The 60,907-nt window shown below is 43.6% G+C and overlaps 2 protein-coding genes and 1 long non-coding RNA gene across 3 annotated transcripts in view; 2 read left to right on the plus strand and 1 right to left on the minus strand.

Annotated features, from left to right (window-relative positions):
* Shc3 (SHC (Src homology 2 domain containing) transforming protein 3) overlaps window positions 1-546 on the plus strand; it is a 160,570-nt gene extending 160,024 nt beyond the window's left edge. Inside the window, exon 12 of the mRNA XM_013023461.1 lies at window positions 140-546. Within this exon, the coding sequence (XP_012878915.1) occupies window positions 140-268 (129 nt within the window). The 3' untranslated portion in view covers window positions 269-546. The remainder of the gene's footprint in view (window positions 1-139) is intronic.
* Window positions 547-11,243: 10,697 nt separating this feature from the next.
* On the minus strand, window positions 11,244-22,602 carry S1pr3 (sphingosine-1-phosphate receptor 3). Its single transcript, XM_013023362.1, has 2 exons — window positions 22,389-22,602; window positions 11,244-13,312 (listed from the first exon to the last, which is right to left on the minus strand). Exon 2 carries the CDS (start codon window positions 13,167-13,169, stop codon window positions 12,033-12,035), a length of 1,137 nt encoding a protein of 378 aa, XP_012878816.1. The 5' UTR covers window positions 13,170-13,312; window positions 22,389-22,602; the 3' UTR covers window positions 11,244-12,032.
* A 6,798-nt stretch (window positions 22,603-29,400) lies between these two features.
* On the plus strand, window positions 29,401-32,118 carry LOC105990937. The gene is made up of 3 exons (XR_001175341.1): window positions 29,401-29,534; window positions 29,959-30,308; window positions 31,924-32,118. It is a non-coding gene; the product is annotated as an uncharacterized LOC105990937 (long non-coding RNA).
* The last annotated feature ends 28,789 nt before the right edge of the window (window positions 32,119-60,907 follow it).

The raw sequence follows: 60,907 nt of genomic DNA on the forward strand, positions 1-60,907 counted from the left end.
TCTGTCTGTCTGTCTGTCTGTCTGTCTGTCTGTCTGTCTGTCTGTCTGTCTGTCTGTCTGTCTGTCTATCCAGCTATCATTACCTGTGTTCTCTTTATGCCCACAGATGAGCTCAACTTCCTCATTATTTTTTCCACAGATCCGGACAAAGGACAGGGTCTTTGACAGCATCAGCCACCTCATCCACCACCACCTGGAGAGCAGCCTGCCCATCGTCTCTGCTGGGAGTGAGCTCTGCCTCCAGCAGCCAGTGGAGAGGAAACAGTGAGCCTGTCTGCCCTCTCCCGATGCTGAACGCCAGGTCAGGAGGACCTGGGGTCTGTTGGTCTTGGGCTGTGGGAACTGAGGCAGTGGCCTGTGGTCTCAGCATTTTCTTCAAAATCCCCCAAAGGAAGGTTTCCTTCATAAACTTGTAACAGATTTCTCATATGCATATTAAAAGTGTACATATCTATACATCCTGTACAAATTATCCCTCTATATTTATATTTTTTAAGATTAAGAAAGATGTAAGACTCATGTTCTGTGGTGTATGTTTTTAATGAAGAAAAAAAAAAAGAAGTGTCACCGTAGTTGCACAGGCAAAAATTTAACTCACCTGATCTAGTCCACTGGGAAGTTTTACTAGGAAGTTTTAACCTGAAGCATTACCCAAATAAGCACAAATTCAGGGGAGGAAGGCAAGCGGGAAGCTATAAATGGTATCTAATCCTATGTTCAAAATATTGTGTGACCACTAGCTTGGGATGGCTGGTGGTTGTGGGGGAATGAGCCTCCTCTGTCAGCTTGCTGGGCCGATGTCTGTGCCCCAGCCCTGCACACCACCATGTGCATGGAGTTTCCTAGCAGGACCACTCACTGCAGCATCAGTAAGGAGGAGGTGGCACTCAAGGGCCTCTAGGTCACACCGAGAACATGGCTAGCCACCACTTGACCCAGGGAGTGTTCAGGGTTCTTGAGGATTTGTTTAAAACTAAATCTGCCACAAAATAAAGGTCCCCAGTCAAGACCTTGATTGACAAGTGCTTCCTTGTACTCACCCAGATAGATGAAATGACTATCTCTGGATGACCCTTGAAACAGATTCTTGCTCTGGATACCCTTCTAGTTTACAGGTTGCTTGGAGAAGCTGTCATTGAAATTGCCACAACTCACTCTTGCAGTCAATAGAGGGAGGAAAAAGCATGGGAAAGAACCATGCAAAGACAAGTGCAGACACATGAACACACACACACACACACACACACACACACACACACACACACACACGCACACACTGGCCATTCATAATTCTTGGGTATATGTGTACTTGGGACAATGCTCTAGAGCCTCTGGAATCAGTGAAAGGTCCCTGAGGGTGGTGAACCACCTTGCTGCCTCTATGAGCTTCCTGGTCACTCCAAGCGGTGGGTGTATGGCCCACAGCCCTCACGCTAGACATTGTACCTTCCAAATCAAAAGTCATCATTCTATGATGGCTGGCCTCATGTCCGTAAGTTGACAATTATTATGACCTTTAAAAAACTATTTGGACTGGGATTGCCCTCATAGATGTTACCTAGATACAACAGCTTTTGAAACAGAAATCTCTGACTCATCTGTGGGTTGGCACCTCTTCACGTGGCTGTGACACCCCTGGCTAGCTGAACCAAAAAAAAAAATTCTTCACATGCTTAAGGTTGGCTAGTGATACATTGGATTTTTTAAAAGGGGTTAAGAGGACACAACCATAATGGTGGGTTGTGATTCTGCAAAGTTCTGATAACTAAGTGTATCTACCCTGTTCTGCTTTGAGGTAGGTGGAGCTAACTTGTCAGGATGGGTTGGGGCAAATCCTAGGCTTTGTCCATGAAGGCTTCTTTAGAGCTTTTGGCTTTTGAGGGTCCATGGATTTAGTATATCTCCCTAAATGTTCTGTAGCAGGTTGGAACTCAGAAGAGTGTGGCACTGGTGTAGACTGCCTGCTGCTTCCTGAGTGATGCTTTTCAGGAACATGGATGTTGTCTGGAGTCAGGGGCTCAGTTAGGATGCAAGTGACAACCAGCTCAGGCTCTTGCTCACGACCATGGAAACTGTGGGGTAGATCCAAGCATCACCAAGCACTCTGATCTCTGGGAAGCGGTGACACACACCACACCCGCACACCCACACCTATGCCCACACACATCTGACCCGCTTGTATGTAAATGTAGATCTAAGAATGTATCAAATTACCTCTTTTCAACATTGTTTCATTCCTCACTTGTGTAAGACCAAAATGCTGCAAGTTTAGGGGTACTAGCAAAGTAGTAAGGGTACCAGCAGAGGTTGAGACCTGTAAACACTCTAAAATTTGCTCTACTTTATTTTCCTATGGAGAGTGAAAAATATGTAATCCACAGTAATTAGCTCTCTTCTTTGCAGTTGTGCTGATTTTGAGGGTGATAGGCTATATGCATAATATTTTTGCATGATAATTTAGAAAATTTAAAGTGCTGGATCAATTTTTATCTATAATATTAACTCAAAATACATAATTTTGATCTCTGATTATAAGGTTGGAACCACTGCCAAGTGGGAAAAAAACCCTAGCATTTCTTTTTAATCAGAGCAGATTTTAGAAGTAGCAGGTGACAGGTCTCTCATCTTCCCCCCCCCCACCCCTCTCCCTTCTGTTGGTAAAGTATGTTAGGGCCTGTGAGCTAATTATCTCACCTCTTTCTTCAAGGGCCACATGATGGGGTGTTCCTGGGAGCCTAACTCACACATGGGGAAACCAAGGCTTGCTCCAGGCCATGTGATTAGCTGGCAGCAGAGACAGCCTGCCTCACTCAACCCTCCCTGAGGGCTGCCTGGAGCATAGGATCTGCTTGCAGCAGAGCCTCCTTCCTACTCAGCCTGGGCCACTTTCCCCCATGATTCTTAGACTCCATTTCTGCTCAGGTCTGGCAGGGCTATTGGACAGCAAATGTAGGCAGAATCATGCTCTGCCATGCATTCAAGGGCTCTGACTCCTGGGGCCCAGTGGCTGCATGCCAGGCAGGGCTACCCTGGGCCTATGGAATGTGCCCAGGCCATACTGGCCCTCTTCTGGGAGTGCAAAGATAGAGTCCAACAGTCTTTAAATCACTCCCTCTCTGTCCTTGAGCAGTAGCCCTGCAGCACCCCTACTCTTCTGGGTAAATTAGCACATTTTAAATGGCATCTGTATCTGGGCGAGACAGACTGGGACACCCCGAGGGGTTGTTCATTTTGGTCCAGTCAATTATGATTCTTGACCACCCAAGCTGGCCCTCAATGTCTCCCGGTGTAGCATGGAAATCTGAGAAATGATATGGCCAAAGCACTCAGTTTTCCACCCTCTGTTTAAGCTACCATAGGTGAGACTTCTAATATTTGAGGAACTACAAGACTAAGTGCCTGCTCAGTCTTGATGAGCAAATTTCTGATTAGGCCATTGCCAGTGTTGAGGCAGATGGACCAATGCCCATACAAACCACATATGGTATCTTTGAAGGTGTCCCAGTGGCAGACTGATAAGCTATAAATGGAGACAAAGACCTAGGGAGGAATAGACCCTAAAGAGCCCAAGGATGCAAGGTCATGGATCGTGCATGTCTAGGCTCCATGCTTATCCTTGAGGTCTGCAGGTGCCCCAGCTCCTGAAGTGAAGCTTTCTCCTAGTAGCCCCAGACATCATGTGGCTCCCTTATCTAAGTGAAGCTTTAGAGTGGACATCCTTCCCTCTGCTTCAGTTGCCACTTGGTGCCAGTGTCATCTTCCCTTCCTGTTGGGTTGAGTTGAGCAGAAGCCTGGACTACAGACCTGTGTAGGGCAGTACAGCCACAGTGGACTCCTGTGTTCAGCCTTAGCTCCAACCAGCTTCAAGCTGGATTTCTCTAAGTTGTGGCTTGCTCCACTGGGCAGGACACACACTGTTCCTACCACGACAGTGTTAGGGGTTGATAAATATATGCTATTCCTGAACAGTGACTCCCTGAGATCCTTCATTCATAAAAGCACACATGGACTCCCTTGCCCAGGGAGCCCGAGGATGTGTGCTATCTGTAATCTCCTTCCTGTGCACAGTGGTAGCCAGATTGGAAGTGAGTAGAAGGATTATGGAAAGACTGAAAAATACAGCGTTGCATCCATATGAATCTTTGCAGTAGCTTTTGGTATAACTCTGCCTCTCCTGGAATCTTTGAATGTGTTAAGAAAGACAAAGTAGATACACCCCTGTGCCTGGAACCGATTGAAAAGCTCAGGCTTCACATGAGATCAACAGGATAGTTGGCTTTACTAGGTGAGCTGGAGGAAACTGGAGCTGTGTGACCTCTCAGAGATGGCGCCAGTCAGTGCTGACTTTAAGAAACAATGCAGCACTTACTAAGCTCCTTTGTGGAACTTAGTATGGAACACTCCATCCTCCAGCTTTACTTTGAGTCTCCCTCTCAATAAAGAAGCAGGGCTTCTACTTCCTCTGTCTTAGCTGGAGTCTTTCAGAAGCTGACCCCAAGGAGGATTTGAGTATATGTAGTTTGTTTGGGTGGTAATCTCAGCAATAGATACCTGATAAGCATTACACTTTCAAGTGAGTCTGCATGATGCGGCCAACAGGGGCTTTAACCCATGAGGAACTCCCAGACGACAGGGTTTAAATACACCTCAGCGGTAGCTCAGGGAGTCAGATTTTGTTCATCCAGCTTGTTATTGGTGAAGGTTGTTTGCAGGGACAATTTCTCCCATGCAAGCATTCACCCAACCCTGCTTTGCTTCTGAGATCAGAGCTTGGTATAGAACAGGGACAATTTCTGGCCAGTTGGCGCATGCCTGGGCACTCTTTACAACCTAGGGGATGTCCTTGGACATAGGCATGTGTCCAAGGTGTCTAATGAGCAGGCTTGGAGTGGAAGGTCTACATCAGAACCCTGTTTGTAGGTTCACAGGCAAATCATGGGGCTCTGCTTCCTGAGGGCCTGACTCAGAGGATCTGGGTCAGAAGGGGTCCTGACTCAGGGGATCTGAGAATTTGCAATCACAAATACATTTTGAAGGGATACAGATGAGACCAGTCAGGAGTCTTGACTTTAAGAACCATCAACTGATGACAGTTTTCAATTTCCTAGGCTCCTACTCAGAGCTGACCCTTCTTTTTTATGATTAAGTTTTCATAGATACCAGGATCCATGCTGTGGATAGAAAAATGGAGAATTAAGCTGGGTACTGGTGGCTCATGCTTGTAATCCTAGCTACTCAAGAGGCTGAGATCTGAAAAAGCCAGATGGGGCAAGCAAACTCGAGAGGTTCTTATCTCCAATTAGCCAGCAAAAAGCTAGAAGTGGAGGTATGGCTCAAGCAGTAGAGCACCAGCCTTGAGGAAAAAAAGCTAAGGAATGGTGCCCAAGCCTGAGTTCAAGCCCCAGTACCAACACACATAAATATACACACAAAATAAAATAAAATAAAATAAAAAAATGAATTAATAAGCACTTCCAACTCCATGCAACTGTTGCTGGCAGATAAAATGCCATCTGCCAGACGCGATATATTTATAATAAGGTTTATACATATTTATAAGTTTGCAAGCAACAAATGAAGTTTTAAAACTGGCATATTTTATAGCAGCCAAAATTTTGCAACCTTATTCCAGGACTTATGAATGTGAATTGCATATGTATATACACACATATATATATACTCACATTGATTAAAATCACATGCATCTCCTCTGTGAGTACGTCCACACACAGCTTGGCTGTGTTCTATATACCCTGGGATTCCTAGGGTTTTGTAACTAACAAAGACAACTAGAAGTCAAACAAGCCTTGAGAGTTGATTGACAGGTCCTGGCATCCACAGACACAGGGATGAGAGGCCTAGATGCTATAGGATGTGAGACCCAACACAAAGGGAGCCGGAACAAGGCACAAAGGAGAGGCACAGAGGACCATAACAGAGGACAAGAGGAAAGAGAAGCCAGCAGGTGAAGACAAGGAAAGGAAGACAGAGATAGGATAAAAGTAAAAATGGCCAGGCACAGGCAGCCAATCCATGTAATCCTAGATACTCAGGAGCTGAGATCTAAGGATTGTGGTTTGAAGCCAGCTCAAGCAGAAATGTCCAATTAACTATTAAAAGACTGGAAGTGGGGCTGTGGCTCAAATGATAGAGAACCAGAAAAAAAAAACCTTTAGGGACACTGCTATTTACTAGCATTCACACACAAATCAAAAGTAAAAAAGAAGAGAAAGGAGAAAACAAGAGTAAAACACCTCAAGTTTCACACCTTTATCTAGCAGCATACAACTCCTTGTACCATGAAGGAGGCTATGTTCTTGGTGGCATACTGGGTTCCTGGGTCAACACAGCCCCCTGCCTTATTCTAATCAGTATTCCTGGCCATTAATAAATCAATTCCTTTGTGGCAAGCTCTGAACTAGGCTCTTAGGATAGAGAAGTAAACCTAGGAAGCCCTGCTTGAGTGTATAATCTGGTAGAAAACCTGAGGGTGGTGGAGTATGATTGTGTGTCTTGTGCTTGTGTGTCAGCTGGAGCAGCTGATATAAGGCACCAGACAGCATAAAGCAGGGTCAGAAGAGGCAGGAGAGAGTGTGGGAGACTCAAGACTAGGTAGGCCAGGACAGCAAGAGCCTGGGATCAGCAGGATGCTGGAGGGAAGGGGGTGACTCCTAGCCTTCCTTTCCTCTCCCTGCTGCCTCAGATGCCCTGAATAAGTGATTTCCTAAGACTTCAAGCACACAGGCCTCTTCCCCTGGGATGGGAGAAACATTCACAAAGGAGAAACCACAGGAAATGGAACATCACATTTTTAAGTATCCGTTGTGTGGGCTCTTTTAAAATCACTGTAGTTGAAAATTAATGCCTGGATGTGTGGGTGGGGAGACCTTGTGAGTTTTTGAGGTTATGGACTCACTGACACACACGTAGACATGTTCAACATAGCCAAAGTTCTTAACCCACCATGGAAATCAAGCACAGAAATGAATGGTCAAATCCACCTCTGAACATGGAGTTCTTATTTTTGTAACAATTGTGTATGAGTTCCCAGTGAAATGTTCTCTGTTCATTTGACTTTTGAATATAACTTGTTCCAGAATGTTGTGACATTATGTGAATGTTGCTTTGTAGTCAAAATTAAATATTTCGTGTTTCAATCCCAGGATGAGGAGACTTTGACTTCATATCAACTAAATTGTGTAATACTAAAGGTATTTAGTGATTTTTTTTAAAAAAATGGATGGCCAATTATACATATTGATCATTATTATTTGAAAACTTTGTTTGGCTTCAATTACATTTTGTAAAACTAAGAATTACTGTAACAATTTGTCTGGGTATATTGCCAAGTCACCCCTTTCCTACTTTGGAATGGAATAGTATTGACTCTAGGACATCTTTAAGGAGGGGAAATATAAAACTGACTTCAGGGTTTTTGTTTTTGTAATTTTTGTTCTTTGGGAAATGATAAAATCCAACTTATTTGGCTAATGATTTGGACTTCCAACAACATAGGGGAAGGTAGTTGGATCCAATGCCCCCCTCATTGCTAGAGAATTCAGTCTTTTTCTGGGAATGGCATCGGTTCCACTCACAAGCTGTTTACTGTGGAACAGGTATAACCCTGTGCTTTGGGGATCACCAGGTGTCAAGTGGCAAGTAGCAACTCCAAATGTCATCACCATAGCCTCAGAGTGGAAGGTTGACACATTTAATTTAGGCAATGCTGAATTTCTCATACTAATTGGTTATATCAGAAAATGTGCCTTCATTGTCCACATAGTGAAACATGTATTTCTGATTACATAGCAATCCCTTGGGATATTTGATTTAGATACTAAAAAAGTTTGGGTGTTGAGGTTTTGCACTTGTACATACAACTTAAAAGCATGGGATGGCAATGTAACTGGCAATGTAACTAGATGTTGTCTATAAAATGCACCTTGTGACCATTTCTGTGAAAGGCCCTTTACCAACTTAGAGTAACTATGGTTCAACAGTTGAGAGAAACCATCATTTTTAATAGTTAATTGTTTTGATGACTAATGATGCAAGTCTGAAGGCAATAAAGATTATTGTGAAAAGTATCTCATTTGGATAATGGATCTCACACGTCTCACAAAAGAGAGGAAGGCAGCATGCAACTTTTCTCTAGAAAGGCCATATTCTCAAGCAGAAAAATTAACAGCTTGGCAGAAATGTCCTTAAGGTATTGGTGCCAAATTTGTGATCACTAAACACCTACTTGGCCATGGACAGGATCAAAGGTAGCAGATGAGCCAGAAAGTTGCAGTGCTTGATGGTATTGGAGGAACTTCATGAACTGCCCAATGTCACCACCAGAACATTTATGTCAGATACCAGCTGTTTTTTATAAGGGACCTGGGATAGAAAGATGAATACCCACCACTTGAGGAGGAGAAAGCAGTGCAGTGGGCTGATATGACCTGATTTCAACTCTAATATGTACCATAGCAAAGAAATCAGAGCCTAGGGCTCTAACAACTGTCTATTATTACCTTCTTAAAAACAGTAGAATCTACCAAACTGGTAGCAATAGTACTCAATACACCAAAGCTCCATTAAAACACCCATTTACAATATCATTCTTTCTAATAGGTGAATAGAACACTACCGTGTATAATACCACATTTTCTTGATCCAGTCATCCACTGAGGGGCATCTGGACTGATTCCATATCATGGCTATGGTAAATAATGCTTCAATGAACATGGTTGTGCTGGCAGCTTTAGCGTGGCCTTGTTTGTTCTCTATTGGATGAATGCTGTGTCACAGGGAGCTCTATGTTTAGTCTGTTGAGGAACTTCCCTACAGCTTTCCAGAGTGGCTGAGAAAGTTTACATTCCCACCAACAGTGTAACAGAGTTCCCTTTTGGCCACATCTAGAATTTTGGTGAAATACAATCTCAGTGCTGCTTTGATTTGCATTTCTTTTATAGCCATCTGTCAATTGGCCATTTTTACTTCTTCTGAAGTCTCTCTTTAAGTCATTAGCCTATTTATTAACTGGATTGTTATCTCTTTATGGTTTCAGAAAGAATGCTATTGTACCATTCATGAGAAAATTAAAAGACTTGGAAAAAAATATATTAAGTGAAGTAAAGGGGCAGTCCCAGAGAAAATAGGTTGCATGGTTTCCCTCTTTGTGGTGGCTGGAATGTGTCTATAAATCTATAAGTAAACACACTGAGTTTTAAGCAAGGGGTCACAAATAAATTAACTGAAATATAATAGACTCTATGTAGAGCCCAAATAATGTAACTCTTTAAAAAGACTTACTTCAAAGCCCATCAAAATAAGTACTAGGAAATAGGTACTTTCAGTTGGGTAAGGTAGAGCCAAGGGGAGAGAGATAGAAGAATAAAGTAGGGAAGTGGGCTCCCCGCCCATATATCACAGAATTGTGAAATATAAGGATCCAAGTAGGGTGAAGATGTTGATGACACAGATCAAGATGCACTGCTTTGTTAAAAGGCAAAAAAGTTAAATATATAACCTAAAACAAAGGTAAGTAAGGGAAGGGGTGGGTTGGGATCAAGATGCACTGTATTTGTAAACTGGTGAATGGCAACTCCTTTGTGCAACTACTTAAAGATAATAAAAAAAATATTTGAAAGAAAAACACCACCATCTACCATAGTGGGGAAAGGTAAAAGTAGATGCTGGTTTAGGCTTCTAAATATGGTCTATTCCCAAAATGCTAATCAGCACAGGTAAGAGGTGAAAAGTAAGCCCACCATACCATACACTTTGAGGGGTCATCCTGGTGAAAACCACAAAGCAAGCCACCATACACAGACTCCTAAGAATGGGTTTATAGAAAAACTTTTTGGTTTTATTTAACAAACACATACTAGAAAACAAACATTGCTACTTGCAATGAGATCTAATGGGTAGTTTCTCTGAGGCATTTAAGAGCTCCTGTTTCCAACCTTCAGGATAAGGGCTTTGGCATGGTTAACTTCTAAAGTATCTCTTAACTGCCTAGCTAGTTAGAAAAGTGCATATGGGTAGCAAATGTGATTGGTTTTTGCATATATCGTATAAGCAAATAAAAATTTTAGTGTATTCGAAATTTCAATTGCTTGAAAGTTTTGTGATATTGCCAAGGATCTTACGTCATGCCACAAACATGGCACTCCCTGGTGAGAATGATGAGTGTGGCTCCTTAAGGACTAATGAATGACATTGGTACATATGGAGAAGTCTGGATTATAGGCAAAGTGGTACTAATTAATATTAATAACAGAGATCCAAGGCCTCCAGTGCAACTCAGAAACATGCCAGATAAAGTTCTAATTTCATTTCTCATGGGAAAATGTGTCTTGACTTCTGAATGCTTTCTTTTCACGTTTTCTTTTTCTCATCTGAATGCTTCCATAGAACTGCCCTAGCCTTTTCTCAGGCTACAAGGCAACAAAATATACCCCCAGAGTATCTCTTGACTAGTAAATTCTCATCACAAACAAAAATTATATAAGTCTTTGGTAAATATGTGGAAGTTAGTCAAGACTCAATGGAAAGTTCCTAAATAAGAGTAACTTACATCAGGCAACATCTAGGCATGAATTTCTTCTAGAAGTCATTCATGTGTCATGACTATTCTGTCTTATTAAATCCTTTTAATAAGACAAAATTCTCACAGAGTTTCTAAAACTTCAAGGGGCTTTGCTATGAGGCTCACCCAAATGAGAATCCTAGTGAAGGTTGTTTTTGTCTGTGTTGTCACAAAGAGCTCAATACAGTAATGGAGGGTATGCACTAGATCTATGTTTGTGTTTACTTCTCATTCATGTATTGCATTCACACTGCTGGGCAAGGAGCTCATACAAGAGGTCTTTTTGCTTTCTCTTTATAAGGTCATCAGAGCAATACAGGATCAACTGAAAAATAAACTTACAGTATATCATGTAAGACTTACAACAGGTCAGCTCTATGAAGAAGGCAGAAATGGCCAGGTTACATTTCCTGACAATCTGCAATTCTTATGAGCAGTCACGGTCAAGGCTTGCTTTTGTAGAAAGCTGGGAAACTGCTGATGGCTTCAGTTCCTTGGCCAAGCTCCTCACAGCATGGAGACTGTGCTTTTGTGATACAGAATCAAACATGATCTAGAACCATAGTGGTATCTTGTAAACCTCTCCTTTGGAAGCTCTTCATTACAGTAAGCAGACTGGAATGATGAAACAGGGAAGGTATCTCTACCTCTCCCCTCCCTCATAGTACTTTTTTCTTTGGTGGTCTCCCAGAGTCCTGAAAGATCCTGGCTGGCTTTTCTGTGTTTTGCAGACAGCCCCAAAACAATCACAAGCAGGGAATACACAAAAGAAGGAATCCAGATTGAGTTTGGTTAGACTCATACATCTGGGCTGGACTCAGAAAAGCCTTTCTATGGACTCTGGGCCTTTAAAAACGTGCTTATTCCAAGACTTTATATCAGCCTGTGGAGACGTGCAGTGGTGTGTCCGCCTGATCACACCCTGTCCTTGACCCCGGGGCTGCAGTCAGAGCATGTCTGTAGAATCACTTGTACAGCTGTGTCCAGTACTGAGACTTTCTGTGGGCTCTATCTGCAAAGGCCCGGAACACAGCTCAGCTGCAACCAAAATGGACAAATATATGAGCACCTATTCTTTATGCATAATAAATGTAGTGTGAAGTTATCAGAACATCATCCAGAGGCCTACAGAGGAATGAACACCCTGTGCACTGTGCAGTATGATCTTCCCTCCCTGGGGACAAGAGCAGGTGGTGTCCAGGACTCCATGGAAGGCAATGGATGGTGTCAGCAGCTTAGTACATGCGGAAGATTCTGGGGCCTGAAGCAGCCAGGGCATATCATCTACATTGAAATGGGTTGGTAGTTCTTGGGGCCCCCTTCTTGGGAGATTTCCACACTGGGCAGGCTCTTGGGCAACAGCTTTCCCAAGTCAAGCTTTTTAAGGGCCCGCATGGAAGGGACACATGCAATAAATAAGAGCATGGCTGCATAGCTGGTCGTATGGAGACACTCATTTGCAGAGGATCCCATTCTGAAGTGTTCGGTTTCTGTCAGTGATGCAGAAAGAGGTGGCTGTGTGGGGTAGCTCTTCCTTGATCTTTGGTGAATGATTGCTGTTGTTGCTAGTGCTTGATTTGCTTCTGCTTGGGTCAAGAGCGGGTTGCATGGGTGAGGCCCGGGCCCCCTTGCTCCTGACCAGGCAGCTGCAGATGAGCCGGAAGAAGGCACGCCTCATCTCCTTGCTTGCCAATGTGTAGATGATAGGGTTCATGGCAGAGTTGAGGACAGCCAGCATGATGAACCACTGATCCTTGAATAGGATGGGGCACTCCTTTACCCTGCAGGCCACATCAATGAGGAAGAGGATGAAGAGGGGGGACCAGCAGGCGATGAACACACTCACCACGATCACCACAGTTCGCAGTAGGGCCATGGAGCGCTCTGAGTTGCTGTGATTGGTCACCTTGCGGCTGCTAGACTTGACCAGGAAATAGATGCGGGCATACAAGAAGACGATGGTCACCAGGATGGCTATGAAGATGCTGATGCAGAAGGCGATGTACTTCTTGGAATAGAGGGGCAAGATGGTTGAGCAGTCAGAAAAGTTCTGCAGACAGTTCCAGCCCAAAATTGGCAAGGCACCCAGGGAGAAGGCAATGAGCCAGCACATCCCAATCAGGAGGAAGACTCGGTGTTTCTTGTTGGCATCGTAGGGCCGCATCTTGATCATGGTTAAATGCCGCTCAATGGCGATGGCCAGTAAGCTGCAGGTGGAGGCCCCAAGGGCCACAAACATACTGCCCTCCCTGAGGAACCAGACCGTCAGAGACAGGCTAAATGTCTTCTTGCCCGACATCAGAATGTTGACCTTGTAAGCTATGCCAGCCAGCAGGTCACAGAGAGCCAGGTTACCAATGAAAAAGTACATGCGATTGTGAAATTTATTGTTTTTCCAGATGGCGATCAAAACCATCAGATTCTCCAAGACAATAAAGCTGCAGACAACCAAGAAGAGTATGGTGGTGAGTGTGCTGTCTTCAGGGGGGTCCCGCAGTCTACCCTCCAGCTTCCCCACATAGTTGTAATGTGCCAACAGAGTCTCATTTCCCAAGGCGGGCTGTGGGTGTGGCGGAAGCATGGTTGTCATGGCTTGGCAATGACAGATGGTTACCTCCACAACCCACAAGAGGGCGCCCAGGGAACATTCATTTCAGAGGACCACCAGGATTACAGTGCGGCTTCAGGAACGTGTGCAGGCCACACTCCAGCAGGGATGTTGAAAACAGCCTCCTAGAACAAGATGAAAGGAGCAAAAGCCATAGATGAAGTGACCCACCTTAAGTAACTCTGGATGACAAACTCTGAAACATTCAGAGAGCTGGTAGGGTCAGGGCTGCAGAGAGGGGTTTAAACGCAGGCCAACCTTCTCAGTGGTGATAAAGGCCAGGGAAAATAATGAGGGGTTTGGAGTTTCAGGACAGAACAATTCCATGCGTGAATCATTTAATCATGTATCCAACGTGCACAGTCCCAAATAAAGCCTCCCACTTAGAAACTTCAAGCACTAACCAGGAAATGCTAGTGTGTTAGTCCTCATCTACCACAAGGGAGCTGGTAAGCCATTATCCCCTGTTACCCAAAGGGAAACAGGATTTTTCTCAGGACAAATCAAAACAAACAAGAAAACCCAAGATGGAGCCAAAATGATGCCCACTGGACTTCTGAGACCTCCCTGATGAGTGTTGGAGTGACACCGTGGGAAGTACCCATTATTGCCTTGGGCGGCCTCCCTGGAAGTCTGGATGGGCCTTTGGTCCACCTGGCAGAGAGCCCTAAGGCCTGAACATGCAATCAGGACAGGAAGAGCAGCCTGGGGGATGGGGGTCCTGAAGCCACTTCGCTGAGCTGGTGGCTGCTGGGAAGGAATATAAATGGGCACAGTAGCAGCTGGCTTTACTGAGATAAAGAAAGAAAGGAAAAGTGATGACATGAGTTCTGGGAAGAATTTAAAATGCAGAGGCCTAGGCTGATGTAGCTCCAGTGATACAGTGTGTTCTTAGCATGCTGAAAGCCCTGGGTTCAATCCTCGGCACTAGAAAGAAAATGGAATCAGAGGCTTGCAAATTTGAGCAGGAAAATACGGCACCATAGGAGCCCTGAGATAGCAAAGGCCGCACAGCCAAACACTGACTCCCAGTGGGTTTTGAATTTGAGCACTCTCCCTCTCTTCATGCTCTGGATACATCCAGTCTGTCCCCAGTGGTCATCTTAATTGTCCTCCTGTGATATTAATGGTGCTGCCTACCAGCTCTCAAGTCAAACATTCCTTCCCATGGATTAGCATCCATTTAATAGGTATATATATATGTATGTATGTATGTATGTATATGGGATAGAGTGAATAATTCAGTGCATGTACACAGTGTGTATTGATCAAATAAAAATTGGTATTTCTATCTCCTAAACATGGATCATTTGTTTGTGTTGAGATGTTCTGAGTTCCTCTTTATAAAATAAATAATAGTGTATTGTAAAGTAAAGCCATCTTACTGTACATCTAAAGCTTATTCATCTGTACCTTGGACCCATTACCCAGTCTCCTTCTATCCTGACTCTCAGCTTTTAGTGACCATTATCCTCACAGAAACACCTTTTTAGGTTGATCACATGTGTCTGAGAACATGTGATATCTTTCTAGATTCACTTATTTTACATTAAAATCATTTGACTTTTTAAATATACAATGGAAGGCCAAGTAACAGTGTTTATGCCTATAATCATAGCTATTCAGGAAACTTTCCTGTTTGGGCTGGCTTTGAACTTTGGTCCTCAGATCTCAGCCTCCTGAGTAGCTAGGATTACAGGTGTGAGCCAGGGGTAGCCGGCAACCCATAGCTTCCTGGTAGAGATTTCTTCCCCGGAGCTTGACAGAATTCACTGTTCTGTAGGCCCGGGGAGCTGTCTGAGCTGCTGTCTGTTCACTGGCAGGAACTGCTTCTAACCAGCCCCTCCACGAAGGCTGTGTGAGATCACAGAGGAATGAAGTCAAGGACAGCTTGAATGCTGCATGCTGGGAGAAACCTTGGATGCAGCTGAAGTTTTCAGAGCATAGACTGGAAAGCCATTACGTGTGATATGCTTTGCCTAGAGTATGTCAAGGTATACTCCTGCCAACATGGTGCAGTTGGAGTTATCAGGCCCAGCACCTTATATATTAATACATAGGTAGTCAAGCAATTCATGTGCCCCTTTCTATTCCTTGTCCACTTACGTCTTCATCTGTGAAGGCTGACCACAGAATTACCGTGTCCAAGCCCTCCCTGCTCCATTTCTATCCCAAAGGAGGGGCATCTCATGAGGTCACTGAGACAAAAGCAGGAAAGGGCTGTCCCCAGAGAATAGGCTTGGCATAATGTGGGTGAAGTACCCAGCCCCCACCGTAGCTGGGCTAGAGACTGCTGTGCCATACTGCTTAGTGGACCTACTAGGTTTGCACAGCTGCCAGAGGAACTATCCTGTATCCTGCACCCTCCCTGCCAGGCTGTCATGGTGCCATCCATGCTACCACTGTGCCCAAGTTTGCCTCAGTATATCCTTGGGCTATCTGTTCTGCTATCAGGGGCTTCTGTCCCAGAGACGGACAAGCTTGTCCAGAAGGTAACCAATGCCAATGCCAGAAGTCTTGTCTCTCAGCTGGAGTGGGATCTCAACAGCAGCGCCACAGGCCCCAGCCTTTTAGGTAACAAGGCCATGTTTACAATTTAAGATGTTCCTGTGCTGAGTCAGCTTGTCTCCGGTGTCTCACATTATCTCAAGATAATCCCATACCCACTTTGAAAGTCAGCAACACCTAGGATTTGGGTCAAAAGTGAGGTAGAAGGGAAGGAAATCTCTTTAAAATGGCTCAAGAGGTGCTCAAGAGAAAGAGCAAAGAGTTCATAGACACAGGCTCTGCAAGCTGACATCTTTCCTTTTCCTCCTGAATATAAGGCTGAGTAGAAAGTCAGGTGGCTCACACCTGTAATCCTAGCAACTCAGGAGGCTGAGATCTGAGGATCATGGTTTGAAGCCAGACCAAACAGACAAATCTGAGAGAATCTTATCTCCAATTAACCAGCAAAAGGACAGAAGTGCAGTTGTGGCTCAAGTGGTAGAAAAGTAATCTTGAAGAAAAAAGCTAAGGGGGAGTACAAGCCTGTGAATTGAAGCCTTTGTATAAGCAAGACGAACAAGCATTGAGCTGAACAGAACAGAAGAAAAACAAGCAAACAAGTAACTAATACAAAATGACCACAACAAAAAGAATAGAATCCGTGCCAGACACTCAAGACTATGAATTCTGAGGACAAGCATGCTTTACCTCTCCATGAATGCTTGCATCCTTTCTTTAATTAAATATTTATGATTCAAGGCACATGTTTTTGTAGCACATTCTTTGCTAAGCATAATTCTCTGCCTTCGCAATTGGGAGATATCTGATTCTCCTCAGAATCCTAAAGTACATTTTTTTCCTCTGGATTATCAATAATTACAAAGCTGAGAGTTAAGTGCTGAGCTAGGAATCAAAAGGTGCAATCGATTGTGGCTATGTCTACACATCTTTATGCATGGTCAAAAGCATGTTATAGAAAAGTTCTCTCCTCTGGAGAGTTTGTTGGAAGAAAGTTCCACCTCATCCCCTGGCACCAGTGAACCCTGGCAGGAGTGAGGTGGAAGGAAGGCTCTGTAAGAATGCTGCATGCTTGGAGACCAGCCTGCCACGGCTCAGAAACAACTTCAAGTCAGCACCTAGACCAGGAAGAGGATAGGCCCCACCCCTCAGGGTACCTCTACCTCTCCTGGTCATCACTCCCAACCCTGAGTATGACAACAGTATGCATGTCTCACCCCCACCCCAAGGCAAGTCTAGCTTGTTTCTGTTTTTAGAAGAAAATGGGGCTACTAGATACAGCTGTGTCTGGCACATTTGCTCAAGTGAATCATGGCTAGGGGATCACCTATCCTGTGGGGGCACATACCACCTTCTGTTCACTGCGGATCATGGGCACAGGTAATGTCTTCCATCACCTAAGTGATGCTGTGAAGACTGATTGAGATACTCTCTTGATGAGTACATGCCCACATTTGTACCAGCCGCCCTTGCTTTCTGAGTGGCAGGCGAGCGTCTAAAGTGAGCTTTAACCATGACACAGAGGTGTTGGGCTTTCTAGAGATTACTGACCAGTGATCATTTAGGCTGCCCTGAAAAACAGGTGTATGTGGAGAAACTCAGGATGTGTATGCATGGGCGGGGTTGGGGGGGAATGCATACAGGGCATGACTGGTATAGTAGCATTTTGCTTTATCAGAAAGGACTAAAGCTAGAGGTGGCAGTGACATTGTAAGCCTTATGCAGCTTAATTTCCACACGAACATTTAAAAAGAAAGTCCAATGTCATGAACTGTATCTATATGTAGACTAGTTATATATATATATATTTGCATATGACACTGAGGCATATTCCAGAAGGTATGGGAATATGGAAACCCACACGGAGATACAGATACTTTCTTCTCATTAGCATCCTCCTCCTCCTCCTCCTCCTCCTCCACTTCCTCCTCCTCCTCTTCTGCTTCCTCCTTCTTTTGTGCCTGTACTGGGGCTTCATCTCAAGGGTTTACTCTCTCCTTTAGCTTTTACGCTCAAAGACAGCAGTCTACCACTTGAGCCACAGCCATTTCCAACTTTGGGTGGTTAATTGGAGATAAGAGTCTCAGGGAGCTTCCTGCCCAGGCTGGCTTTGAACCATGATCCTCATATCTCAGCCTCCTGAGTAGCTAGGATTACAGGGCTAAGCCACTGGTGCTAAGCAGCAGTACTTCTCTAACCAACAGGAATTCCTTAGCAGATCTGTGCCTGAAAGTTCATTAGTACCCAGCACTCACTTCTAAGTCCTGCACCAAGAGATCACCCTGAGGACCCGGGCGGACCCCTTAGTACTGTGCACCCCCAGCTCTAACGAAGACGTCAGTATTGAACATCTGTATCACCATGTAGTCATTCTGTGTTTCCCCAAGCCACTGTCCGCATCTCAGCTTCCCTTCCCTTAGAATCCCTGTAACTTCAGTGTTTCCCTTGGCCTCATGAAGCTCAAATCATGCAGACGACCTCAAGACATTGTAACACCAACAGCTTTTGGCTGAGAAGGAGAAGGATGCCTTCTAGGAGGTGATTCTGTGCTGGATAACCCCCAGTTAGAGCGTGTTAATGTCAGGGAAGCCTCCGTTCCCCCACGGCTCCAAAAGGAGCGTCCCTGGGGAAGGTGAGCCTGGGAGAGGGGCAGATGGACTCCAGATGTGCTCCCCACACTGGTCACTCACTTTCTCCACACAGGGCACTTTGAAAAGTAAACAAACTATAAAAGGAAGGAAAGGAGGAGGGCAGAAAATATTTCTACGATGTCTAGCCCCTTTCCCCTCCTCCTGCCCTTTCCCTTCCTCAAGAATGCACAAATTTCCCTTGGTCAGATTTGGGACACTATATATATTTTTTAGATGCATGTCTTCCCTGGGAAGTCATCCTTCATCCTTCCAACCGAATTAAAACACAACTCAGAAAGCAAGTATTTTTCCTTCGTGTGTGTGTGTGTGTGTGTGTGTGTGTGTGTGTGTGTGTGTGTGTGTGTGTGTGTGTGTGTGTGTAGAGAGAGAGAGAGAGAGAGATTATACTGGGACTTGAACTCAGGACCTGGGTGTTGTCCCTTAGCTTTTTTTGGTCAAGGACAGTGCTTTACCACTTGAGCCATAGTGTTACTTCCAGCTTCTTGGTTATTAAGTAGAGATAAGAGTCTCATGGACCTTCTTGCCCTGGCACCTTTGAACTGTTGATCCTCAGATCTTCCTTCCTTCCTGCTTCCCTCCTCCCTTCCTTCCTTCTCTCCTTCTTTTCTTCCTTGCCCCCCCTCTTTCAAAAGAACTTAGGAAATAATGAGCTGGCCTTTTCAAGACTCCAGAAAAATTCCTTTGCTAATGAGTCTTTTCCCCTGCTCTGGGTTTCTTGGGTGACCTCACTCTGCCTCCAGAGATAGTCTATTGGCAAAATGCAGCCTTTGCACACACAGCCCCATGCACTTGACACTTGATCTGAGCCTAACAGTGAAGGACCCCCGAGGGGAGAGGGATAATAATCACCACTGACAAACCAGGTAAAGGTAACTGCCTGCTTGAGGGCTTCCTGCATCCCTGTGGCTTTTCACATGGTCCTTGTCTTTGGCAAACAAAGCTAGGGTGCCATTACAGAGCTGGGCATCATTCTGGAAACCCTCAGTATGGAGGGCCCCAAGTGTCTTCCCCATTAACAGTCTCTTGGGTTTCCAGACTTATCCATGGAAGGCAACAGACTTTGACACAGTCTTTTTCTAGCTGCCTCCGTTGCTCTCTCCTCCATCATATGCAAGCTTTCTCTTTCTGCTTATCCCAAGGGAAAGGAACTAAATTACTACAGAGACTGCCACTAAATAAAATAGAGGGGAAGAGAAAATAGGTTTCATGAGAGAGCTAAAGACAGGTGAATGAGAAGTATCCTTTCCAAGATGTTCATCTGTGGTCCCTCCATGTCATGTCTGGTCCCTACAGTGGTGTGAACCATGGGAATGAGGCTGCTATGGAACATATATCCTTATGGGTCACTATTGGTAGAGCCTAGCTGGACTGGATGTCCATCTGGTTCTGGACTATCCCATCAGAGACCAGCTCTGGATAAGGCTGTCACCTTCCCATTTGTCCTTTAAGAGGTCTCAAGAGCTTCAGCAGTGTGTATTACAGTTGCTTCTAGCTACTGTACTAGTAAAATGTCAGGATGCTGTTTCAGGGGCTTTATTGAAATATGTAAAAAAGAAATTCTGGAGCCAAGGAAATGGAGTGGAAATGTCCAAGACAAGAGCATGGTGAATCATGTGAGGGCCTCCCTGAAGCTCACTGTGCCTGGACACCTGCACGGCTTGCTGACGGGGAAAAGTCACCACTGGGGCAGCACTCCATGGAATGTTGAACCTCACTGAATTGGTCCTTGTCCGGTCCCTCAAAAATGGAGTACTAAGAAAAATGAAGAAAGGGAGAGGAAAAGGGACAGGGTGAAAGAAAGGGAAAGGGGAAAGGAGAGGGAAAGAGAAAGGGAAAGGGAGAGAAAGCATTCTGTCCCATAGTGCTAACAAAAGCAATGATTGAAATGTCTTATTAAAGGAAGCTTACACATCATATTATTACCTCCAAAAGCTTATGGAAATTCCCTTGAAAGAAGTTAGTTGACCAGAAAACAAGAAGCAACGGAATCTAAAATCTGTCAAGAAAGGATTTATGAAGGGATTTATGAAAAGAGAGAAAAGGCTAGGTAATCGATGGCACCATGGTCCCAGCCAACACACATAGACGGCTCAAAGGAGTGGGTTTCAGGCTTTGGCAAGGAAAAAGGGCTCTACCACGGAGCCAACATATGTTTTTCAAGATGATGACATGCTTCATTTTTTTTTGTCACAAAAAGTACATACACCAAGTGTAGGAGTGAGGAAGATGAACTGATACCGTGCAAGTGTCATAATTTCTAGAAAGAGGAAAATTAGTCTGTGAATTGTAAGCAATCAGATCATTAGGCCAATAGGTAAAGCTTCTTTCACCGGAAATGAGAATTTCTCCCATCCATATATGGTAGAAAATAGGAAGAATCCTTTTTTTTTCCCCCAGCGTACAGATATAAAGAGAAAAACGGCATTTTCAAGATGAAAACTGGCTATGTCATCATTCTTTCTGTACCTTAAGAGGAAGGTCTGAGAGGCTGGTCTTTAGGCTAGATCTCTGGAGTCAGGGAATGGTAGTGGCACTTAGGACCGATGGAATGGCTGCTGGTTTGTGGTTGAAAAAAACCCAATGTATGGTTCTTCCATGACCACAAAAGGATTTTTCCTATTATTCCTATTATTATTTCTCTGTCTCAATTAAGAAATTATACAGATCTAGACCTACCCATAGCTCCTCAAACACAATGTACTACTGCCACTACCACCATCACAAGAAAATCATGGTCAATCATATACCTACAGAGCACAATCTTTTCCTGCGCTTTCCAGGAAATACAGTTTTCTTAACCCTACCTTCAAGATTTTCATCTATGAAAAAAAAGTCGGCAAAGCTAAATTATATACATGCCACAATCTAACACCACCCATGATTTGCTATGTCCAGTTTTTAGAAAGATATAGAATTCTGGAGGCCTCAGATCCGAAACAGAGATGAATAACTTCTGTTCAATGACTACCCCTTCCTAATTATAATGTTCAAAACAAAGTATATTCCCTTTAAAAAGTTCTGCAAGATAAGCTGGGTACTGGTGGCTCACGCCTGTAAATCCTAGCTAGTCAGGAGGCTGAGATCTAAGGATCACGGTTCAAAGCTATCCTGGGCAGGAAAGTCTGTGAGATTCTTCTCTCCAATGAACCCCCAAAAAGCTTAAAGTGGTAAAGTGCTATTAGTCTTGAGCCCAAAAGCTCAAGGACAGAGCCCAGGCCCTAAGTTTGAGCCCTAGTACCAACACACACACACACACACACACACACACACACACAAACACACACACACACTACTGCACTGCAAGAAATCCATCTGTTACATCTAAATATAAAAATGCCACAAGGACATATGCGTTGGGAGTATCCAAAGCCAGACAGAGAGACAGACAGAGACAGGGCATTGAGAAACTGTGGAGTTAAAAGCCCTGAGTCCCCTTCCTACACTTTACCTCAGTAAGGAATGTGGCAGGCCAGTTTTCCTCTGCGAACCTCATTAATACATTGTGGGAACTTGGTCTTCCAGCTCCCATCCTGACAGCTCTAATTGTCTTGGTGAAGAAACGTTAGGAAAACTGGAATGTGGCAGCTAATGGGACTTCAAAGAATGCTTTGTCCAGGAGAAAAAGGTCCCACTCTTCCAGTCCCCAGGGAGGGCGCCTCGCTACCCAAAGAAAACGACCGACCGCAGCGACCTCTCTATGGATCAGCTACCTAACGTTGTCCGGGTTCTTCCAGATACAAGTGTCTTTTTCAAAAAGCTCCAGTTGTCGTTGACAAGGAAGTTACAGCCCTCTGCCTCGGGGGGGGTGGGGTGGCTGGGTCACACGGAGGGTTGGGGATGCGGGTAGGGGGTGCGGATGCGGGGCGCTCCAGTGTGGCCGTGGCCGCAGCGCTCACGTGCGCCCAGGTCACGGTCGGGCCCAGAATCGGGGGGAATTTTGTCCTCAGAGTGGACCCAGTAGTGCCCCCCCACAGCGCGCCCAAGCGGGGACCCCCCCTACCCAATAACACCCCCCCCCCGGGCCAGGACCCGTCCCGCCACTCACGTCTGTCTGGAGAGGGTGTCTGGGACGCCAGCATCCTGGCGCGCGCGCACGGCGGGGTCGGGGCGCTGCTTCCACGGCTCTGATTGCAGTCTTGGCTCAGTTCAGGAGGTCGCTCTGGGTCTGGGGTCCCCTGGTCTGGGGTCCCCTCCTCTCTGGGGTTCGTCCTGCCACCTCGCCCCAGCTCGGTCGCGCGTCCCTGGATGCGGCCGACTCAGCCTCTGCCCTGGCGAGTCCCAGCCGCAAACTTTTTCCAGCTGCCCGCCGGGGCGGGGCCCCGCGTTCGCCCGCCCCGCCCCGTCTCCGCCCTTCTCCCCGCCCAGCCTCGGGGCCTCGCCCAGCCCCTGTCACCTGCGCAGGCTTGAACCAACCCCTCCCTCTCCCACTCCGCAGTCCCCGCCGGACCCCACTTGTACCCCCCCACACACACACCCCGAGAATCGACCCCTGGATGTATGTCAGGGACGAACTCTATGTGTCACCCTGGACACATCAGGATGATACCAAAACCAAACCCAGTCCCCAGGCTTGGGAGGACGCCTACCCAGCTGATAACGAAGGTCTGAGCTGAATATTATAATTAATGCTGATATCACCACCGTTACTATTACTACTGTTAATAGAGTTATCATTAGCCGGGCCTGGGTGACTCATGACTATAATACTTGCTACTCAGGAGGCTGAGGTCTGAGGATCACTGTTTGAAGCCAGTCAGGGCAGGAAAGTCTGTGAGACTGTTAGCTCCAATAAAGCAGCCAAAAGCCAAAAGTGGAGCTGCCGCTAAAGTATTAGAACACCCATTTTGAGTGAAAAAGCCAAGTGTGAGCAAGAGGCCATCATTGCCCTGAACATGACCATTTCCCACCAGCCAGAGCGTGTAGGTCAGCATTTTTGCTTGTGCTTGTCCCTTCTTGGCCATCCTTGTCCACCTTCTGTCCTGCCTCCTCCTCCCGGCTCCAACCATCACTGTGCAGGGATCCCCGATCCTGAAGCTGTTCCCACTCTTAAATTTACGAATTGCGTAGAAGCTTTCATCCCATTCACCTCCACTTCTACCAGGCCACCTCCACCCCCCTGTGTGTGCCAGGCTTTGCCTCCTGTGCCAGGATAACAGATATATATATAGCCAGTCAGACCTGGGGCTTGAACTCAGTCCCTGGGTACTGCCTCTTTGTGCTCAAGGCTAGTGCTCTACCACTTGAACCACTGCACCACTTCTGGCTTTTTCTGAGTAGTTTATTGGAGATAAGAGTCTCACGAACTTTTCTGCCCAGGGTTGGCTTTGAACCAAAGCTAACCAAGTAATCCTCAGATCTCAGCCTCCTGAGTAGCTAGGATTACAGACATGGGCCAGTAGTGCCTGGCTCAGGGAAATCTTTATAGAGACAAGAATCCCCTGGAGAGCACTATCTACTTGTCAGAAAAGCAAAGGTCTACATGCCTTGATCACAGAAACAATCCTAGAAGCTTTGGGAAGAATGGAGATCAAGAGAGAAAAAGGGAGGGAAGATGGAGGAGGAAAAGGAGAAAAAGGGAAAGGAAGGGAAAAGATGTAAAAAAAAATATAGAGGAACCAGAAGCCTGCTGTCCAGAGCAAGATAAAATTCCTTGAGCAGGCAGGATGGAGGCCCCTGGAGCATATGAAGTTCTTGGTGACCAAGTCAGCTTTACCTTGTCTCCAGAAGTAAAGCCCCATTCAAGCTTGCCATGCACCGGGGATCAGCCTGTGCTTATTTGGTATGCATCTGGACTATGAAAGTTGGCAGTAGAGTGAAAGCTAGCAGCACTTCTGGCTGTGGTGAGAAACTCAGGCCCTTAGGGACATGAGTTTTACCCAGGGGAGGCCACAGGGAGGGATCTTGCCTACCTCAGGCACTTAATGGCAAAATGGGTCTCCTGACCTGGGGGGGACTTCCCCAGTCTTTTCACTTGTCCTATTTGCATGGCTTTGCACATAGCTCTAAGTAGCCAAATTGCAAAAGTAAGACCCTCTGGGCCTCCATTTGTGTGACCCCTATCTCATCAACTACAAGGGAAGGAGAGGTAAGAACATGCTCTTATGGCCATTCATCTCATGGCCAATGTGACAACACAGCCTATCTCACCCTACCATGATGCACAGTTGGCTCAACAACAAGTCTGCTAATCAACTGCTTCCTAGTGTTTAACAGTCAGTGCTGGGGCACTAGCTGAAGGTTTTGTGTGTATGTGCCAGTACTGGGGCTTGAACTCAGAGCCTGAGTACTGTTTCTTTGTGTTTTCACTCAAAGCTGGCACTCTACAACTTGAACCATAGCTCTACTTTTTGATGGGTAATTGTGGATAAGAGTCTCATGGATTTTCCTGCCCAGGCTAGAGCCCTGATTGAACTGCAATCCTCACATCTCAACCTCCTAAGTAGCTAAGATTACAGGTTTGAGCCACCAACACCCAGCTTCTGAAGTTGGTTTTGATTGGTCCCCGTCTCCATTTCCTGAGAATATCTTTAACCCTAATATAACAGGACAGCTAAGAGTCTCAGCAATGCCTTCACAACTTATCTCGGAAACTGGATGCCAGTAGCTCTGAGAAATAATGGGGTTCTTAACTGTCAATTGTAGGTGTCCCTAAAGCAGACCAGGGATTTGATTCGTGCTATTACTGAGGTGTCCCTGAAACACTACTCCAATGAGGTTTCTTTTCCGCTAAGATTTACCATCTGGTCCAGCTGTCCCTCCAGCTCAGATTTCCTTGCATACAGCTCTGAGTAGCCAAATTGCAAAAGTCCGACAGTGGACCATGGGCTTTGTGCCTCCACAAGTCCCCTAGAGACAGACCTCTCTCGTTGTTTCTCTATGGATAATGAGTTCTGTGGACTCCTAGTACTCAAGGTTCTCAAGAGAAAAAAACTTCAGGGCTGGGATGTAGCTCAGTGGTAAAGTGCTTGCCTAGCAAATACAATGTCCTGGGTTCTATTCCCAGTACCAAAAAAAAAGAAAGAAAGAAAGAAAGAAAACATATATTTTTAAATATAAGAAAGAAAAAAAGACAGAAACTTCATAGACAAATACCAGATTCTAATTATAAAGGAGAAGGGAATTAGGAAGTCAAACATCCTGGTAGATGGATGTGAAGCCTTTAGACAAGAGTGTGCAGGTGAATTACACAGTACTAATTGGAAAAGGGTAATGACTTTCTAATTTTCTTGGAGACACCTGATAGGTATGATGGTTGATATATGTGTCAACCTGATTGAGTGATGGGGTACCCAGATATTTTGTCAATCATTATTCTGCATGTATCTGAAAGTGAATTTGGGGATGAGCTGAACATTTGAGTCATCACATTGAGTAAAACAGCTGGCCATCCCCAGTGTGGTGGTAGGCTTCATCAAATCAGTTGAATGCCTGAGTAGACATTTTTGAAGATCAAAGACTGAATATTCGCCTGGTTAGAGAAGATGTTATTTGCTGACTGTCTTTAGACTAAGGACTCTTCCTGGGTCAGCTTGAGCAGGGATATCAGGTCTACAGATTTGGGACTTCTCAGTTTCCATGATGGTGTGAACCAATCCCCCATAGAAGGTGTGTGTGTGTGTGTGTGTGTGTGTGTGTCCTATTCAGTTTCTCTGCAGAGCCCTGACTGCTGACCCAGTAGCTTCAGGGCAAGGGCAGACCTTTTCACAGATAGAGACCCTGTGGTAGAAAGAAGCTCTGGGCAATGTTGGGGACTGGGGACTTGTGGTCACTCTGCAACTAGACCAACAACCTCAAACCACTTCCTCACTGCTGGCTCATTATACACAGACCATGGGAGACCTGGCTTCAAAATATTGACATAGATGTGGGCTTACAGAATGACACTTAGTGTCCTGTTTAGATCCAAAGGAAGCCTTTGACTTCTAGAATCCTTCAAGGCAGAGGATTTACTCAGTGACAGAGACACCAAAGCTCGATGACTACACCACCAGCCGCCGTCACCATCCCACCCCTGCTCTATCCCCAGTCTTCATCACCCTTGAGAACCAGGAAAAGTTGCCAGACCTATGTTCACACACTAGTGTGTGTATATGGTATGTATATATGTGTGTACATGGTGTGTGAGATATGTGCATATATGTGTAGTATATGGATGTGTGTGTAGTGTGTGTGATATGTTGCACATGATTGTGTGTGTGTGTGTGTGTGTGTGTGTGTGTGTGTGTGTGTGTGTTCTGGTGAAGGAGGGAATATGTTTGACTCTTCAGGAGGATATGTGGAAGTACCCTGAGATAAAATGAGAAATCAGGACTTGCCCTTTAGTGTTCATTGGATATACTCCTCAATCTTCAGGATTTACTCTTTTTATTTTGATGAGTGGATGGGTAGCTGAGGGTCCTAATTAGTTTTAGAAAGTAACCACTGGGGAACTTTCAGTCCCAAACCCCAAAATTTAGAAAAAGGCTGGAGAAGAGCTGTGACAGAGGCCAATGATTCTTCAGTGGTGCCTATGGAAACTGCTGTCTCAGAGCTAGGTGCTTCTGGGAGCAGCCTGTGAAGGGACCTGGAAAGCTGTGAGACCTTCACACCCCTCCACCACACCTTACCCTGTACATCTCTTTTTAAAATGTTCTATGAATTGTTAGGGGAAATTATCACACCTAAAGGGTTCCTGGAAATCCCTTGATTGGTGGTTGAGAGGCAGAAGTATGGGACATTGTCTGTGGTGGGAGCAGTTTTGAACCATTGACTCCTTTAACTTGCAATCTCTGGGTAGTCAGTATGAAAAAGAAGTGACTGGTGGGCACTGGAAAATTGGATATTTGGTTGGAAGCAATCACCCCAATCAGAAAGATCCTGTTAGTCCCAGGTTCTGCTGCTCCCCAAAACATCTTTCACAGTCAGCAGGAGGAGGCCATGTCCCAAGCAGGCAGTGGGCATACAGCCCTATCTCATTGGGGTGTCCTTGACGATCTCTCTCACCCCAGTCCTCACCTCTTCTATTTCCCTCTTCACTTCCTGTAGCTCCTCTGTGCTTCAGCTAGCCTGAGCTCAAGAGAATACTGACGGAGACATTAAATCTGCAATGCTTTGGCACCTTTTTGTTTTTTCCTGGGCTGATCATGTACCTGCTTTTGTGGGTTCTGATGTGATTCCAACATGTGGGGGGATTCCAGGGTTACCATCCAGGCTTTAACAGGGCAAAGCTTCATCTGCTATTTGATAGTAGGAATTTGTCCTGTGGGTTACTTGAGAAAATTCAGAAAGATATATGAGCATGGAATTGCTCATGAGGCCAGAGAAACAATGACCATCCTTTAACCAGAGCTGAGTACATCTGTATGAGCATCTGTGTTTGCTCACAGGATAAGATGGCTAAGATAATCTATCAAGTGAAATCAGTAAGGCATAACTTCCTTTGGGTTAACCCATATGCAATTCAATCATAGAATATGATATCACACATAGTCATCTCTTGATGCCCACAGGATTGGGCCTAGAATCCCCCCTGGGATTCTAGGCACCAAAATATGCAGATTAGCCAGGTGCTGGTGGTTCAGGCCTGTAATCCTAGCTACCCAGGAGGCTGAGATCAGAGGATCTTGGTTTGAAGCCAGCCCAAGGAGAAAGGTCAGTGACATTATCTCCAATTAACCAGCAAAAAAGCCAGAAGTGGAGGTGTGGCTCAAATGGTAGAGTGCCAACCCTGAGTAAAAATGTTTAAGGGACAGTGTCCAGACCCTGACTGTAAATCCCAGTACCAACACACACACACACACACACACACACACACACACACACACACGAGTCCAGATTAAAAGGTACCATATTTACACATAATCTATGTATAACTTTTCATATACTTTAACTCACCTCTAGATTACTTATAATACCTAAGATAATGCGAATACTTTGTAAATGGTTAGAATCCTGTGTTGTTTAGGAAATGATGACAAGGAAACAGCTAAAGGTGCTCGAATCTGTGGATGTGAGACTCTGATGTAGAGCCTGGCTATATGTGAAATGCTTATAAAGCTGATAGAAGAGACAAAAACAACTAGCCATGGCTGAGGTTTGGAAAAGGAATGGGTTAAGAGGAGTTGGGCAGTGCCAAGAAGATACAGGGTTTCATTGGAGGCCGATAAACATGATCTACTCAGGCACTGGTGGCTCACACTGTACTCCTAACTATTCAGGAGATTGAGATTGCTGTTCAAAGAAAGCCCAGACAGGAACGTCCTTATTTCCAATTAACCACCACCAAAAAGCCAGAAGTGGAAGTGTGGCTCAAGGGATACAGTGCAAGCTTTGAGGGGAAAAAAAAGCTAAGAGACAGCACCCAGGCCTTGAGTTCAAGCCACAGTTCAAGCCACACTTATGCGTGTGTGCAAACACACATGAATTTTGATTTGCATTTCCCTGATGACTAATGACATTGGTAATTTTTTCCATGTATTTGTTGGCATTGGGGAAGCACTTGAAAATAGTGGTACAGGCCTTAGCTTGCTGGATAAGATCTCAAAGGCACAGGAAACAATAGCTCTTAAAGGCCCAGATCTGTTGAAGGCAGAGAAGGAACACCCACAGTGCATCTGCTATGGGTTAGAAACGGCATTGGCTTGCGCCATCCGCCTTTGGTGATGCAGACAAGCTTCGTTGTGGTTTACACAGGAGAGAAAAGGCTACGAAAGGGGAACTCAAAGCATACACAGCCTAAAGGGGAGCTAGTGATTGTCACACAGCCCAAATCCTGTTTCCTCTCTGTCCTGCTGGCAACCACCCCACGTTAAAAGAAGAGGAGCAAAATGTGATCCAAATGATTGTAACAAGCATCCTTCAGGTAGGCCCCGAGTATGTTAAACTGCAGTATCACTTTAAGACCTAGAAAAAAATAAGTAACAACTTTGGACACTGGGCAGGACATAGGATGGAGATGTTTTCAGAGGTGATAACATCAGATAAAAGGGGAACTGAGATCTCACCCAGGGCAGAGGGGCTCGTTTGCACATGCATGTACGTTTCCTGTAAGAGCCTTTTCTGACTCGAGCTCATGGCAAAGCACAGGTTGGAAGACATCCGACTGGCTGGGTGGTGGCCAGGTTGATTTACTCCTCTTTGGATGAGGAATAAAAGAGCTTGTGGTGAAGCTGGCATCTGAATTTCACAATCAGGCCATACAATCAATCTTCAGGTGACTGAATGCTTTAGGTCCAATTACCTCTCAAAATTGTGTGTGTGTGTGTGTGTGTGGTGTGGTGTGGTGTGTAGGCCACAGCAAGGAAATTGTAGCAAGGGCTGGCTTTCTGGCTCAGCTCTGTCCATTTACAAAGTGTTCATAGATAAGGTAAGCTGCATGATTTAATACAAATGCTTAGTGATATTCATTTACTACCCAGTACACAGAGGGATGGATGGGGTGGCTGATTGTGTTGGAACCCATTTGCTTGGACTGGTTTGGTGCATTTCCCAGTGCCCCTGGGGTATGCACAATTGTCGGCAACACTTCTGAAAAACTGCTTTTTCTTGGCGACCAAATGGTTCACTTGGTGGCTGGGTTGGGAAAAGGGTGGAGAGAAACAAAAATAGTAATTGCCAGTATCCTCGCTTGATCAAAGGCTGTGGATTGCAGGAAGAAAAGACTAATGATTTGATGAGTCTCTAAGAGCAAGTACCAGCAGATGTTGGCCCAATGCTTCCCATGGATGGACCAGGTGCTACTTAAGGAGGTTCGCTTTCCTTTCTGCAGATTCCCTTCATACCAGCTCCACCACTTTCTTCAGATGAGGAAAAGAGTAGTGTTCCTCACTGATGTTCCCAGACTGGCACAGCTGGTGAAAGTCAGAGCTGTGACTTCACACTTGAGCATCTGTTCAGATGCTTTGACCAGGTGGATTTCGTTAATCTCTTGGAGTGCTTTTGCGATTGCTGACTCTTTCTCTAAAGCTGACCAAACCTTGGATTATATGTAAATAGAGAAGAAGTTCAGGGACAGGAGGAGGAAGATGGACCTATTTGAGTCCCTCCATCTTGTCTGTCTTTACTTCTATCAGTTCTGTATTGTTATGGGGTGGTTTAGGTGAGACTGAATGGAACCCATGTTACATGGCAAGAAAATGGAGAAGCCACATTTTGGGAGGTTGAATTGGGAGTCTTTATTAAAAGGCCAGTGATCACAAGTGGACTCTAGTTGAAAAGACCTGCAGCCCCATGAATATACTTAATACTGTCAGAAAACTGAGCCAAGGGAGAAGGAGAGGAAAGAAAGTGCCGAAACCAGATCAACTCTGATGGAGAGCCAGGGTGACTGGAGAAGAGCCCAGAGGCAGTAGGCAGGACACAGGACATGAAGCATAGCGTGGAGACATGAGACATAGTGTAATGATATCTGAGCTGGTCTAGACCTAAATAGGCACAGGGGACCTGAGAGTTCACAACCCAAGACTGGCAGGTCCAATAACCTATTGGCCAGGTCCCCACTCCTGCCTCTAGGGAGGAGCATACACATCACCTGGGAGGTGGGACTTCCCTGCCTCCACCATGAAGACAAGATAGTGCCAGTCAAACCCCATACCCTATCATCTACCACGTGGGCAAGATGGCATCAGTTAGATTCCGAATCCCTACTCCACCCTTAGTATCCCTTTGGGGAGCCCCTGCCACTGAAGATGGTAGACCTAGGCTGGGCTACCTCAGGGAGAACAGAAGTTTCTCCACATCATTCTTGATTAATCCCTGTGGATCAGCCCCTTTAACTACAGCTTTTTGTAGCCTATGTGTATTTACTTCCATAGTAGTGAAGGAAACAAAAGGGAACTGTTAGGTAGATAGGGATTTAAAAATACGGCAGCTTATTATAATTAAGTATTTTGCAAGGTGATACTTTATTGATTGGGTCCCACAACTTTCTTATTGTTCGTTAATTTCTAAGCAGATCCTTTCTCTAAATCCTCTCCTTAGGGTCATGTTAAGGTTAGGAAAACTAGACGGGACTACAGAGGGATAGAGACATGATCTGGTTTCAATTTTCTAGTACAAGATACTGCCCTGGATCCTAACTAACCTATCCTTTCAAAACCAGGATTCTAATGGAAAGCCTTGCAATGCTTTTGTTGTGACATGTTTTTAATGCATAGCAGATCTCTTTCATATAAAACTTAGGCTCTAATACACTCAGAGATCATATCTCAACCCTGTAGCCTATGCACAATAACTAGCCAGTAAATGTCCATCTAGCTAAGTTTCCCATACTGTAAGTCAGTAAGAGATCAGGAAAATGATGATTGATATTTATAAAGCCAAATGCTATGATATGATTGTTCAAAAGAAGCATTCAATTTTATCTAGGTACTTTATTTCATTGATTATACCTACACCATAAGTTTTGATTTATGCATATGTATTCACATAATTAAATTACAAGAAAAAATTATGGCAGCGATATGTGCGGCAGGTAGCATGTGTCTCATCATGAGATGTCTTCTTCTCATGATGCCCTGGGTTCCTGCTCAGATCCTTCATGGTCTCACAGTGCCTTGAGCTTACCCAAATTCGTTTTCTTCCCATAATGCCCTGGGTTGCAGTTAACCAGTAAAAAGAGCCAGGGAAGCATCTGCTCAAGCTATCAAGCAATCAGCCCAAAGTCCAGGAGAGGAGCTATAGAAGGAGACCCTGTACTCTGAAAGACTCCATTGGACTCATCATGACTGAGGCCTCTCTCTACAGAGAATCTATTTCATTGCTTTCCTTTTGCTTTCAAATAAACTTGCTCTGTCTGCTTTAAACATGTTCCTACTGTTTAATGCTTTCATTGGGGAAAAGTTGAACATAAATCCTAGATGGTATCGTGAGTGAGTAAATCTTACTTTATAATTAATTTTTTAAGCTTAGGTAAAAGCAAGGAAAGTCTCAAGTCAATAGTTGAAGCTCACTTCAAGAAACTAGAATATACAAAACAAAATAAACTAAAAGCAAGCAGAGAGGCTGATATAATAAAGGGAAAAGCAGAAATGAGTAGAACCAGGGAAAAAATTACTGAGACAGAAGTTTCTTTGGAAAGATTCCATTTGCTAATACTTTGTTAGGAATATCTGTGTCTACAGTAGGAGAGATGTTGGTTTGCAGTCTGGTTTTGCATTGTAAAAGTATTTCAGTGAGGCAGTGCACACCTCACCAGCAGAAGCTGCCAGAACAATCGGATAAGCAAAGTGTCTTGACCTAAGCCTTAGACTTAAACAAAGGCTAACTCAAAAGATCAGATTTCAGTAAAAAGTATAAGAACAGAAAAGGTTCACAAGATAATACAGGAGCCTAGGGCTTGATGAAGCATAATTCAGTATAATAGAGGGCATGGTCTATAAAAGAGAACTTACCCATAAACAGGACCTTGTCAAAATGGAAATGTTTGCTTTGTAGAGAAAAAAAAATAGACGAGCTAGGAATTGGTAGAAAATATTTGCAAACCACAGGTCTGACACAGGGCTCTTATCTAGAATATATAAATAACTCTCAAAACTCAGCAGTTATAAAAAACAATCCAAGCAATTCATAGAACATGAGCCGAAGATGTAGAGATCACATGGATGGATAATAGATATGAGGAGCCATGAGGACTGTGCAAGTAAAGCCACAATGAAGTTTCACTATGGATCTATGAGAAAGACTCAAAAAAAAGTACTGCTTAAATAGCAGCTGGAAAGGAAAGGAAGAAATCCAATCACTATAGTGGGAATGTGGACTGGTACTGTTCTGGAAAATAAGCTGTTTTCTGAAAAGTTATACTTTACAATACCTAACAATCTAGTAAATGCCCTCCTAAGGGTGCATCTCAATGCAATAAAAATAGAAGTCATCAGCCAGGCCCCAGTGGCTCACACCTGTAATCCTAGCTGCTCAGGAGGCTGAGATTCAGAGGATCTTAATTCAAAGCCAGGAAAAGTCCATGAGACTCTTATCTTCAATTAACCATCAGAAAGTCTAGCTTTCTAGATGGAGGGAGGCATGGTTCAAGCATTAGAGTACCAGCTAAACAAGTAAGTTGAGTAAACACAGGCCCTGAGTTCAAACTCCAGTATTTCTTTAAAAATAAAGTCATCTCAATGAAATCTATGGAGTGTGCTCAGAGAACTCAGATCAGAGCAGCTGAATGTCCCTGAATGTCCCAAGCTGGAAACCAGGAAAGCATTTCCACTGAGTAAACTATTAAAGCAATAGAGGCCCATGTATTGTGGAGTTTTCTCAGCAATAAATAAGAATCCATGTTGAATATGAGTCAGCCTGGATAGAGCTCAAGGACACTAGGTTGAGTGGGAAGAGTCAAGCTCTAATGGCCACATGCTGTATATTTTTTTCTCCTTTTTACTCTGCTATTCTATCAGAAGTTAAGGTGGTGGAAGGGGTGTGTCATTCCACATAGATCACTTAACAAATTATCATAGTGTGCTCTCAGTATATCTTCCTTGACCAATGAACCAATAAAGACCTGGATCTAATTTATAATAAGAAACAAAACACTCAACCCAGACAATAGAGAGAAGCTCAAAGTTTAAGATTTCAGTGATAAAACAGACAAGTCATAGAAACAGCCCAGATGCCCTACATTGGATGAGTGGATCAATAAAATGTGGCACATATATACAATGGAATCTTACTCATCCATTAGAAAGAATGATATTATGTCATTTGCAGGGAAATAGGTAGATCTAGAACAAATCATGCTAAGTGAAGTAAACCTGGCTCAGAGAGACAAAAGGCACACGTTTTCTCTCATATGTGGTTCCTCTCCCTCGTGGGACACACGTGGTAGCAGAAAAGTGTGTCTAGAAATCCCATAGACTTGGTTTTGAATTACGTTGTTCCTGGTCACGTGGTTTCAATGAGGCACGTTTTCTCCCTTAAATTCGGGATAGAGCTCACAGGATGAAAATCTTGAGCCAGCAAATCCTAGGATCCTGAGGTCAGTGGGAAAGCTGGAAGGAAGCCCTGGGACTGAAGGCTGGAGGTTGTCTATGCTAGAAGAGACGTGCTGGGGGGCTGCATGGCCATATCCTGTTTTAAGGAGCTAAGGCTTCTGGGATTTAGAGCTTACTTGTTCTCATGTTGCCTTTGACTCTGCCTTTCAGATAACAACATGGCTCCCAACTAGTTCACTTGTCCTAGGTTTATCCACTCATCTTCTCTTGGTCAAGCTGAGCATCTAAAAATTAATTCAAGGGATTCCCAGTCAATGTGGGTACAACATATCTCCATCAATGTCAGCCCTTCCTTCATTCTCCCTCATCTCTCCAACCCCACCCATCCCCTCAAGTTCCATTTTTCCCATGTGTGAATTGAATATTATGGCTGTATTCTATCTACCACCCTTCCCCTCTAAGTTAGTCCACTATCCCCTCTCCATAACCCCACCCACATGTCCCAGCTTCCTGACATTCATTTTGTTAAACTGTAAGTTAGTTCTTGTTCAAAGGAGTTACACCACTGGAATTCTTCCCAGCATATACAATATTTTGGTTAGCATGCCTATGTATATATATATATATATATATATATATATGCATAATTTAGAACTAACTTCCACATACATCCTTTGTCTCTCTGAGCCTGATTTATTTCGCTTAACATAATTTTTCCAGGCCCATCTATTTCCCTGAAAATGGCATTATACCATTCTTCCTGATGGATGATTACAATTCCATTGATCTATTTGCCCATTGCAGGGCATCTGGGCTGTCTCCATAGCCTGGCTATGGTGAATAGTGCAGGAATGTCTATGGACGTGCAAGTGTCCTTACTATATCTTGACTGAGCCTCTAAAATTTAAAATCACAATATTGAGAAGGTTCTCCCCCCACTCCCTGCCCCGACTCACACACTTTCTCCTCCTTTATTATCTCTAAATGCTTGTGTGTACCATGTGTTTTTCAAACCCTGTCATATTCTCCCCTTCTCTCCCTCTATTGAATACAATCTACTCTCAGAAGCAAGGCTGATTGCTTCCGGTACAATGAACTCTCTTTCCAAGTGACAGAATTCCCACTATCTGCATGGCTTCAAACAGCAGGTTGAACTTTGTACCCAGCAGTTATTTTCTCGTTCAGGGTTTGCCTCTGGTTTTATTTATCGCAAGCTTCCCTGCCCCTTACCATTTTCTTCCTTTGAACTTTTTAAGCTTGAAGTTTTTGTCAAACGCCAAGTCATCCATCTTTGCCTCTCTATGCATAAATACAAGTTGGAGTAGACAGCACATGCTATCGTTTGTTCCATTTGCTACAGGGTTGGTCCTCAGTGCAGTGCTGTCAGGAAATGGTGGAATGTTTAGGAGAAGGGGCTTAGTAGGAAGTCTTCAGGTCACTGGTTGGGGAAAAGATCCTGAAAGGAGATTTCCACTTTTCTTCTGTGCCACTTCCTGGCAATGATGAGGTGGTGTGTGTGTGTGTGTGTGTAAGAGAAAGAGACAGAGACAGAGAGACAGAGAGAGACAGAGAGAGAGAGGGTGCTTGCCTTAAGGCTTGGCACAGTCCCTGAACATTTTTTTTTCTTCAAGACTAGTGCTCTATCACTGGAGCCACAGTCTCACTTCTGGCTTTTTCTTTTCATAGTTAATTGGAGGCACCAAAGCAATGGGGACAGCCAATGATAAACAGCAGCCTCCAAAACTGTGAGCCAAAGTAAACCTTTCCTCCTTCTAGTTCATTATCCAGGTATTGTGTTACAGTCATGGAAAGCTGGCTAACACAGTTGGTATCTTTGCCATACAAGCCCAGGGGTCCTGGGCTTGGCCCCCAGTCATGCTCTGGCAATGGAGCTCTTAAGTCTCTTCACTCTGATGACAGCAACACAACCACGCTCCTGCCTCTTCCTCTCCTTTTTGGAAAATGATCATTTCCTTCCACTCTTTCTCTCTTTCCCCTCAGTTCATTCTCACTTAGCTTGAATTTATCACTCCGCTCTAGAGATCTCCCAAGCTTAGCCTGCGGCTGACTCCATAACCTGGGCTTTTTGTTGTGCCATCTACCAGATGCTCTTCAGCTATTCAGGTGACTCCGCTCTCCACCATGCTTTGTCCTCCGCTTTCTAAAAGACTGGTTTTCCCTAAGGCATAGTTAACCATGACTATCTGAAGGCTGGATCAAGGATCTTCTCATTTTTAACTTTCCTCATGGTGACAAACATACACCTCCAAGCTTCTCCCAAATGGTGCTTCAGACTAGAGCCAAAGGGTCTTTTCAAAATGTTCCTCAGTGATAGCCCAACCCCTGACGTAATATCTACCCCCTTTAAAGGCCTATATACCCTGTGTACCATGGCCCTAGCCTGCCTCTTGCCTATCATACTTTGTATTCTCTTGACATTGATCTTCATGTGACCCCTTTGGAAATCTTACACTTCACATGCTGTCTCCTGCCACAGGGCCGTGGCACATGCTGTTCAGCCACGTCTTAAGTGTTTTATGCCTTCTTTACTTCATTGCTTCCAGTCAAGCCATCTGTTCCTTCAGGAAGTCTTCCCTGACGTATTTGGTTTGCTCCATAGTCCATCCTGACCATTCAAGAGAGAAATGTTTTTGAATGTTCTTCTTTCATTCCCAGTGCTTTCCTACATCTTCCCAGAGAGGCTGAGCTGTGTCACCAAGAGGGTCTGGATCTCTGTTGTACTTTAGCAACAGGTCTCCTGAGGTATTTTTGCGTCATTGAAGCCCATCCCACTGAGGTGGGAGACCTTCGGGTGCCCTGTGGATGGAGTGGAGACAGAGTTGTCATTCACTTTCCAGGCCTGCACTGAAATGATGCACTTCCTGATCTGTTTGAGGCGGGAGTGGGAGGGTTGTATGTTTCCAGTAATTTACACGAAAGATACCTTTGTTTTATTTTTTAAAAATTACATGAGCAAACACTCAGGATGTGGAGACTATTTGAGGTCTCATAGTCCTGTACACCTTGCTAGGCACCTTGGGGAACCACCTGGGATACCCCCCCCCACACACACACATACACATACCACAGCTTGGACAGCCTGGGGAGGGGTGGGGCTCACCCGGCCCTGGCCCCATGTGCAGCCAGTGACATCGCAAAGGAAGGATGCCAGGCTTCATCGAATGTCAAGTGGCTTTCACTCACCAAGTTACAGCATGTCACAGTTGATTGCTTGGTATAAGCAGACAGGAGTGAGAGCTACACTTGGAACCAGTGCTGGGAAAACAAAACAGACAGCTGCTTTGAGAAGGAGCCATCACCTGGAGTTGGGAGAAATGCAGTTCCACAGTTTTGTGGTCCTGAATCAACGGGACCCTGAGAAGAGTGCAGTGTGTGTGTTTATATCATGTGTGTGCACAAATATGTGTCCTGGTATATGTGCATGTGTGCATATATACACATACACACAAACATACACAAGCATGCACAAACATGAATACATAAGGATGTGTACATACATGAACATACACATAGGCATGCCCGCATAGGCATACACATAGCATGCATATATGCATACATAAGCAAGCATATGTGCATAGGTATGAATATGTAAACATGCATACATAAGCATGCTGCATACACATATAATCATGCATACATGCATGCATCATCACATGTTTTCTTTTTGTCTTGTTTGTTCCTTTATCTGTCTTTGAGCAGATAAAAGGGGGACACAGAAATGAAGGGACAAAGAGTAAACAAATGTAGCAGTAGTACTCACTAGGCACTATGTTGAAAATGAACTACACAACTTTTTAGCCAGGTACTGGCCACACTCCTAGCTTCAAGGAGGCTGAGATCTGAGGTTTTTAGTTTGAAGACAGCACTGAGAGGAAAATGAGACTTTGATTTCCAATTAGTCACCAAAAAAGCTGGCATTAGAGGTATGTGGTTCAAGTGGTAGAGCACCAGCCTTGAGTGAAAAAGCTCAGAGACAGTGCCCAGGCACTGTTTTAACCCCGTTTTTGTTAATTATGTTGGGAGAACATCTCAAGTGTAGATGGTTGTGTTTTCTTTCCCATGTCCATCTTGTTGAATGTGGAGTCCAATGCTGCGAGGTGGATGAGCAGGACTTGTGAACGCTGCTGCTGATGTGGTGCTGAACCTCCTGTGCAGGACCTGTCTACTCGTCATCCACACCCAGTGGGTTTACATCCTTCTAACTAAGGCTAAAGTGGGAATCTGCCTTATGCAGCAGCCTCCCTTTTACCATGCATTCTGTCATGTAGAGAGAAAGCATGTCACAGTGCCCTTTAAAAAAATAGGAAGCAAAGTTTGGGCAACTAGATGCTTTGTCCCCCCCAGACCACCTGTTTGTGTTTTTGCAGGTACAAGGAGCCCCGAGTCCCAACCAGGCCGGCAGAGGGATTGAAAGATGGAGCCTCTGCTCCTCTCCCAGCCAGATGGGCTGCCAGAAGCTGAGATCAAAGAATCTGCTTGGCTGCAGTGATTTTGCGACTAGGTTCCATTCCCTCCCAGAAGGGGTTTCCTGCAAAGAATGTTCAGGAATGCAAGGGGAGGGGGAGAAAGGCTGAGTTGACCTGTGGGTCAGACAGAAAGCGGGATCCCTGCAGGGAGGGCGGAGCTCTGTCTGTCTGCTGCCTGGGACAATACCATAGTAATGTTAAACTTCAGAACATAGGAAAACTCCCAGATTGCTCGTGTGTGTGTGTGTGTGTGTGTGTGTGTGTGTGTGTGTGTGTGTGTGTGTGTGTGTGTAAGTTTCTAGGTACTCTGACAACATAATTAAAGACTAAGTGGGCTGGAGAAGGGGACAAGGAATGAATTACTAGAAGCCTATGGCCTTTCTGAGGATGATCTCAAAGCTAGGACATTTGAGATGCCCAGCTGGAGTAGTCATTAAACCAAAGGTTGACAGGCAAGCTCATAGTAGACTTGCTCATTCTGGGGTTCTCTTTTCTTGATTTATTGGCTTGCCCCTACGATCTCTCTAAAAATCACTGATGTATATTGTGTTAGAAGAATTTCTGAGTAACATTCCATCCCAAATCCTTTCTGAGGGAAGCAGAGCAAAAAGAGCATTCATCCAGACAGGAAACTCAACAATGAAGTCCCTCAACATAGGAATGAGTGTCTGTTTAGATCCAAGCTCGGGAGACAGAGAGTACAGATATAGGAAAGGACTGAGAGGAAGGACTGGTATTTCAGATGACCTAGGAAACATCTCACCTCTAAAAACATAAAGACACTCCCAATCGGAAGCTGGGACCAGATGCCAGGGGAGACTGAAGGTCTGCTCTCCCAGGTGATTCATCTGACAGATTCAAACAGAAAGAGTAACGTCATAGTCACTTGAAGAACTCGGTGCATGTTAACCAAGAGGCATAGAGTCGGATAGGATGTCCGCTGCTGTGAGGACAGGGGTACTTTGTATAGGGGCTTCTTGAACTTCATCTGATGATGAGATACTGTTGAGAAGTCATGAGCATTTCCCTCTTACTATTTCCGCTCTCATCTAAAGGCAAAAGCATTTTGTTCCAATTTGATCCCACCTGCCCAGCTGACATAGCTCAGTGAAGCTACCATTCCTCACGCTTTCCTTATGGAAATTCTTGCCAGTGTCTCCCTTTGTGCTTTAGAAACTCCGCTTATATTTATAGTCACACTTCATTGTGCCAAACACTGGCTCACTGTCACAGCCTTGCCAGGAGGCTTGCCCTTCTTCCCCTCAACAGTTGCTTTAGTTCTTTCCTCAGATTGACCCTACTTGTACCTGAGATTTGACTAATGACTTCAACACCAAGTTATTCAAGGGTCTGGTGGGGAAGACACATTTCAAGTACCTGGATGGAAGCTTGGGCCTACCTTTCCAGGCCTGGGTGGGAAAGATGGCAGGCTGGTGTGATGTGGCAGCCAGCTGTGACTTAGCCCACGGGCAGGCCATCAAATTCAGGGTAGCAACTTCAAAGCTAATACTTCTCCTGGCTTATTAAAGTTTAATAGACAAATGAAAATTGTGTATGTTTACTGTGTACAGTCTGATGTGTTGGTACATGTACACATTGTAAAGTGGTTAAATAAGGCTAATTAACATTATCTATTACCTAATATACTTCTCATTATTTTTTTGTGGGGAGAACATGTATAATCTAATCTTAGCAATTCTCAAGTATATCATACATTATGAAAATACTCACCATGAGCTGGGTGCTGGTGGCTTATGCTTGTTATCCTAGCTACTCTGGAAGCTGAGACCTGAGGATCAAGGTTCAAAGCCAGCCCAGGCTGAAAGGTCCAAGAGACTCTTATCTCCAATTTATCACCAAAAAGCTAGGAGTAGAGCTGTGGCTCAAAGTACAGGACTAGCCTTGAACAAGAAAGCTCAGGGATAGCACCTATGCCTAGTTCAAGCTCCAGAAACAGTACTTTCTCTCTCTCTCTTTCTCTCTCACATCATGCTGAAGGTAGATCTTCAGTTGTATTTCATCCCTCTAACTGGATCTGAGCCACAGATCCCATTTATTCTATTCCCTCAAATCTCATCCTCCTGAGTAGCTAGGATTACAAGTGTGAGCCAGGGGTGCCTAGCCCTCTCTCGGATATTACTATGTAGGAGTATGGATTTGTTCCTCTACCAGATAAAGAATGAAGAAGCAAAGGAGTAGTGAAGAGAATTAAAGCAAGAAGTGTATCAAAAGCAAAAGTAGAATATAGACTCTTCTGTAAAAGAGTAAGGAGCTGGAAGTGCAGTGGAGTCCCCCAGAGAAGTGGTCTTTATGCTTTTGTAATTCTCCTACCATGGGACATAGTTGGTCAGTGAGGGCCCATGCATCTACTTCTGCTCCTCATTCGGTTCTTCTGCCACTGGGCATGGGTACAGAATTAAGTTTAACTGCTCATGCCTCACTGTGCATGAGGTATTACCTCACTATTGACCTAGGATTCTAAGTGGAAACCTAGGGCATGATGGGAAAAAGAAGCACCATTTTGATCAGGAACTCAAAGTACTATGAGAACAAGAAGCACTGTACTGGGCTACCTGTTGTCTTCCCTGTCATTTTCTATCACTATCTACATCAGAGCTTCTCTGTCTTTCCCTCAGTGAGTTCAATGTTTTCAGATTCTACACTGAAGTGAGATCCTATATCATTTGTCTTCTGCACACGACTTATTTCAGGTCTTCAAGCTCATACTTTTTATTATCAGAATTTCATTTTTTTAAAGGCTGAACAGTATCTTCCATTCCACATATTCCGGATGCATGCCAACTATCTGTTGTTAGTGGATCTTGTATCTTGCCTGCAGGGAATCATGCTCAAGGCGCATGGATATGAAGATGACTGAGGTGCTGATTTTGTTCCTTTGGCTGTAGCTTCAGTGATGAGGTGGCTGAATCACATGATGGTTCTAGTTTTTTCAGACTCCCACTCTAATGTTGCCCACACTGGATGTCCCAAGTGACATCCCCACCAACAGGGTGGAAGGGTTCTGTTCCCTTCTCATCCTCACCAGCACTTTTGTGCTTTTGATCACAGTCATTCTAAGAAATGAGAGGTGATTTCTCATTGTGGTATTGATTTGCATTTCCCTCTTGAATTGTTTTTTTTATATCCTTGTTAGCCTTTTGTGTCTTTTCTGAGAAAAATATATTCGGGTCCATTGCCTATTTTTAAATTGTATTCTCTCCTATTGAGTTATTTGAGTCTCTTACATATTTAGATATTACCCCTTTGCAGACATATGGTTTGCAAATACTTTCTCCCATTACGTGGGTCTTTGTCTCATTGTCTCTCATTCTGTTGGTTGTTTCCTTTGTCATGTAGAAGCTTTTTTGATTTGATGCAATCCTATTTGTCTATTTCTGTTTCTGCAGCCTTGTTGTTTTTTCTTGGGTGGTGGTGGTGGTGAGGATCACACTAAAAAAATCACTGTTAAGACCCATATTTGGTTTCTTGATATAAGTCATTAGTCTATGTTTTCTTCTAATGGTTCTACAGTCTTCAATCTACTTGGGGCTAACTTTACAGTGTGAGATAGAAGTTCTAATTGCATTCTTCTACTTCTGAAACTTCTTCAGAGGCTCCATATCAGAGAGTCTCAGCTAGAGGTGATGCTTTTGCCTTCCTGGGCATATATGGTGATATCTGAAATTTTTTATTTGTGGCACCTAAGAAGAGGGAATTGTACTGGCATCTATTAGGGACAGGACAAAGACATTGCTCACACAAGACAGCCCTTCCAAGAAACGATCATCTAGCCCCAGTGCCGATACTCCCAAATCATTTTGAAAGTTGGTTGTGCTTAAAACAACAACAACAACAATATTCCCAAAGCGTGCTATGCTTTCTTTTTATTTTCTTTCTTCTTTTTCCCCTTTTTGTTGGTCATGGTGCTTGAATTCAGGGTTTGGGCACTGTCCTTGAACTTTTTTGCTCAAGGCTAGCACTGTACCACCTTGAGTTCCACTTGAGGTTTTCTGGTGGAGCTAAGAGTCTCACAGGAACATTTCTGCCCAAGGTGGCTTCCAACCATGATCCTCAGATCTCAGCCTCCTGAGTAGCTAGGATTACAAACATGAGCCACCGGTGCCCCGCCATGCTGCTTTTCCATGTGTCTGAAGTCCTTGCCATATTCTCTCCCACAACACGTCCAAGCCATGGAACCCTAGACCTACACCTACCAGCTCACCGGGCTGTGGGCTGGAAAGGCTTCATCCTTGTACAGGCCCCTCCCAGAGCAGCTGCCAGCACACAGGTTAGCAGAAGTCCATTGGGGGAGGGGCAACTCCAGGAAGCAGTACTGAGGACACAGGAAGTGAGGCAGAAAAAAAGATCTCATGAGCATGGGAGCTGTGGGTACTTGTAGCTCCCTGTCCTGTGGCCCCTCCATGGACTACAGAGGCTACACTCAACGTGATTTCCCCACAGTTTGCAGTTCTGGACCTCTCGTTTATGTTGTCATGAGATGAATAACGTGGAATGACTCTGTAACTGGACTCCAATAATCCAGCACCATGACCACTTTCTTTCTTAGCCTGACTTTCTGAGCAGTAGTCAGCAGTCCAAGATGGATCTAGAAGACGCTAGAAATACAAAAGCCCAGTGTGTGTGGCTTCCTGCTCTTGTCTATGAAAAGCTGGCACTAATGACCTGTGGTCTTTCAGGGATCCCTGAGTTCTGAGTAAGGATGAGAATGAGTGACTCTCAGCATACTGTTTGGTCCTCCAGCCCTGTGACAGTTCCTTTTAAAAGCCCTTCTAATAGGACAGTGGGCCTCAAATGTAGCCCTTTCCCCACCTCCCCCACAACCACAGGTAAGAAATACAACAAAATAGATAAAAAGAAAATAAGAGAACATAAAATAAAAACAATAACTGAAGAAAAATAAAAAATAATAACATAACAACATTGAAAAAAGCAATAAAAATGAAAATTCCATCCTAGCCTGCTGAATCAAGAACTTAGCGGGGTAGACCCCAGTGATCTGCATTTTTCAAAAGTCCTCCAGTGGATTCTGATATGCAAAAATGTTTGCAAGAATGATCAACTTCCGGGGCTGGGAAGGTGGCTCAGTGGTAGAGCGCTTGCCTTGCATGCCTGAGGCCCTGGGTTCAATTCCTCAGCACCACATAAGCAAAAAGAAAAAAGCCAGAAGTGGTGCTGTGGCTCAAGTGGTAGAGCGCTAGCCTTGAGCTGAAGAGCTAAGGGACAGTGCCCAGGCCCAGAGTTCAGGCCCCATGACTGGACAAAAAAAAAAAAAGAATGATCAACTTCCTACTCATACAGGTAGCTGGAGCAAAGTTCAGCCCACAGTTACCAACACCAAGATAACCCCTTCTTGTTGTCATTTTGAAATGAAGGGCAAAATGAATACATTCTAGCTTCAACATTCTAGCTTACTTAGCTTACTTACTCACAGCTGGCACTCTACCACTTGAGTCACATCTCCAGCCTTGCTTTTTGCTGGTTATTTTGGAAATGGAGTCTCTTAGACTTTTATTCCTGAGCTGGCTTTGAATTGTAATCCTGTAAATCTCAACCTCCTGAGTAGATAGGATTATACACAGAAGCCAAAGTGCCCAGCTTCTTAGTGGACTTTGAAACGAAAATCATAACTTTGCAAATGGCATGTATGAGCAATGTATTATTAGTGTCCCTTAGCTCTGCTGTAGATGGCACTCTGACATGTATGTCATAATTATAACCATTGTCCAGGTTGTTCTTCAAGGACCTGAAGGATGCTTTTGTCAAAGCTGCTGATCCTTCACTTGAGTGACCTTTGACTTCAAGAGGATAAGACTTCACCTTCAAATCCTGCCATTTCTGCCATGTGTCCTATGAAGAATTATGAAGACTGATTATGAAGACATGTGCACGTCACTGATTTTTTCACCTTTCCTTACCTTGCTGTCCTATAACTATCTCCAAAGCCTAGCCTCACATAGACAGATTTGATACTTGGGTTTCCTATCTGCATGTATAGTTGTTTTATGAATAAATGTACTCTCTGTTGCAAACCTTACTGCTCCAATGATTGGTCTACTGAGTCTTCACTCAAGGTCAGATTACAACCATATTCTCACAGCAAGCTTGGCCTCTTCTCTGTAGTGTTTACTGAACACCATTGAAGGAAACTTTGCTCAGATGCCAAGAGAAATGGGCCATGAATCCATCAGCCAGAGTTATTTTGAGGAATTTGTTCAGGTGATTGTGTGTCTGACAGGTTCAAAATCTGCACCCAGCCTGGAGACCCAAGGGAGAGTTGAAAAGCTGATACTGCAGCTGGAGTCTGAAGGCTGTCAGAATTCAAAGTTTTATCTCTGGAGAATGGTCTTCTTCCATAATATCTTCAACTGATTAGACGTGGTCAACCCACATTATAGAGGATAAAGTACTTTATTCAAAAGCCTGCTGATTTATATACATGTGAAAAAAAACTGATCTTCACAGCAGGATTCTGACCAAATATCTGAGAGCCATAGTCTAGTTAAGCTGACATATAAAATCAGTTATCAGGATGCAATGCCTATGTGCCTCTGATCATATAAAAACTAATATTGATTGAAATGAAATCCAGGAAGTGCAAGCAAGAAGGTTTTTATCTTTATCGTTATTTTTGTTTTGTATTCTTTTTGTCTTGCTTGTTCATTTATTTATATGTCTTTGGGAAGGTAAGGGGAGGCACAGATATGGAGGGACAATGGGCAAACAAATGCAGTAGTGGTACTCATTAGATACTATGCTGAAAATGAACTATACTACTTGTGGACAGGGATGGGAGGGAAAAACTGGGAGAGAACAAGGTAAGAGGTGACATTGTCCAAAAAGGATGTAACCCCTCTGTACATCACCTTTTTAATAACAATTAAAAACAATTATCAGGTAGGTGCTGGTGGCTAACGCTTATAAACCTAGCTATTCAGTAGGCTGAGATCTGAAGACCCAGGTTCAAAGCCAGCCCAGGCGGAAGTCCATGAGACTCCTATCTCCAATTAACTAACAAAAAAGTCAGAAGCAAAGCAGTGGCTCAAGAGGTAGAGTGTTAGCCTTAATCAAAAATGCTGAGGGACAGCACCCAGGCCTTGAGTTCAAGGTCTAGTACTGGCACACACACACACACACACACACACACACACACACACACACACACACACACACAGCCATTTTCTAAATCCACAACTGTGAGCACATGGGTAAGTCAGGCTCTGGTAAGCTTGGGAGCTGTGGCACACATGCAGGGAATTTTTGTTGCAAACCAACATGAATCTATAGTACTCACTTGGTGATTTTTGTTTTGAGACTTGGTGATTCTGTTTTAGAGTCTGTGTCCTAGAGAAAGTCTTTAATGAATCAGGAGACTGGCCCAGAGGATTCACAGCAACAGCTTTTAGTTGCAAAATGTTTGCAGTAAGTCACAGGTCCATCACTGGGAAATTAGATAAAGAAGTGATAATATATTCAGAAAGTATTAAAAGCAGAATGACCTAACTTTACCTGGCATGCAGATAAGCCTCCCAGACAAATGCAAATCACAGAAGAATGTCTACAGAGTGATTCCATTTATGGAGCATTTAAAGACACATGAAATGATGACAAGAAACCTCATAGGATGATTTCATTTGCAGTGCAGCATGACAAATGTGTGGAATGTAGGATACTGTCCAGGGAGAGGGAGAAACACCTGCAGCCCCTACAGAGAGGGGCAAAGGACTGAATAAAAAAAGTATATAAAGTACTCGAGAGATAATCAGGAGGACTGAGGTTCAAGTCCAGCCTTAGAAAAAGTCAGGAAAAAAAACTTCAAACAAACCTATAAACCCAATGATGGGGGAGGCCATAGTCGGAGGATCACAATTGGAGGCTAGCCCAGGTAAAACCCAAAGAACTGGGCCTGAAAATTAAGCTAAAAGGCTTAGTAGGAAGAGTAGCTATCTATCAAGCCCAAGGCCCTGAGTTCAAACCTGTCTTGCTCCTCCACCTCCACAGAAAAGCTCAAAAAGAAGTGGACTACAAGTATTAATTTTTCTATGCAAGTCATGATATTAAATCAATAAAATATTTATCTTAAAAAAAAAGGCTCACCAACCATATTGCCAGAGTAGGGGAAGTGGCATTTGTCTGAGCAACAGCTTCCTTATCTGGGTGGTGAACCCCATGGCAATCCATTGTTTTTGTTTTTAAATTAATTGATTTTTACAATTATTGTTACTTGTACAAAGGAGTTGCTCTTTAACAAAGAAATTTATAAATACAACGCATCTTGATCAATGTCTCCCCCTTTCAACATTCTCCTCCATTCCTGCCCCTCCCCTCACTCTTCTTAATTTTGTAGGTGATACATTGAATTCTTAGACAGCATTCCCCCTCTCTTCTCCTGTTTTAATTCTGTGAGTCATTCCTGTAAAGGATGTGCAAATAAGGATCTGATCTCAATGTGAGCCCTATGTACCTGGAAAACGTTTGACACTCGCTAGCGCAACCAGCTTTTGTCTGCAGTTCTTTCCCCCACATCCCCTGCCCACATCTGTTCAAATTCACCATGTTGGCAGATCTAACTGGGGTGAGTTGGAATCTCAGAATTGTTTTGATTTGCATTTTCTTTGTGTCCAGGGCTGATGAGCATTCCCTCATGTATTTCTTTGCCATTCTTACCTCTTCCTCTGAGAAGTCTCTCCTTAGCTCTCTAACCCATTTAGTGATTCGTTTATAGCTTTGGGAGAAGTTACTTTCTTGAGCTCCTTGTATATTTTGTATATTAGGCCTTTGTTGGGTATATTGCGGGTAAAGATCTTCTCCCACATTGTTGGCTGCCTTTCTAGTTTAATAACTATGTCCTTTGCTGTGTAGAAACATTTTATTTTGCTGTAATCACATTTGTCAAGTCTCTATCCTATCTGTGTGCCCCTGAGACTCTTAGTGTTTCTCTTACTCCCTCTTGCATTCTATCCCCATCATTTTCTTTGAGAAAACACAGTCTTGCTGAAGAAAGCTGTGGGCAAAACAGTTCTATGCCTTCTTGCCTGTTTTATCCTCCACCAAACAACAGAGAGGTTAAACACAGGTTCCTTGTTTGGGAACATACAACTGTGGATCAGCAGTTTTTGTTTGGTCATATGAGCTTCTATTTGTGTCTCCAATCTGTCATCTGCATAATTTTGCTTTAATTTTATGGGTGTGTACCAGAAATAACATTGAAATATCAAAATGAAGGATCAATCTGATGATGGATTTTGGTTCCAATGCTCAGTACTGTAGTATGCCAACTGAACCCAGACAGACTAACACATGAGCTGACAATGGGGAGGGTGGCATTAGTCTCTAGCATCCCATGGCCACCCAAGTATGAATGTTGGGGTGGTATGGGATCTGGGTGGGCAGAGGTTACTCAGTCAAGTGGCATAGAGAAGCTCTGAGCAAAAATATGCCAGCTGATCAACAAAATAGACATGTCACATTCAAAAGCATGTGTTGGTTTATTATTCTCAGTGACTTGAACAAAATATAAATACTTTACCATACTGTATCTCATACTTGTTCTGATGGGTAGTAATGCTCCCATCTTGACTTTAATAGCCACCAAGTAAGAATTGGGATCTAAGCCAGACACCGATGGCTCAGATACTCGAGAGGCTAAGATCTGAGGATCATGGTTGGAAGCTAGCCCAGGCAGACAAATCCATGGGAGCCATAGCTCCAATTAACCAGCAAAAGACCAGAAGTTGAGATGTGGCTCAAGTGGTAGAATGCCAGCTTTGAGCAGAAAAAAATCAAGTAAGACATTTTTGTGTGCATGGTACACACACACACACACACACACACACACACACACACACACATACACACACACACACACACACACACAGACACACAGATGGGAATCTGTTTTTAAAAATGATAGTTATACAAAGAGGTTTCATTTTGACATGTCAGTTTATAAGCCCAATGCATCTTATTCAATGTCACCCCTTCCATCATTTTCTCCTATTTTTCCCAATCCTGTCCGTCCCCTCAACTTATCCGGCTCCATTTTCACATATATACATTGAATTTTATGACTACATTCAGCCTTGGGGTCTAACTGGTTTGATAGTTCAATTACATCTTTTTTTTCTGGTCTTGGAGCTTGAACTCTGAATCTAGGCACTGTCCCTGAGCTTCTTTTGCTTAAGGCTAGTACTCTAACGCTTGAGCCACAGAAAAGTTCTGGCCTTTTTTCTGAGTAGTTTGTTGAAGATAAGAGTTTCACAGGCTTTTGAACCGTGATTCTCAGCTCTCAGCCTACTGCGTAGCTAAGATTATAGACATGAATCACCGACACCTGGCCAATCACTTACTTTATAGTGTACTCTGTGCCAACTTTTGACATAATATCTGTAGCTGTGCCAAGTTCCTGGCATACTATCACTGTGTATCAGGTATGGACTTCACTAGATAAGATCAGGGAAGGGCATGAGGGAAATGGCAGTCCAGTAAGGAGAGCCCCAGGGATCCTTACTGGGAGAAATCTGAACACCCAGATGGCATCATAAATGGACTGGATTAAAGAATAGAAAGAATCCCCCATAACTGGACAGAGATTCTCATGTTTGTTAGGTGAAAGGCACTTCCATTTCTTTCAGTTGACCAAGGATTCCCAGTCTATTTTGAGCAAGCTCTTTGTCAGGAACATATTTCAAGCTCATTTGTCACTTGTTTATTTGGATTCCTGTGATGTCTAGACTGTCCTGTTGACATATATTATGTACATGCTAAAATAATCACAAAATAGGAATAACAAGATTTTGTTTGCATGCTGAGTGACCCTTGTTTAGGAGACTATTTTAGAAAGGCAGTGGAGGACAACTGAAGGGCAAATCCCATGTTCATCTTCTCCAAACAGAAGTTCTGAGGCTGAGGAGCTTCCGAGGAGATGTGTCCCAGTTCAAGTTTTCCCGTTATCACAAAATACTCAAGACAAGGTAATTTATAATGAACAGAAGTTAATTTGGCTCATGGTCCTGGAAGCTGGGAAGTACGAAAGCATGACTCCCACATCTGGTAAAGTTTTCTTGCTACATTATCATAGGGTAGAAGAGAAAAAGCAAGTAAGAGCCAGAAGAGGCCAAATTAGTTTTTAAAAACAACTAATATGATTCTTATTAGAAAGATTAAGTCTTGTTCAATGTACAAATTAATGGGTTTTGGGGTGTGTGTGTGTGTGTGTGTGTGTGTGTTTGTGTATGTGTGTGTGTGTGTGTGTGTGTGTCCTGGGCCTTGAAATCAGGACCTGGGTGCTTTCCCTGAACTTTTTTACTCAAGGCTAGTGCTCTATCACTTGAGTCACAGCTCTACTTCGGGTTTTTTTTTGTTAATTGGAGATATGAGCCTCATAAACTTTTCTGCCCGAGTTGTGATTTTCTTTTTTCTTTTTTTCAAATTGATTAGGTGAGTGTCACATGGACATTTTTGCCTGCACTGGCTTCAAACTGTGATCCTCAGACCTCATCCTCCTGAGAAGCTGGGATGACAGGTGTGAGCCATTGGCATATGGCTCACTGTAACATTGTCCACATGCATACACCATGTTTTAAGGATTCTACCTTCCTGCCCTTTCTTCTTGTCCCCTCTGACTTTCACTTACCCCATCCCTAATAGATCTTCTTTTTCCTGATATAATAAATAACTCAGTGCTGAAATAAGGACATCAATCCAATCTTGCAGCCTGTATGATTGGCTCACCTCATATCTGACTCTGTTTCTCAACACTGTCACACTTAAGGATTAAGTTTCTAACACATGACCTTTGGGGACCACATTCAAATCACAGCAAGGTGCAATCTGAGACTCTTGTAAGAGCAGTGTGAGATGGGGAGGCTCCTGAAGGTGCTGCAGGAGGCGTTCCTGATGCTTTTCTCCATCTAGGCCTCAGGCACAACTTCACAAACACTGGGACCACTGAACAAGTCTCATCACAGCCTCTTTGCTATGCCACAAAACCGCTGTTAGGAAGAGTGGATATCTTCGATGGTCCTTCTCCATACCCCTCCTATTCCCTCTCTAGGATGCTAGAGCCCAAGGCTTGGAAGAACTCAGGAGCTCTCCACATCACTCTCTGGGACAGAATTTTTGTTGTAAGCTTTGTAGTTCAAGAATGCTAAGTCCCTTGAAGATTTGGAAAAATAGAGGAACAAAAAGGAACTAATTGTCATCATGTTTTGCTCTGACTACCCAAAGCTATGGGTACTTTGGCATCTTTTCTTCCAGATACTTTTCTTTGTGGCACATGTGTATACGTATGTGTGTTTATATTTATAAAATTGTGTAATTTAAGTATTTGTAAATCAGTTTTCCTTTTCTGTATGTGTATCCAGGACCTTGTTTGGCTTCTTTGCTTAAGGTTGATGCTCTACCAATTGGGCCACATAGCCAGCTTTTTGTTTAATAGAGATAAACAATCTCATGGATGTTTCTGTCCCAACTGGTTTCAAATTGTGATCCTCAAGTCTCACTCTCTCGAGTAGTTAGGTTTACAGTCATGAGCACCCAGCTTGAATTTTACATTTTAATATGTTAGCTACAGGTTTGCAGCTGATTTTGTGTTCTTGAACATCTCTTTTCATTGTGGCAAATGGAACATGTTAGCCATATCTAAGCATGCATGCAGTAGTATGCTTAATAGCATTAAACACATCGGCATTATTGAGCCATAATCACCACCATCCAACTCCAGAACTTCATCTGAAAGTCATCTTCAAATCTGAAACTACAGATGTGGCAGGTGTCAGGATTGCATAGTATTTCTTTCTTTCTTTTTTTTTTTTTTTTGGCCGGACCTGGGGTTTGAACTCTGGCCTGGGCACTGTCCCTGAGCTTTTTTTTGCTCAAGGCAAGTACTTTACCACTTGAGCCTAGCACCACTTCTGTCTTTTTTTTTTTGTCAGTTGTGGGGCTTGAATTCTGTGCCTGGGCACTGTCTCTCAGCTCTTCAGCTCGAGGCTAGTGCTCTGCCACTTGAGCAACAGTGCCACTTCCGGTTTTCTAGTGGTTTATTGGAGATAGGAGTATCAAGGACTTTCCTGCCCCGGCTGGCTTTGAACCATGATCCTCAGATCTCAGCCTCCTGAGTAGCTAGGATTACAGGGGTGAGCCACTGGTGCCAGGCCAACTTCTGGCTTTTTTGAGTGGTTTATTGGAGATAAGAGTCTCACAGACTTTGAACCACGATACTCAGATCTCAGCTTCCTGATTATCAGGAATACAGGCATACATAGTATTTCTTGTGCAGATGTCCTGTAATTTATTTAACTTATTCTTTATTCTTAAATGGTTGGTTTATTCACATTTTGGGTCTATTATACACAACACAACAGTAAATATCTTCATAGCTAAATACCCTCTGCTGCAAGAATCTACCTCTAACTAATATCCTGTTCCAAACAGTTCTCCAGTTAGAATTAAGACCTTTTCACCTTAAGAAAAAAATGTATCCAAGTGACACCACTGTACAATTGAGTTAGCATACTCAGTCCATGTCCTCAGCAAGAGACAAGACTGAGGAAGGAAAAACAACATTTTAGGGACTATATACGCATTACCATGCTTTTAAAAAATGTAATTCCCTGGATATCCTTTCATCTTTCAGCCTTTAGAATTTAACCTCCCCCCCCCCCCAATCCTGGGGTTTGAACTCTGGGCCTAGGAAAACTCTGGGCCTAGAAACGGTTCCTGAGCTTCTTTTTGCTCAAGGCTAGTGTTCTACCACTTGAGCCACAGTGCCACTTGCGGCTTCTGTGTATGTGGTGCTGAGGGATAGAATCCAGGGTTTTATGCATGCAAGGTAAGCACTCTGCCACTTAGCCACAGTCCCAGCCCTTAACCATCTTTTTTTTTAAATTAACTTTTTATTTCAGCTAATTTTTTATTTTTAGTAGTGTTTTAAAGATAGCACAAACATTTCTCATCTTCATTCATTCCCTGTAATGTTCAAATCTTCCATTCAAACCATCTACTTTTGTTCATAGTAAGAAAATGGTATTGATATGACACCACTAACCAAGCCACACACTATCTGTCTGTTACTGTTACCAGTTCACACCCGTGTCCTTCCTTCTGCCTCATCTGGTAGTCCATGTAGTGCTGTTACAATTTCTCACTCCCTTCAGATCTGTGTCCGTTTCTGGCCTCTCCTCATTGTCATGGCTGTGATGGCTCTGAAGAGATTGAGGCAGGTATTTTGAAAAGGGTCTGTATCGTTCTGTTCGGGTCTAGGTGATATGATAAATTCTGGGGACAAGGCACAGAGGCCTCACTGTCTCCCACTGGCATTCACAATGCCAGATGACATCTCTGTGGATGGCGCTCTGGGCTTCCCTGGTGGAGGGGGTACCTCCAGGGCACCTCCAAGGTGGCCATCAAGTCCATCTCAGGTTCAAGGAAAGTAGAAGGAATGAGAGGTGCTCATCAAGGGGGGGGAGGTGACATCGACTTCCTGGAGGTGGATCAAACAACTTTTAGACATATGTTTAAAAAAAATCACAAGGATTATTAAACATTTGGAGTAAGTGCTTTGAGGCTATGCCAATATCCTGTGCTTTCTCCAAGTTCCACCCCACCCACTCAGCATCACTGCTAGATCTAACCTTCACCACTGTGGTGAAAATCACTTGTGGTGATTTTCCAGTCCCTTCTTCCTTTATTATTTGGAGTTTTGGAAGACAGAGTTGTCCTATTTCTTCATTTATTTGTTTTTTAGTCATTTATTTATATAAGTATGTACTTGAGAATATTTATTTCATTCTCCAGCTTATAATCTCATGTTCCCCTTATTTATCTTGTTGCTCAACTTTGTTCCAACTCTGGCTTTTGCATTTTTTAAAGGTTTGGCTTCTGTGCTATTTCAAAATATCTTCAGCTTGTAACTTTTTCCTTCCCTCCTTCCCTCTTTTCCTTCCCTTCCCTCCCTCCCTTCCTTCCTTCCTTCTTTCTTTCTTTCTTTCTTTCTTCTTTCTTCCTTCCTTTCTTTCTTCTGAATATTTTCTTAGTTTCTAGTGCTTGAAAATGTTCATGTCTTGGAATCAGCCATATCTCTCAAGAATTATGTTTTTGTTCATTGGAAAATGATGTTCCTAGGGTCTCGCATTTCAAGACATGTTTGATAGAGCTACTGACTATAGAGATGTTCTTCAACTTATGAGAGAGCTATATTCTAACCAAGTAACAATATAAGTTAAAAATATATTTAAGACAATAACTTCTGGAACATCATAATTCAGCAATTTCTGTAGCACATTGGCGGTTCAAGCAGAGCTTGCTGTTCTAGTTCTTGCTGGATTCACTGCCAGCATTGCAACAGAGGATTGTCACACATACCCCTAACCTGGGAGAATATCAAAATTCAGAATTTTTTTTTGGTTGGTCCTGGGGCTTGACTTAGGGCCTGGACGCTGTCCCTGAGCTTTTGTGCTCAAGGCTAGTGTTCTACCACTTTGAACCACAGCACCACTCCTGGTTTTTCTGGTGGTTAATTGGAGATAAGAGTCTCACAGACTTTCTTGCCTGGGCTGGCTTTGAACAGCAATCCTCAGAACTCAGCCTCCTGAGTAGCTAGGATTGTAGGTGTGAGCCACAGGCACCTGGAAAAATTCAGAATCTGAAGTGTAGTTTCTACTTAATGTGCATACTGCTTGCAAATCCTTGAAAAGTTGAAGGCTTATGAATCAAAACCCATCTGTATATGTACATGTGTATACCCACCTGTGAATATACATATATCTGCACTCACCTCATATTTACATCTTCTGCCTCTGTCCATCACCATTTTATTGCTGGTATAGTTAAAATTTGCATACATATTTTATTCCTACAAATGGTGTTTCCCTAAAACCCTTTTATTTCCTATGTGACTAAACTCATACACCAAAAACCTCAGGAAAACAATGGCTAGAGAAGAAGAGCCCGTATCTTTTTCTGCCAACCCCATGACCATTCCAGAGAAGTCAGAAGGAAGAGGAGGAGCAGACAGACCATCTGGGTGGCAGTTGTAAGAGGCTGAGTTGGTGAGTAGATGTGGTCACCCTGTTACGTTACTGTGCTTTATGTGTGCCCTGCCTCCTGCTTTCTTGAATCAGACAACATGGGTGTAACAGGGTCATGGGGTAGTAGGCAATGAGGCAGACTCTCCAATAAAGAAGTGTTCCTGAGAATCAAAGAGGATGGTCCCAGCTGGGAATCCTACCCACTGCGAATTCAAAGTTGTCCTGGGGGATTAAACCATTGATGGTTTGAATGCAGGACTTTTCTTGTGAGAGAAATCTACCGGATTCTGGATTCTGCATCATCCTAGGTGTCCTTAAGCAGCTTCTAGATGGAAGAGATCAGAAGTTACATTTGTCATGACCATGGTCCCATGTGAACTAGAGACATGGTTCTTTGTTAATAGTCTTTTACTTTGGCTTATAAATATTTATCATTAAAAACCTATAAAAGGTATACCAGAGAAAATTAAAACAGTGTGTTGTTCAACTATGAAAAATAAATGCTGAAATTTTTTTATATTTCTTTTCCTCTGAAATGGGCCAAGAACTGGGAGGCAATATAACTTGGACTCCAGGCCCCCTGAGGACACTTCTTACTGGCTTTTCCCCTTGCTTCTGCAGCTCTGAATTGCTGGCTTTTGGGTGGTTTCCTTCCATGAAGATATACCTCGTATTCACTTCCTAGGGCTGCCATAACTAGGTGGCTCATAGGACCAAAAGCCAGTAATTTCAAAGGACAGGATGTATTACCTCACAGTTTAGGAAGTCAGAGCTTCCAACCAAGGTGTCTTCAAGGCACACTCCCTCTGGAGGCTCTGGGGGAGGTTGCGTCCTGGTCGCTGTTTTGAACCATGTCTTGCCTTGGGGATGCCTTGCTGTAGTGCCAGCCTTGCTATAATCTCAGCTTCCACTTCTACCTGGCAGCTTCTCTTGTGTGTCTGCATCCAAATCTCCCCACCCCTTACTCCATGATGACTTTGTCTTAAGCTGATGGCATTTGTAAGGAACCTCATTTAAAGAAGCTCATTTACTGTCAGTGCAGGTGGCTCATGCCTATAATCCTAGCTACTCAGGAAGCTGAGTTCTGAGAACTGAAGTTCTGAGCCAGCTGGGTAGACAAATCCAAGAGACTCTTATCTCTAATTAATGAGTAAAAAGTCAGAACTGAAGGTGTGGCTCAAATAGTAGAGCACCAGTCTTGAGGAAGAGCTCGAGGCCCTGAATTCAAACCCCAGTACCAACATGCACGTATGTATACACACACACAGAAAAGAAAGAAAAAAAGAAAGAGAGAAGAAAGAAAGAAAAGAAAAAAGCGAGAAAGAGACAGAAAGAAGAGAGGAAAGAAAGAAAGAAAGAAAAGAAAAGAAAAAAGAAAGAACCCCATTTCCAAGTAAGGTCAGCACCAGTGTTTAAATGTGATTCTGTTAGCAAAAACAGCTGGACATAAGCAAGGAAGAAGACAGCCGACCTCTAGACCCCTATCTGGGGCACTACAAATGTAACAAGCACTCTGGACTTACGACTAACTCCCTCCTACAGGGGTGCATCTACATTTCAGAGCCAAGCATCTCTAATGGATTAATTACATGGCATTCATTTAAGTCACAGGTGACAGCCAGGTGACCCTCAACAAGTGGCTCTAGACCTAGGCCAAAAGTGGCCCAGCACGTATGCGCCTGACCACATTTGCACCACTCTACAGGGTCTTCCCACAGCCGGGCTACATGTGGGTATGATCTATGCAAGTTGATAGTCAGAATTAAGAGCAGACTCATACTGCTTTGTATCCCCACCCTGTTACTGGATAAAAGACTTGGGGCAGGAAGACTTGGGGCCCTCATATTTTTTCTTCCAACTGCCTGTGTACTTCTGCCTTTAATAAAAGGCTCTTCCTTTTCATAATACACTTTTTTTTGCCTGTTTATTTTCTTTTTATCCCACTGCTGGGATGTTGTTCTAATTTTAAACACTGCACCTAAGAACAGAGGCCTTTGCAATGTCATGGTATTCATTGACCTCTTGACAGCTGGTCACAATTTGTCCTTCAAAGGTTCATGCTCTGGGAGCTTGGTTCCTAATCTGGAAATGTCAGAATGGTGGGAACTTGAGCTTAAGAGGTGGTGTCTAGTGGAAAAAGTAGATCATAGACATGCTATCCTCTTGGTGGATTAATGCTGTCACACAGGAGGAAATCAGGTCTGTGGGTTTGGATTAATTCCCATTCAACTGGTTGTTCTAGAGTAATGCTGCCACATGGGCTCAGCCCCTTCTGCTGTGACTATTTCTCTTCTGCTTATCTGCCATGCTGTGGTAGAGCCAATGGATCTTTACTAGGAAGCCAGAACTTTGTTTGGATTTCCAAGGCCATCAGAATTGTCAGCCAAATTATCTTCTTCTCTTTTTACAGTACTCAGAGTCAGGTTATCTGTTACAGCCACACAAAAGGAGAAAAGAAAGTCATATATACAGGTTCCAGATGGACAGGAATTTCCAAAGTGGTTCTTCAGTCTTCATGGCAGAGTTGTGGCAAAGAATAAAGGAAGCACTGTTTCCAGAAAACACTTAGCATTGTGCACAGGAGGACATAGAGTCAGGAAGTGGTAGTCTCTATTAGTAGTCTAGTTAGAGCAATCTATACTGCTATATCTCTAAATGTATATAAAGCTCATTCTAGGTTCATGGTCTGAGTTGGAAGATATATTACATATGCATGTACATATAATTAGGGTGTATAGATAGAGATACACTATGTAGTACAAATTGTAATGTATGGCATAGTGGGTTAGAACAATCAGTATATTTTTCCCTTATGGTATTACAAAATGGCATAACATACCAGGCATGATTGTCCATGGTTTTCCTTTGGGTGGACACATGAGTGTGTACCTAATCATTTACCCCATGTCTCCTGGTGTGTACTGACTCTTCCAGGGTGTCAGTACTTCTGTAAGGGATTCCCAATATGAAGCCCTGTGTAAGTTCTGACTTAGAGTTTCATTCTTGTCCTTGATCCCTGAAAGAGAGTGGCATCAATTCCTATGCCTCAGTGCCTGTGGCTGGAGTTCTGCTTGTTTCCCCACCCTCTGCGACCCTCTTTCCCTGCAGGTGAGACTTACACCAGGATCAGTTAAAGATGTCTTTCCAGGCTGATGGTTACAATTCTTGGACTGCCCAGTTGTTGCATGAGGTTTCTGAAAATAGGGTTGCATGAATTTTTCTTGGTGCCTGGATTACTAGATGGACCTAATATCACTTCTGTTAATGAGAGCCCCTTTCTTTAGAAAGTACTTATTGGCCTAATCACTCTAATCACTGAAGTATAAGTTACTGATAATCACAAAGAGGATGATTTAAAGATAAACAAAAACAGGGTTAAGAATTTTTTTTAATAAATGTGTTAAGTCTCTGTTAAAGCTGTAGCTAGTCAATGTCTCTAATCAAACTTTGTCTCCATGGGGCTGGGAAGGTGGCTCAGTGGTAGAGCACTTGCCTTGCATGCTCGAGGCCCTGGGTTCGATTCCTCAGCACCATATAAGCAAAAAGAAAAAAGCCGGAAGTGGCACTGTGGCTCAAGTGGTAGAGTGCTAGCCTTGAGCTGAAGAGCTGAGGGACAGCGCCCAGGCCCAGAGTTCAGGCCCCACGACCGGACCCAAAAAAAAAAAAAAAACTTTGTCTCCAGTAATACTTTTGTTGTGTTTGTGTGCCTGGACCAGAGCTTGAACTCAGAGCTTCGAGCTCTTACTTGGCTTCTTTACTCAAAGCTGGTGGTCTACCATTTAAGCCATACTACCACTGGTGATGTTTTGCCGGTTAATTGGAGATAAGGGTATCTCAGTTTTGTCTTCCCAGGCTGGCTTTAAACCAGGATCCTTAGATCCTTCTGAGTAGTTTGGATTACAGGCACTTCACAACATTGTTACTTTTTTTTGTGAATTTTCTTGATCACAAATGGAGGATAAGTTGCTCTGAGGTGTTTTGGGGGCCCATAAATCGGGCCCTGGTTTCTCCACAAACCTCCTGGCTGCTGGGGGAAAAGCAGAGAGGGTCCTGGCTGCTGGATGGGTCCAGCATTCCTGTGTACCAGGCCAGGTAAAGGGAGAAGTCTCCAGAGATTCTCACCCTCAGCCTCCTCTGCCTCAGTCATAGCTGACACCCTTGCTCTCCCCCAGTTTTCAAATGAACTGCAAACAGAACACAAATTCTACCCTGTTGATTTTCTGTTGCCATGTCACATAAACATACACTGAAAAGCTTTTTAGCCATGAGGATGAGATCTGTGGAATGAGGGAGTGAAGAGCTCCTTAGATCCTCTCCAATACAATGATACTTTCACTGCTGTTATTCCTTTAATAAACAACCCAAGTCTCTGGAAAGTGTCCTAAGACCACACAGCATAAGGATAAACATTCATTTAAGAAAAATATATGAATTCTTGGTCAGAACAGTGTGGATCCATGGTATTTGAGCTATAGCTTGGGATTAAGCTGTCAAGAACTTAGGAGGTCCCTCTCCCACAAATCCTAGTCAACGGAGTACAGTTTGGCTCAGGGATTGGCAGGCAACAGCTTTTCTCATCCCCAGTCCTGTACTGAAATAACTCTAGCCAACTGAGGGGACCAGACTTTTCTTCTGCAACCCAGCCCTTTGTCAGGGGTGAAGGTGGAGCTCCACTCCAAGTGTGACAGGCTGACTGTACAAGGGTCCTAGCAACTCCCTGCCTTTTCTTTCTTTCTTTCTTTCTTTCTTTCTTTCTTTCTTTCTTTCTTTCTTTCTTTCTTTCTTTCTTTCTTTCTTTCTTTCTTTCTTTCTTCCTTCCTTCCTTTCTGTCCTAATTTCTTTCTTTCTATCATTTATCTATCCATCCATCCATCCATTCATCCTTACTGGTTTATCTGATTAGACCTATAACATATAAAATGTAATATATTTGACAGTAAGAGGAAAAAGGAAGTGATTGAACACATTAAAAAACCTGTTTATTTTGTTCAAATTTCATGAGATACAAAATTATGTAAAGTAATTGTAGCAACAGTTGCTACATACCTAGACATAATATGACATCATTAGGTCATAAAAAGGGATCTGGAAATATGTAAACCTCACTGGAATTCAGTTTAAGTAATAATCTGAAGAACTGTTTAAGTAATACTCTGACACGTTAAAGATGCATATTGTAAACTCTAGATTAACCATTAAGAAAGCAATTTGGAAAATGGTAAGGAATTAAAATGTTCTATTATCAAACATTCATTCAGTAAGTGCCCAAACAGAAAGAACGGAGGGGGGAAAAAGCCAGACACTTAGGGAGAAAATGTGAAACTTCAGTTAAACAATCGAAGGCAGAGATTGTATAAATTTCTCTCTTAAAAAAGCCAAGTTATAGCTTGTTTATAAGAAGCACACTATAGCTACAAAAGTTCAAATAGGCTGAAAGTAAAATAATGGAAAATAATTACCTTAAAAACAGCAGCCATAGCCAGACACTGGTGATTCATGCCTATAATCCTGCTAATAAGGAAGCTGAAACCTGGGGATTGCAATCTGAAGCCAGCCCAGGCAGGTAAGTCCACGATACTCTTTTCTTCAATTAACCACCAAAAAGCTGGAAGTGGAACCATTGTGGTTCAAGTGGTAAGAGCATCAGCCTTGAGTAAAAGACAAGGCATAGAACCAAGCCATGAATTTAAGCCCTAGTATCAACAACAAACAAACAGCAAACAGTAGAGATGGAATTGACTATACTCATTTCACACACAAAAATAAATCTTAAAAATGTTATTATGGACAAAAGGGCACCTTAAATAATAATAAAGGGGTTAGCCCACCAGGAAGATATGATAATAATTAATAAACATTGACTCATCTAATAATAGAGCTCAAAATTACTTAGGGAAAAAACTAAAAAGAAATAGATAATTGAATAATAAAAGTTGGAGATTTGAATGCTCAACTCCCCCACAGTATAACCCCTGCTTTCACTGTATTTGATGTCGGTATAATTTATGGAGGGGAAGGGGAAAAACAAGTCGTTTAGATAAGGATACAGGTGGACCCGTTGCAACAATGAGAAGTACAAGTTGTCATGTCGAAAACGAGCTTTACAACTTTGGTGGGGGCGGG

The sequence above is a fragment of the Dipodomys ordii genome, unplaced genomic scaffold, assembly GCF_000151885.1.
Source record: "Dipodomys ordii isolate 6190 unplaced genomic scaffold, Dord_2.0 Scaffold68, whole genome shotgun sequence".
Taxonomy (NCBI): Eukaryota; Metazoa; Chordata; class Mammalia; order Rodentia; family Heteromyidae; genus Dipodomys; species Dipodomys ordii.

What these genes read in the sequence shown, in the direction of transcription:
- S1pr3 (XM_013023362.1), bottom strand. Translation starts at nt 13,169, where the DNA reads ATGACAACCATGCTTCCGCCACACCCACAGCCCGCCTTGGGAAATGAG.